The sequence below is a fragment of the Chiloscyllium plagiosum genome, unplaced genomic scaffold (assembly GCF_037043375.1).
Source record: "Chiloscyllium plagiosum isolate Xiang-an unplaced genomic scaffold, Cpla_swu_hap1 HiC_scaffold_12, whole genome shotgun sequence".
In the NCBI taxonomy this organism is placed as follows: Eukaryota; Metazoa; Chordata; class Chondrichthyes; order Orectolobiformes; family Hemiscylliidae; genus Chiloscyllium; species Chiloscyllium plagiosum.
Window position 1 is genome coordinate 49,955,962 of NW_028270150.1, and position 72,089 is coordinate 50,028,050.

The following is a 72,089-nucleotide window of genomic DNA, read 5'->3' on the forward strand; positions in this document are numbered from 1 at the left end:
AGCTGTGGCCCAGCACTGAACCCTGCGGGACACCACTTGCCACTAGCTGCCATTCCAAAAAAAAATTGCATTTTTGGTTCCAAATCATCGGTGTAACTCATGAACAACTCACGGGCAGCAGGATGGCACAGTGGTTAGCACCGCTGCCTCACAGCGCTAGAGACCCGGGTTCAATTCCCACCTCAGGCAAGTGTCTGTGTGGAGTTTGCACATTCTCCCTGTGTCTGCGTGGGTTTCCTCTGGGTGCTCTGGTTTCCTCCCACAGTCCAAAAATGTGCAGGCTAGGTGAATTGGCCATGCTAAATTGCCCATAGTGTTAGGCGTAGGGAAATGGGTCTGGGTGGGTTGCTCTTCAGAGGGTTGGTGTGGACTTGTTGGGCCGAACGGCCTGTTTCCAATCTAATACCAATTCATACCATGCTAGATTTGCCTTGTCTTCTTGGGGGTACCCAAACACATTTATGCCAGTGTGATGAGATGTGGAAATTCTCTTTATTCTTGCTGGTACTAGGTTTGCTGCAACTGAATGTAACTTTAGCGTGTGCAAGACATTAGATAATGCAAGTAGCAGAAGTACAATGAAGTCATAGAGTCATAGAGATGTACAATATGGAAACAGACCCTTCAGTCCAACTTATCCATGCCAACCAGATATCCCAACCCAATCTAGTCCCACCTGTCAGCACCCGGCCCATATCCCTCCAAACCCTTCCTATCCAGATGCCTTTTAAATATTGCAATTGTACCAGCCTCCACTATTTCCTCTGGCAGCTCATTCTATACACGTACCACCTTCTGCATGTTCAACCCCTCAGAAATGAACAGGAAATGACATCACCACAAACCCCAGGAACCCCATCCAGGACAAACATATAAATAGAAAGCAGGAGATAACAGCTTCGCTTCACTTGGAGGTCACCACTGATGATGTTACCTAGCCAGGTAATGAAACGTCTGGATATCAAACCTACAGCTCAGCGAGCAAACCTACACCCTAAACCTCAGCCTGAGCTACAAACCTTGCAAAAAACTTTGTCTTATTTTAACACATTTTTTTCCAAATTCCTCACTAAAAGTACATTTAAAATTAGTATTTGGCAGTTGCAACACAGAAGAATGGGACACTTACGTTTGTTGCTTTAATCAAAATAAGTTTTCGTATTCATTTATGAGGACATAATAATTGTTACATAACCTGAGGCGCCATGAGAAAGTATGCTTCTTCAGGCAGCACTAGCAGCAAAGGAACTTTAACTGTCTCCAGGAGGCAGGCGGAATTAAAATCACTCTTTATATCAACATTTCAGCTTGAATTAGGTTGGTAGATTAAGCAGGAGATTATGTGACATGAAAACAACTAGAGTAAATATAATTAGGACTATCTGGTCATGTGATGGACAAATGCCAACAGTCTCTGGTTAAGCTCTGTCCAAATGGCTTAATTCCATTTTGTAACTTCCATACATATACACATCCAACCAGAACTCTGTCAACAAACACAATGACTTGGATCCCATTTACCACCCTCTGAGAAAAAGAACAGGAAACAACATCACCACAGAAAATGATGTTACCAACTCAAGGAAACCTAAACACATAAATAAAAAGTAGGCCATACCACCAATGCTTCACTGGAGGCTCACTGATGATGTTACGTAGTATGGTGATGAAACGTCTGAAAACAAACCTTCCAGCTCAGCGAGCAAACTTACACCCATATACACATCCATTGTGTGAACTGTTGAATGATGTTCATATTCCATTGCATCAGGATATCTAAACTCTGTTAGATGCCACAACAGATATAACGGAAAGTCTGAAAGAATAGATAAGGTTGTATACTTTATGCACGTCTGCCACATTCTTTATCTGGGTCTGTACCTGGGCCTGAGGCTTTATTATTTCTTATCTATATGATGGCATCTCACATTTAGGTGACCAATTTTCACTGTTGAAAACTGTACAATATATTTGAAAAACTTCCAATGTCACTCTGTGACAAAATATTGATGAAACAAAGGATCTGACTGCAGTGCCAAACATAACGAAGCTTCTTTTGCAGCATTTTCAAGATTCTGTTTACACTGTTACAGCTTTAACCATATTCTTTAGAATTAATAGCACCAGTAAAGAAAAGGCTGCAATTATCTTCCAGAACTTTGGGTGGTCACTTGCAGCAAACAAAATATTTGAACATACACACCACAGGTTCAAGAGCAGCTTTTTCTCTCCTGTTATTAGACTGCTGAATGGACCTCTCTAACCTCAAATAATGTTGACCTTGCTGATGGTGATCTTGCTTTGCACACCTTCTTTGTGCTGTAACTTTGAATTCCTTGCTCTAAGGACCTGGCTGTACTGCTTTTCACTGTACTTAGGTATATGTGACATCAATAAATCAAATGGAATCAAATACTTTTGAGACGTCAATTATAAAGTCGGAAATGGAGCAGTCAATTTTCACATAGCAAAAACAGCATTACGATAATGAACATAGAACCTGTTATCATGATGTTGATTGGAGGTATAAGTCTGAGCCAGGAGGCTGAGGCTAACTCTCTTAATGTCTCTGCTCCTTCATCAGGTGGTTGTGGAGAAATCCACAATCACCTGAAGGAGCGGTGCTCTGAAAGCTAGTGCTTCCAAATAAACCTTTTGGACTATAACCTGGTGTTGTGTGATTTTTAACTTTGTCTGAGCATGTCTCCCAAAATGGCACTTCCAACAGTACAGCATACCCTCCCAGTACTGGATGGGAGTATCAGCTTTCTGTACACAATTATCTGCAGTCCACCTTTAACTCTCAATATAAAACATATCAAACTGAGTGATAAAGTGAGAATCAACGATTCATCACTGGTTAAAGGCTTTTAGATTTTATAGGTATATTATTGGTTAATGAACACTTCAACAGCAAAGTTTGTTACTATGAATATCATAGGACATAAAAATGATTTATACAGATTGTACAATTAAAACTTTACAACTGTATTCACTTATGGTCTGTGTGCATCTTGTGAAAGATCCACTGGCATTGGATTTTTTTTATGAAGTGAGGTTACTTAGGTTGGTCAATTTACTCAACCTCTCCTCATAAGAAAATCCCTCTACACTTAGAATCAACCTAGTGAACTTTTCCTGGTCTGCTAGTGTTTACTTAAGACAAGGGGACGAAAACTGTTCATAGTATTCCAGGTGTAGTCTGACCTGTGCCTCCTATTTTTAGACTCCATTCCCCTTAAAATAAAGGCCAACAGACCATTTGCCTTCCCCATTGTCCACTGGACTTGCATTCTAGCTTTTGTGATTTGTGCCATGGATCCCCAAACCCCTCTGTTCTGTAGCTTTCTGTAATCTTTCCCCATTTACTTGATATTTAGCTCATCTATTCTCCTGGCCAAAGAGCAAAATCTCTAATTTTCCCAGATTGTATTCCATCTGCTAAGTTTTCACTTCACTCACGCAACCTACCCATATTTCTGAGTAGAATCTTTGTGTCATTCTCACTACTTGTCTTCCTTCCTATTTGCGAATCATCACAGACTTGATGATAGCACATGTAATCCCATCAAAGCAGGAATGGGTTACTGAAGTTGCTAGATCGTCCATAATTACATTGAACGGTGATGCAAGCTTGAAGGGCTGAATGGCCTACCCCTGCACTTATTTTCTATGTTTCTATGTATTCAAGTCAATAACATATATTGTAAATTATTATGGCCCTGTCACTGATCCCTGTGGCACTACGTTAGAGAGTGCCATCCTGACAATGCCCCCATATCCTAACTCGCTGTCTTCTATCAGCCCACTGTCCATGCTAATTTTCCAACTGCAACACCATATATTCCCCTCTTATTAAGTAGCCTTATATGCAGTAACGTTTTGAATCCCTTTTGGAAATCCAAATATATTGCATTTATTTGTAGATACATTCTATTTTGTACAAAAAGCACACTGTCGGCCGTCAGTCCATGTGACACTTTAATTCCTCCTTTGGAAATTGAACCAGTCAGACACAAGGCTGGAATACAGACAGACTCTAACCTCACACCTTTAATGCATTGTCAGAGTTGAGATGTCTTTTTTTTCATGAAACCTTAAGTTATCTCAGGAATGCGACTTGAAAGAAGTTCTGAGATTTACATATTAATGAACCAAAACCTGCCACTCATTCTAAGTGCTTAAAGATTTAACAAAAATCTAGCTTTGTTCAATACTTCGCATCACTTATATGACATTTTGATCTTTTACTATAAATTCTGTGCCCAAGATCCTGCCCCACTAGCTAACTGATGATGGAGCAGTGCTCCAAACATTTGAACTTCCAAATAAACCTGTTGTGTGATTTTTAACTTTATCCACCTCAGTCCAACACCGGCATCTCCACATCATTGTATATTTGGCATCCTTTTATCTAGACTGCTTGTTACCCCCTCTCATAATTTTGACAGGCATGATTTCATTGTCATGAAACCGTGCTAACTTCAGCTTGATTTTATTACATATTTCTAAATTCTCTGCTATTCCATCCTTTATAATAGATTCTAACATCATCCCAATGTTAGGTTAATGACAGACATTGTTAGAGTGAAATTCTAGTACTCCCTAACAGCATTGTGAGCATACCTGCACCATACAATGACTCAAGGTGATTCACCACCAGCTTCCATTAGGGCAATTTTTTTTTGGTTAAATTAGATTCCCTACAGTGTGGAAACAGGCCCTTTGGCCCAACAAGTCCACACCGACCCTCCGAAGAGTAGCCCACCCAGACCCATGCACCTAACATTATGGGCAATTTAGCATGGCCAATTCACCTGCTCTGCACATCTTTGGACTGTGGGAGGAAACCGGAGCACCCGGAGGAAACCCACGCAGACATGGGGAGAATGTGCAAACTCCACACAGACAGTCGCCCAAGGCTGCAATCGAACCTGGGACTCTGGTGCTGTGAGGCAGCAGTGCTAACCACCTTGGGCTGGGAAACAAATGCTGGCCTTGCCAAGCAGGCCCACAGACCATGTAAGATTAAAAATTCTAGGAACATATGATGATGCTTCAAATATAGCATATGTTCAAGATGTTGTATCATGACACAGTAATTATCTTATTGTGACAACATAAACACTTCAACAAATTATTTAGTTCATCCAGCCTCATGAAGAAAGATCTCATGAGTGTACCACACCTCTGTGCAAATCTCATGATCAAAGTTCATCACAGAATACACTGAAGTGTTAATTAGTAGAGTATGTTTTGGTTTTGGTCCAAACAAGCTGTTGGCATTTCATACCATAGAAACCTTTTGAAAACTGGATGACATACTAATTGGCTACAGCTTAACCACGTACTGAAGTAAATCATGGAACTTTCATTCTTTTCTGTTCATGCAGGCTAATTCCAGAATAAATAATAGTAATGGTAGAAAAGTTAAAATTACAAGTTGAGTGAAACTGAATGTTCTCTCACTGCAGAAGTATGCGGATTAGAAACATCTGCCTTTTCACACTGAAAGCTTTTAGTAAATTCTGACACTATCAGCTCTGTTCAAGGATCATAAACCATTTCAAGTTTGCCATAATAGTCTGGAGTGGGTTAAGGTAAGCTTGCAGCTACTCAGCAAGGTTGTTCACTCAATATATCAGTAGTTAAACAAACAATTGTAGAAACAAATTATAAAGTGTCTGTTTATATTAAGGGGAACTTTATTACGACATCACCATATATCCATAAATGTTATTGAGAGATATCCAAACATTTATCTGGATGTGTGTAGCCATAATACCATGGAGGAACCTTGATACCAGCCAGGAAAGTGCAGCTTGTTTTACTGATGCCCTTGCTAAGGGACTCAGTTTCAACCACAATTATCACCAGCACACAGTGGGTGAATAAACAGTCTGCAGGATATACTAACTCATCAAGGTTACTTCAATATATCCTCTTTTCCAGTAATCTTTATTACTAAGAAGGAGATGAAAAACAATGTCATGGGAATAGAATCATACCAGAGATCCCTCCCAATCTCTCTCTATCTTGTCTTGGATAAAGTTTGTACCTCATTGTTGGACAAATATCAGGAATTTTCTACACAACACCATTAAAGGATAACTGTCACCACCAATAAATGCTCAAGGAAAGCAGTTTCCCTTTCTTCTTTGAGTTTCCTAAAGGAACACAAACATTTTGGAAATTTATGTCACTGAAAGAGGTTCTTTGGCCAATTGTGTCTGTGCTGGGGGTAGACTTTGAAAGAGACTGCACATATTCTTTCCTGCCAGGCATTAGTTTATCTAGCCAATTGGGGTAGACAGGTCCCAGGGGATAGCAACCAAGGAGACTAAACACAATCCTGGTCAGAGGATGAGTGTAAGTGATCATTCTGAATCAGAAAACACTTTGTAAAAAGATGATAAAACTACCGCTGAGCACAACTTGTGAGTTGAATTCTGGAACCACGTTATATGACATATAGATTTACAAAGGTTGGATGTTTATGAACCATTGGGCACTTTATCTTTATCCTTAATTGCTGTAGAGGTAGATTTGGTATTTGTTTAGTTTTACTGTCTTTGTGAATTAACTTAGAAGTTGAACTACTAAAGAATTCTAAGCATCCAAGAGGCTTTACTAAGCGAAAGGCTAAAACAAGATGTTCAATATATGTTTTAATAAAGATAAAAGAAATTACCATTAACTTAGTGAGATTTTGCTGAGGTATAATGTGTAATGACATTTGGCTGTCCTTTGTAATTGAACAATTTATTAAACATTAAATAACAGCTACAAGTAACACATATTTAAAATGTGTATCACATGGCAGGAACAAATACAAAATTAATTTGAAAAATGCGATTATTCTTCAAGGCATTAAAATACACAGCAAGAAAAATCTTAAGGTACTTAATCCTTTAAGCACATTATGGGATAGAAGCACTATCAGCAATTTTACTCTATGAGTTCAGAACATGGTCCTTTTAAATTCATTTCTCCCAAATTTTAATGGAGACTACCACTTCCATTAAAATATCAGAAAGAAATCTGGTACAAATATTTGCATGATATTTGTTTACAGTTATTTCCACTCATGTTCTTTCCACAGTATTAATATTAGCTCATAACCCAATTTTCATTCAGGTAAAACATGGGGAGTCTTGAAAAGTTAGTAAGTTTTGGCACATTGGAGCTCACAGTTTATTTAAGGTGTCAGTGGATTTTAGTGGAAGTACACACCAGGATTTATTAAGAAATCATTAATTTTCTGAGATGTAATATCCAGTTCATTTGTGTTAGCATATTTAAGCAGGTTAAAGCTCTTCACAAAGTAATGTCGCAGGTATCTTTGTAGTACACATTTCTGAAGTTTCTTTACCAACCGCAGAAAGCTTTTCTGGAAATTTTTCCAATCTTTAGAGCGTGGATATTTCTCACAGGTCCAAAACAGAAGTGTCTGGAAAAGGGAAAGTAAGCAGTTAGCAATTCATTAATGCAGTTATATTGCTGTGTAGAACCAATGAATGAGATTTCATCACGTTGAACATGGATTGCTGATTTTGTATTCAACCTATTGAAGAACCAATGCTATCTTCAACTATTATCTCCATCAGTTGGCAAAATTATATTAGGTACATCTTCTGGCAACACTAGTGAGATTTTTAATTTGCTTATACACAGGGATCTGAGAGTCCTGAGGTCTGGGTTTTCCCTGACTGTGGAACTTAACAGCATGGGACTTTTGCTCCCCTTTTGGTCCAGTCCCCCAGCCTGCAATTGGGACTGGGGGTAGGGTAGTGGAGGAGTCGACAGAGGGCATAAAAACCTCCAATGGGAGGTTCAATCCACAACACTGGAAATGGGTTAATCACATTCACTCAGCCACTTTAAAACTTCAGGGATAGTATTTATTACTGACTGTCCTGTTAAAAAATAGGCTACAATTATGGACTACATGATCCAATTATTTCATCAATTATTATTTTTCAAGACAGAAAAAATGTAACATTATCCACCTCATATTGTAACAAACATATTGTAGCTTAGCTCAAATATTCTTTGTCAATCAACATAAAGTTAAATCTCACCTTTATTGTACTAAAATTTCCCAGGATGCTTCACAGGGACATTACCAAACAATATTTGACCCTGAGCCACATAAGGAGATATTAAGATGGATGACCAAAAGCATGCTCAAAGAAAGAGATAAGTTCTGAGGAGTGCCTTAGAAGAGAGAAATAGGGAGAGGTGGAAATATAGAATTGAAGATCTTCTGGCTTTGACAGCTGAAGGCACAACAATTAGTGGTGAAGTGATTAAGATAGGACGATGATCAAGAAGCTAGAAGTAATTCCATGTTGACATCTCAGAGGGTTGTAGAGATATGGTAATTCTAAATTGAAGCTCAACTCACAACCAATATAGATCAATGAGCACAGGAGTGATGACTTAAGCATGTACTGTTTATATATTTTGCAGTCATGGCACTATGTTTTTCTCCAATGGTATGAAGAAACTGGATGAAGATTAAAAGGCAATTTGAGATAAATACAGGGTTAATAATTGAATCCTTAGTGTTTGATCCTGATTCAGGCATGATTAAAGATCTGAGGAAACTATCTCATTATGTGATGGCTTTACCATATATTTTTAGCAGTGATTCCAACATTTGCAACTTATCAATAATTAATCTGGAAGCCATAGCGCAGCCTCCCTTTCTTTATAAATCCATGTATCATAAAGTAAAGACTGTGAGAATGTTATAACAATACAATACTAATATTATAAGCAATCTGCCTTGTAAACCCTAGCATATTTCTTACCTGTAGGTGATAGGATGTTATGACTGGTTTATTTCCAGGACACCAATAGTCTTCTTTCAGCTTTCGGATGACCTGTAAACACTTTAGGCGGCAGCCTCCATCTTCATCCATATCCTCTAATAGTTCTCGTTCGGCACGTGTGAATGAAAGCTGCCAGTGGTAATTTGATCTTGCCAATAAATTAAATCCAAAGGACTATCAAGATAGAAAGCATTGGCAAGTGAAAAGAGCAGATCTCTAATATGCTCTAATATGGTTAAATATACTTTGAAGACTTCCTAAACATTTATTATAAAAAGAGGCATATCTGCCAGATCATCATAGTGGCGGTGGGGGGGGTGGGAGAGTTTGCCCTGCTAAAAGATGACTTATGGTTAAGCGGTAGTCCTGTTGCCATTTAAAGGCAGGGTCTGAAACACCATTGTAGTTACTCCATGGGTATTTTCATCCCAAGTTTCAGCTCAAAATTTGTTACATTTCTCCAAACACAAAGACTGTCATAGATCACAACCTCTTACATAATTCATATGTTTTGAATTATTTCTGAAAAAGGATGTTTTGAAATATATTCTTTTGCCGACTGAAAAGGGGTGGCTTATTACGGTTCAATTAATGCAGCTGAAAACAGATCTATTACAAAAAGGACAAGTAACCTAATTTTAAATGATTGAAAAGAAAGGTAAAGTTGCCATCGTCCTGCTTTCTCATTAGAGATAGCGATGGCTGGTGGTGAGTGTAATCTGAGGGTCACTGTGCTTCAGGTAAGAGGTGAGGTGTGAAGGCACAATCTTCATGGTAACCTCAGCTGAAGTGGACAAAGTCCACCCCAGTCCAATACTGTCACCTCCAAATCATGACTATCATCAGCTGAATTGGGAATTGAACCCATGCTGTTCGTGTCACTTTGTATTGCAAATAAGCCATTCAGTCAACTGAACTAACCAACTCTTTTTTTTAGAAAATTAAAAGGACATTTAAAAGGACAGAGTGAACAGCTTTTAAATAAACTTGAAATAAACATGCACTTTAAACCTTTAAAACATTTGCATTACTGTAATAGTGCCAAAAAAATTGTAAAACATTTTATCTCCTCAGAGCTCTGCAAATTAATGCAATTAGTGGAAACTCCCAATGGTGATTTATTATCCAGGATTGGGGGGGGGGGGGGGGGGGGGGGGGTCAGTTTTATAGTAAAAGCTAGCTCCTATTGCAATATTTTCCAAATCAACACAAATCACTGAAACTTCTTTTTAATGAGCATCATTTGAGCTTAAAATTTTGTGACCTTTTGCAGGGATTCTACCACTGTCAGGCAAATTGCACCAAAGTAAAGAATCAACTTAATTAAGTCGAAACCCCACCATGTTGCATTCATTGAAATTAATTATACAATCAATTTCTTAATGCACGATGTGGATCAAAGCATTTGGTTCACAAATAAAGGATTCACCAGGAAAAGCATTATTTAACCTGCGAGATTCCCATCATTCTTCAATTTAACAAATTCTCCATGAACCAATGTTCAACAACATGAGCTATTTCTACGTAAACAAAGACAGGGTTAAGGAATGGACCAAAGTAGAAGCAAGAACCTGAATCAATGCATACAACAGACAAACGCAGCCTTGTTAACCCTGTGAAAACCCCCTTCCCAATATCTGGGGCCTAAAGTCATTGGGAAAATTGGGAGAACTCACAGTCTTATCAAACAACATCCTGATCCTGTTGATAAGGTATGATTCCATAAGTGTGACCTGATAATGCAAAGGCTATGGGCGCCAACAACATTCTAAAAATTGGTCTGAAGACTTCTACTCCAGAACATTGCTGCTTCCCTAGCCAAGTTGTTCCCGTATAGTTACAGCATTTGCATCTACCTAACAATATGTAAACTTGCCCAGGTGTGTACCGCAAAAAGCAGGACAGATCCAACTGAACTAATTACTGCCTCATTAATCTATTCTCACTCATCAGTAAAAAGTGATGGAAAGTGTTTCCAACAGTGCTATCAAGTAGCACCTGCTCGGCAATAACTTGCCCCCAGTTTGGGTTCTGCCAGGGACACTCAGTTCCTAATCCCATTACAGCCTTGGGTCAAACATAAATAAAAGAGCTGAATTCCAGAGCTGAAGTGAGAGTGACTGCTCTGGACACCAAGTGGGGCATCAAGGAATCCTTGCATAAAAAGAATAAATGAGAATCAAGGGGAAATCTCTTCCTGGTTAGAATCATATCTAGTGCAAAGGAAGATGGTTGTGGTTGCTGGAGGTCAGTCATCTCAGCTCCATGATATATCTGCATGAGTTCCTCTGGGTAGTGTTGTAGGCCCAAATATCTTCAGCTGCTTCAAAGATCTTCCCTCCATTGTAAGATTAGAAGTGAAGACGATAGACAGAATGCCAATAATCAACATGAACTGCAGAAATCTTGATATTGACTGTTGTAGAAAAGCTGAGAAATATCAACCAATGAGTCAATTCTTTCTTCCTCAATTTAACAGTCAGGTAACCCAGTCAGAGAGGGAGTTCTGGATCCAATTATTAGTAATTACTATTTGTGATCCACATGATAAAAGTGAAGGATCTAGAATTCAATAACTGTAAGTATCATTAGAATAAAAATACTAATGACAGTAAAAGCACGTTATTTTAGTTGTTACTTTAATTTGAATTTGGATCATGAAATCCAAACGTCTTTGCATTTCTTTAAATGGTCCGTAGCAAAGATTTCCACAGATTTCCTTTGACAACCTCTAGTGGAAATAGGCTACAACTGTAGGAATCTGCTCATTTATTTTACTATTTTTTTCATAAACTTCTTTGAAAAATGAACTACAATTCAACATTAAATAATTTTGACAAGTCAAAATTTGGTATGAATTACAATGGATTGAATCATAGAATCAAAAATTACAGAAGAGCCCCTTCATCCCATCGAGTTTGTCATGCCAAAAATATACTACTATCTGCACTAGGCCCATGGCTTTGGATGTTATGAAGAGTTCTTCCAGGTGCTTTTAAAGGTAGTGAGGTTTCCTGCCTCAACTACTCTCCTAGGCAGGGCATTCTTTTTTCTGGTTGAAAAGGTTTTTCCTTTCACCCCCTCTAAAGTTCCTACTTTTCACTCTAAAATTACACACCCTTTTCATTGACCCTTCAACTAAGGAGAACAGCAGCTTTCTATTTATCCTGTCTATGGCCCTCATTATTTTATATACCTCTATCAGGTCTCCCCTCAACTTTCTCTACTCCAAATCATTCAACCTGAGCCTATCTAGCCTCTCTTCACAGCTAAAATGCTTCATCTCAGGCAACATCCTGTTGAATCTCCTCTGCACCCCCTTCAGTGTAACACATTCTTCCTATAGTTGCGGAACAGAACTGCACACAGTACTCCAACTGTGGCCTAACCAAAGTTCTGTACAGCTCCAACATGACCTCCCTATTCTTATAATCAACATTACCATTGAAAAACAAGCATCTCGTATGCCTTAACTGCCCTATTAACCTGTCCAGTCACCTCCAGGGATCAGTGGAGAAGCACCCCACAATCCCTCTGTATCTCTGAACTTCTTAGCACCTTCCCATTTAATGAGTACTTCTGTGTCTTGTTACTTCTTCCAAAGTGTATCACCTCATATTTATCAGGACTAAGTTCCAATGTGTTACTGATCTGCCCATCTATCCAATCTGTTTATATCGTCCTGTAACCCTACACCTTCCACCTCACTATAAACCACCAGTCTTTGTGTCATCTGTAAATTTACTTATCAATCCCTTCACATTCTCATCTACTTCATTAATGAATATCACAGACAATAAGGGACCCAGCACTAATCCCTATGGTATGCCATGACACACCAGGCTCCAGTCACGCAAACAGCCTTAAACCATCACCCTCTGTCTCCTGTCACCAGGCCAATTTTGAATGGCTTGTTCCTAATGTTACAGCTCCATCAGACACTATTTGGAAGAAATATGTGGCTGAAACTAGGACCATATGGGAGGGTGGAATGCCTAAAACCTGTGTGCGTAAGTTAGAATAATAGATACAATGACTGTGGGATGAATTTTCACTTTTACAGCTGGCGAGTGAGTTTCATGGTGTCCAGTCCTTCATGCTCTGGGGCACATTTCCACTTTTCCCTGCATTAATTAGGCACTCAAGCTGTTCGGCATGTTGCTGAAGACATTCACCCAGGACTTTGCAGTAGCTCTGCTGCTGTTCATGAAGTACAGCTTGCAGTATTGAATACACTCAAGGGCTCACACCCACCTCATGTTCACAACTTACTGACCCTTCCTGCACTTGGTGCTTCCTACTCACTCAGTGGAGACATTGCTCCAGCTGTCCAGCACACACATGACCACTAAATGCTCTGGCATCCACTTCCAACATTCTCAGTCCTTCTTTTTGTCTCATTACAAGTAAATCTGGCCCACCCCTTGAACTGATGTCTCCACAGCACCCTCCCTGATCTAGCTCCTATCCTTGGACTGCTTGCACTTGACCTGCGGGACTCACTGCGACCAACCTCCATTCCCCCAGTGGTGTCATATCTCATGTCTGACACTGACAGTAATCCCTGACAGACCATAGTCCTGCTCCACCTGACTGAGGACCCTTCCCCTTTGACATTTACACATTGCCATTTGCTTGTGCTGTTCACCAGACAAGTTTCTTGAATGTGCAGCACTCAGATGTTCATTTAGCATGGTGTCAAACAATGACGTATCCAGCCCCTGTCTGACTGATAAATTGACTGTTCTGTGTCCCCATTGGCACAAGCCTTCTGCACCTCCATCACTAAAAAGCAATCTAAATCAAAGGCAGCCTGTAACACAGTGCTAAAGTCATTGTATGTTAAGAAAGTAACAAGAAGTAAACTGAAGCTGGCAGCTTCTAAGGAAGTGCTAGTGTGAGCGAGAGCTAAGAAATCAAACTAGGAAAATGAGATCTGTGTGTTCTTGTCAGTGCAAATGCATCCTGTGCAGAAGCATGTGATGCGTGACTGTCCCAGTATGTAAACAGGCCTGGCAGTATCATTCATGTCATAGTTGTCCATCAACTCCAAATTCAAGTGTTGAAAGCCAGATGTTGTACCAGAGTTGGTCACCAGAGCATGTAAACAAGTTTGTAATGTAGTCAGACTGGTGATTTTCCAATATGGAGTCATGGGGATGAAGGGTTGAGGAGGATGCTAATCAAAGTGCATGCAGGGATATTGTTCAGAAGAACCTGATGCACGATGGCTGCAGTTGCCAGGTATCCACACTCTGCTTTATCTGTTGCAAATTTGGCCTGACCAGTTATCCAGTAGAGGAGAGGGGAATTGGAAGTGGGATTATACACAGGGCATTTTGGGGCTTTAATGAGATGCAAATGCATGAGGTTAGTTGGCACTAAAGGCTAAGATTCAGAAGTTGCCATCTTCCGTGAGCCTCCGAATGAAGCACTGGTAGTGTAGCCCGTTTTCTATTTATATGTTTGTGTTTCCTTGATTTGTTGATGTCATTTTATGTGGTGACATAATTTCCTCTGGTGATGTAATGGCTGACACTGTAGGAGCACTGGATGTTGGTAGTTGGGCAATACAGGACACTCATTAATTGTATGTAGACTTGGATATACTTTGTAGCTAAGCAGTCATTCTCTGGTTTCTCATGGTGGCTACGCGATGGTAGGAACTGCAAATTGACATAGGCTGTAAACACAGTGGTCGCTGCCAGAAATACACCAACATGATGTTGTGTACAGTCATGCACCAGCTACACATGTAGGACATGGAACCCTATGCAATTGTGAAACTTCTCCCCACTGAAATGTGGAGCCCTCTGCAACAGGGGTTCAATTGATGGTTTCCTAGGTCATTGGGAGTACTCGGATTCTGGCCAAGATTCCAACCCCCTCCTCTTCCCTCAAAGAAAAGTTGCCTTTCCTGTTATCCAGACACCTACACATGTCCGCTACCTATGATTCAATGAAGCGAACAGAAATACTAGTTTCCAGCCAGAAAGGACTCACTAATGTATCAATTGCTTCCTCCTCCAGCCCCTGCAAAAAGGGTCTCCTCTCTGCTGCCTTTCTTTCAGGCTGAAAGAGGCAGCAGAGTCAATTCCACACCACACACCAGCGTCGTGTTTTCTGCTTTGAGTCCTTCCAGAACTACACCACTCCCTCAAGACTGAAAAAACTCCTATCATTTAATCAATGTACAGTACTCTGTATTTTAACTAACCTGCAACAGGTAAAGAAAATCAAGAACACTTCACTTGAGAGATAAATAGTGCTCCATAAAAATAGTGCTCGTAGGGATGGGGCTCCCTTGTACAAATGTTCAGCTGTGCATGTTTGAGAGCGAGCATTAAGTTAATCTCCGAGATCCAAACTGGCAGATGTCAGAATCTGTGCACTCTTCACGTTGTTTTGGAGCAACCCTTTCCAGCCAGTGACAACCATGGGGCAGACCCGAAGTTGTCAAAAGTGGGCCCTTGCTATTTTTGTTGTCTGCCAGTTCCCTTAGCTCAACGGAGAATTTTGCAAGTTTGGCATTTAAAAAGTACCAATTAAGCTTCGTTGGTTCTAGTGAACAATTAAACAGAACCATAACTCTGACTGGAATTACTTATTTTTAATCAATATAGCTTGTGACGCTATTGCCCCTTTGCACTCCTGAGAGACATCTTGGGACATTTTACATTTAAGGGGACTAATGTAAATTATTGTTCTGGTTGAAGCTAATTTCCTCATCCCCATCTTGCGCTCCATCCTTTTCACAGCTCTTTGCTGTCTGACATATTTCTCCTTCTTCACAGCACTTGGCCTTTAAAAGCTGACTTAGCAATCAGCCCTGTGGCTTAACTTAATGGAGTTGACAGAGCAGCAATGAGTGTCAATGATCTCAATGGTCACAGTATCTTTCATTGTTTACAACTTATCGGTTCAGACAGTCTCTCTAATTTTAATCAATATCTGCCATTCTGGCTGTCCTGTGAATTCAACTCCTCTCCAGCTAGGTTTAACTCAACAGGATTTTTAATATGTACTCGCTGATTTCAAATGACACAAGTAGTGAATACCAATTTGAATTGTTCAAGTCAAGGTTTGGGTTAGACAGTGAAGCATAATGGAATCCATGTACAGAGCAAGGCAGGGAAAAAGATTGAGAGGTATGTACGAATGGGAAAGGACTGAAGGAAAAGGGAATTGAAAGACATGGGCTAGGTAGAACAGATACAGAGGGAGGAAATTAGGGGAGTGAAAACAAAAAAGCTAGAGATGGAGGAGAGGGAGGGAAATAGCAGGAAGTGATGGGGAATAGAGGGAAGGCAGCAAGAGGAGAGGAAGGGATGAGGGCTGTAAAGGGAAAGCGGGCAAAGTGAAGAAAGGAGAGGAAGGGAATAAAGATGGCATATTGAGGAGGAGAATTCAAATCAGTGGGAGTAAATTATCTGAATCAAGGAACAATCAGAACATCCTGGAACTGCAGCAAGTATTGTAAATGGGAGTTGGTGGACTTGCAGTAAGGGAAATTTCAACAGTTTGGGTTTCCTCCCTGTTCAGTTTACAGCTGTTGTATCACCTTAAATGTGACCCCACTGTCATCATTTGGTTACCTAGTGTTATATTTACAGTTCTGAAGAAGTTATATTGAACTTCAAACATTAACTCTGTACCTCTTTCCACAGATACTGCCAGACCTGCTGAGTTTCTCCAGCATTCTGTGTTTATTTACAGAGTCATGGTTGGATGCATGATGCAACATTGCGACTATTTTAATATATATTACCGAGGTCTCATCCCGGTGGCGTACTCAGAAATCTTGATGACTGATGCATGAGTTTATCCTGATTTGAAAATTTTGTACATGTTCTAAAAAATATCTGGCCTATTGGTCTGAGCGCAGGCACTTTTCCATATAAACTGTGAAAAGATTGCAGGTTGGAAAGAGAACATCTTACAATGCTGTTTAGAGTCAGCACAGAAATCAGACACATTTTATCATTGGTTATTTTAGAGAATCTGAATTAATATCCACAGTCATCCCATAAATTGAACAAAACAAATAATGATGACCAGAGATTTCATTAAGGACCTCAGACAGAAAATAAAGAGAGAAAGTGCTGGGGAAATTCAGCAGGTCCGACAGCATCAGTGGAGAGACAAAACTAAGTTAACACTTTGACACCAATATGAATCTACTGCCGTACTTGCTGAGTCCTCCAGGATTTTCTGTTTTTGTTCAGATCTCCAGAATCTGCAGTATTTAACTTTTATCTCAATATGGGTCAGTTGGACGTATATTTGAAATGGGTGTATATAACATGGAGTTAAATCTCTCTCTCTTTCTCTCTCAGGATTTCTTCAGGAAGATTTTACTTATCGGTTGCAGCCCTTTGATAGCTAGCCAGGCCTATCTGTGACAGGCAAATTTCTCCCACAGTGGCTCCAAGTGAAGGCAGAATCACTGCTGGTGACAACTGACTCTGTCCTTCTCCTCCTCCTTTTCCCTATCACGCTGGTTCTTTGCTCAGTTTCAAAGGCATGTGAAGCACTCCAGAATCCTGACCTATGGCCTACACTTCCGACTTGTAATGGTCAGTGTGGCACACAAAGGATGACTTCTTAAGGCAGCCCTTGAAATGTCTGGAAGGGGCCCTTTGTTCTGTCGGGTTGGTTAACTCTTAAAGCAACACAGTCTTGGGTAGGTGACTGCTGTCCATCCAGGCAACATGATCTACTCAATACAACTGAATTTGCAGGATAACGGCTGGTCATTGTTTCCACCACTACAGTATTGATGATGTGGTCATATCAGTGGATCTTGTAGATATTGTGGAGGTAGCACAGGTGGAAGCACACGGGAAGACGTGCACATCAGCAGTACAAGACCCATGACTCAGCACCACATAGAAGGAAAGTAAGGCCTATGGCTTTGCACATAATATTTACTCTGTGTTTCAAGACTGTGGTTGTTTCAAGGCATCCAAATGCATCATTTGCTTTTAACAGCCTATTGCCCACTTGCTTGTCTGTGGTGGCATCAGAGAAAATAATGCTCCCTATTTGGTTAAATTGCCTGAAAGCGTTCAGCTTAGTTCCCCCCAAGGTAATATCTGGCGGCGTATATTATTTTTGGGCTGCAGGGCCTACATCTTCTTTAAAATGATTTTTATTCTTAACAGTTGTGCTGCTTCAGAATGATGTGGTTATGCATGACAGGTCTGACGGACTAGGAGTTAGCAGATTTGACTCACCAATGACATGAAATGTATGGACGAATGGTTCTTTGTGTGGGCCTGAAAATTCCGGAGGTTGAAAAACCTTCCATCAGCCTGGAAGTGAGCATTAACGGCCTTTATAAGATCTTCCAATGGCTGCTGCAACATCAGGCTAAAGAGATTGTGAATAAGGTTAGGGCCACCGTACATCCCTGATGGTTGCAAATGGTGATTCATAAAGGATGTGAGAACATGCTGTTCTATTTGACTTTCTCGGACTGATCAATATGAAATTGTCTTACTATGGTAGGAACCTGGGACAGCATCCAAATTCCATCTTTGCTTACTGTATCAAATACCTTGGTAAGGTCGACAAAAATGAAGAGTTTTGACTTGCTCTTCCCTTGTATTTGTCTGAGTGTAAGTATCATATCTCTCGTGTCTGTGTTGGTTGTGAAACTGCACTGGCTCTGGGTGGGTTTCAATTGTAGTGACAGGCACAAGCCTGTAGGAAGTATTCTTGCCAGGATCTTCTTGGCAACAGAAAGGAGGGTGATCCCTCACTAGTTGTTACAATCCGACTTATCATCTTTAATTCTTGTATAAGGTGGCGATAACAGCATCTGGAAAATCCTGTGCTGTTTCCAGCAGAAAAAAACCCATGGAGCTTGGTACGTAGAATAGGGCCGGCATACTTTCAGGATTCTGATGGAGTTCCATGGGTTTTTAATTACGTTAATTACAAGTGTGAAAAATAAGAGCATTTTAAAATCAAACAACAATAAAGTGACATTGTGTGTATTATTCCTAGGTGAGTAGCAGAATACTGTTGGATATTTTGAGGCTCTAAATGTGGCACTAAACTGCGAAAAATCTGCTTTTAATTCTTAGCAAGACTGCTGATTTAAGCACACTGAGAATTAAAGTTTGCACACTAGTGATTATAAACACTATTAAGGGAACTTAGATGTTAGGAGTAAATTTATTTTTGTAATAACCGTAAACCTAAAAAAGCGAAGACATGCTAAAAATGATAATTAGGCTTTAATATATTGCTTCTGCTGATGCTGTATTCTTATCTCTATTTGCTCCCTCCTTCCATTTTCATTTTGGCCTTTAATTAATGTCTTCCCCACCCAAAGTATTTGAACTAATTTTCCTCTGAACAGGACAAATACAAATGATATTTGGCTCAGAATTTGCTCTAAGAATCAATTTTCAACTAAGCACTAAAAAACTGATAAAAAGATGTTGGAAAACAACACATTAGCATATAACAGATGATGAGTGTACAGGATAATAGAAGATCAGACTCATATAATCAGTCTTTTTATTTGCTCTTGGAAGACAAGATCCATAGTGAAATGTCAGAAAGAATATCTTGTTTGTTTAGGTATAATATTAACCATCTTTTATACATTACGTTTTCTTTCCCACTAAGAGATAATCTATCTCTGAACGCTGAGATTTCATTCATCACTGCAAGACAGGCAACTGTGCGACGTACAAGATCCAATTTGTACATCTCACAGGGATGGTTACAGGATAAATTGTTGTATCACAAGTGAAAGTCAGCAGGTTTACATTATACTTGTGGTTTTTAATTGCTGTGCTCTCTTAAAGCAACTATACTTCAATAAGTATTTAATCCGTTCTAAAGCATTTTAGGACATCCTGATATTGTGAAAAGTGCTATTTAAAATCAAGTTTTACTTTATTTCTTTCTTTATCCTCCTCATCATTCCCGCAGCATATAGCATGGTCAACTAGTCATCCAACTACCTGGTTCAATGAGTCTACCATTGCTATGTTTCCATGGTTACCTTTCCATTCACGGTCAGATCATTTCCAAAGGTGGTCGATCAGGTTCTGCACATTATCTTTAGAAACCTATGCTTGGCCCCCTCCTTTCACTCATCCCACATGTTGCTTTTTGGCAGTAATGTTCACAGCTTCCATATGCACAGTAAATGCAACCAACTCTACTTCCCTTAATTCCCTTTATTAATTCCCTTACTATGCCTCTGTATTATCAGAATGTTTTCTCCAACACCTAAACCTGGATGAGCAACAATTTGCTCTGGCTGAACCATCTTCAGTAGCTCCAGCCACAATTTCCCCCTATTCCTTTGTCACCAATTCCAAACACTCTTGAATCTCCTGGACTCTTGTGCGGTAGTCACTACATAAATCCTTTGTGTAGGCAATGGCTTTTTTTCCCTTGGTCTTGACAGCCAGGATTTTCAAACGTAGAAGGGATAAAGAATCCTTAAAAGTTGTTATTTCTGGTTTGTTGCCCATGCCACGAGGTGAGGAATAGGGGGAGAGAGAGAGAGAGAAGTTGAACACATGGCCACAGGGATGGTGCAAGAGGGAGGTTTTTGGATTCCTGGATAATTGGGGTTCTTTTTGGGGTAGGTGGGACCTCTACAAATAAAATGGTCTTCATCTGAATCAGAGGGGTACCAATATCCTGAGGGGGAAATTTGCTAATGCTCTTCGGGTGGGTTTAAACTAATTCAATAGGGGGATGGGAACTTAAATTGTAGTTTGAGTATATAGGAGGTTGAGAGTAGTGAGGTCAGAAATAAGATTTCAAAGTTGCAAGAGGGCACCAGCAAGCAGGAAGCTGGTTTGAAGTGTCTCTACTTCAATGCCAGGAGCATCCGGAATAAGGTGGGTGAACTTGCAGCATAGATTGGCACCTGGGACTTCGATGTTGTGGCCATTTCAGAGACATGGATAGAGCAGGGATAGGAATGGTAGTTGCAGGTTCTGGGATTTAGATATTTCAGTAAGAACAGAGAAGATGGTAAAAGAAGCGGGGGCTGGCGTTGTTAGTCAAGGGCAGTATTACAGTTGCAGAAAAGACATTTGAGGACTTGTCCACTGAGGTAGTATGGGCTGAGGTTAGAAACAGGAAAGGAGAGGTCACCCTTCTGGGAGTTTTCTATTGGCCTTCGGAATAGTTCCAGAGATGTAGAGGAAAGGATAGCAAAGGTGATTCTCGATGGGAGAGAGAGTGACAGGGTAGTTGTTATGGAGGACATTATCTTTCCAAATAATGGCTGGGAATACTACAGTTCAAGTACTTTAGATGGGTCTTTGTCCAATGTCTGCAGGAGGATTTCCTGATACAGCATGTAGATAAGCCAACAATGGGTGAGGCCACATTAGATTTGGTACTGGGTAATGAATCCAGCCAGGTGTTACATTTGGATGTAGGTGAGCACTTTGGTGATAGTTACCACAATTCGGTTATGTTTACTTTAGTGATGGAAAGGGATATGCATATACCGCAGGGCAAGAGTTATAACTGGGAGAAAGACAATTACAATGTTATTAGACAAGATTTAGGGTGCATACGGTGGGGAAGGAAACTGCAGGGAATGGGCACAATTGAAATGTGAAGCTTATTCAAGGACCAGCTACTGCGGGTCCTTGATAAGTATGTACCTGTCAGGCAGGGAGGAAGTGGTCAAGTGCGGGAGCTGTGGTTTACTAAGGAAGTTGAATCTCTTGTCATGAGAAAGAAGGAGGCTTATGTTAGGATGAGATGTGAATGCTCAGTTAGGGCACTTGACAGTTACAAATTAGCCAGGGAGGACCTAAAGAGAGAGCTAAGATGAGTGAGGAGGGGACATGAGAAGTCATTGGCAGATAGGATCAAGGAAAACCCTAAGGCTTTCCATAGGTAAATCAGGAATGAAAAAATAACTAGAGTAAGATTAAGGCCAATTAAGGACAGTAGTGGGAGGTTGTGCGTGGAGTCAAAGGAGATATAGGAAGCGCTAAATGAATACTTTTCGTCAGTATTCACACTTGAAAAAGACAATGTTGTTGAGGAGAATACTGAGATACAGGCCACTAGACTGGATGGGATTGATGTTCACAAGGAGGTGGTGTTGGAAATTCTGGAAAGTGTGAAGATAAGTCCCCTGCGCCTGATGGGATTTATCCTAGGATTGTCTGGGAAGCCAGGGAGGAGATTGCAGAGTCTATGGCTTTGATCTTCATGTTGCCACTGCCAGAAGACTGGATAATAGTAAATGTTGTTCCTTGTTCAAGAAGGGAAGTGGAGACAACCCTGGTAATTATAGACCAGTGAGCTTTACTTCAGTTGTAGCTAAAGTGTTGGAAAAGGTTATAAGAGATAGGATTTACAATCATCTAGAGAGGAATAAGTTGATTAGGGATAGTCAACATGGTTTTGTGAAAGGGAGGTCGTGCCTCACAAACCTTATTGAGTCCTTTGAGAAGGTGTCCAAACAGGTGGATGAGGGTAAAGCGCTTGATGTGGTGTATATGGATTTCAGTAAGGCGTTTGATAAGATTCCCCATGGTAGGCTGTTGTACAAAATACGGAGGCATGGGATTGAGGGTGATTTAGCAGTTTGGATCAGAAATTGGCTATCTGAAAGAAGACATGGGAAAGGTTCATCCTGGAGTTCAGTTCCTAGTGGCGTACCGCAAAGATCTGTTTTAGGGCCACTGTTGTTTGTCATTTTTATAAATGACCTAGATGAGGGTATAGAAGGATGGGTTCATAAATATGTGGATGACACTAAGGTCAGTAGAGTTGTGGATAGTGCCGAAGGATGTTGCAAGTTACAGAAGGATAGAGATAAGCTGCAGAGCTGGGCTGAGAAGTGGCAAATGGAGTTTAATGTGGAAAAGTGTGAGGTGATTCACTGTGGAAGGAGTAAGGAATGCAAAGTACTGAGCGAATGGTAAGATTCTTGATCGTGTAGATGAGCAGAGAATTTTTGTGTCCATGTGCATAGATCCCTGGAAGTTGCCACCCAGGTGTATTGGGTTATTAAGAAGGTGTACAGTGTGGTAGCTTTTATTAGTAAAGGGATAGAGTTTTGGAACCATGAGGTCATGCTGCAGCTATGCAAAACTCTGCTGTGGCCACACTTGGAGTATTGCGTACAGTTCTGGTCACCACATTGTAGGAAGGATGTGGAAGCTTTGGAAAGGGTTCAGAGGAGATTTACTAGGCTGTTGCCTAGTATGGAGGGAAGGTTTTAAGAGGAAAGGCTGAGGGACTTGAGGCTGTTTTCATTCTAGAGAAGGAGGTTGAGACATGACTTAATTGAGACATAAGAGATAATCAGAGGGTTAGATTGGGTGAACAGTGAGAGCCTTTTTCCTCGAATGTTGATGGCAAGCATGAGGGAACATAGCTTTAAATTGAAGGATGATAGATAGAGGACAGATGTCAGAGGTAGTTTCTTTACTTAGAGAATAGTAGGGGCATGGAATGCCCTGCCTGCAACAGTGGTAGACGCTCCAACACTGGATAAACATATGCAGTGCAGTGCAGTAAATTTTAACATGTTTTCAAGAATTGCTTCAAATTTTTAAGACGTCATAGACACTGTTGCAATCAAAACTGAACTTAATACCATTACTGCTGGATTATAATTCTCCTTCACAACACAGTCCAAATTACCTGTACTGAGAATGACAGGAATGTTTCTTTAACTCCTGAGTGTGCCCAGTCAGATGGGAATATTTCTTTGTATTGTAACTTGTCCTTTGTCCTGCATCACTGAATATTTTAAAAACTGGATTGTATTGTCTGACAAAGATAACAACTCCAGCAACTGAGCCAAACCCATGGAAATTATCTTTGTGGAAACTTCCATAAACATTAAAAATTAGTGACTTACCTTGAAGATCTGGCAAAATTAACTAAGTTCTATGAATTTTATTATATAGTTCCTTCACTTCTCAAATGCTGTCTCACAGACGAATTACATTCAGATCTCAATTACCATTAGAATAAAATGCAGCCACCGTCATCAATTTTGAGTCCCATTAGGAATGAGTCTCGAATGCCTTTCAAGTTAATAGAAATTAATCACTATTTTAGCTTCTTGTGGGTTTGATTAAAGTCCCAACTTCTTCACCAATACATAATGAAGTAAACTGAGTTGTAAACATTGCAGAGTTCAGCACTACACTTTAAGAGTGACATCAAGAGAGTGGCAAAGTTTTTTTTAAACAGAAAAGCAAAATTAGGTGACATTAAAGACAGTGTTTCTCACTTCTGCTGCTTCTCATCAAAGCAGCCTCTGCAGAGCCACCAGGAATATGATTCACTTTGGTGGCTGGCAGGAGCCCTGCAGAATACAAGAAACATGGCTGAAAAAGTCTGTAAGAAAGTGGGATAGGCCAAGTGCTGGAAAGGAAACCCCTCCAAGTTTCCTATTAGGAAAGCTAGGCTGCTGTCCATGCACACGGCCTCCTCTTTGCTTTGTACACCTCGACCCCTCATGGTCACTGGTGTCCTCCATTTAGCTGAGGACCTCCTCAGACATGCTACAGGGAGGAAGTGCAGGAGAAGGGGTCATGTGGTTTATCGCTCTGAATAGGTATAAATTGGTTGCTGGAAAAGCGCAGCAGGTCAGGCAGCATCCAGGGAACAGGAGAATCGATGTTTCGGGCATAAGCCCTTCTTCCTGAAGAAGGGCTTATGCCCAAAACGTCGATTCTCCTGTTCCCTGGATGCTGCCTGACCTGCTGCGCTTTTCCAGCAACACATTTTCAGCTCTGATCGCCAGCATCTGCAGACCTCACTTTCTCCTCCTAGGTGTAAATTGGCCAGATCCTCCTTGGATGGGCAATATGTCTGAGCCCAGTTCTTGCCACAGCGATTGTAGAGAGGAAATGCATCTATACCAGGTTTGATCCTTTCCTTCCTCTTCAAACGTGTGCACACTTTGAATACATAGCGCCAGTGGGTAATCAAAATGAGGAATCTTAACTAATGTTTCTCTCCCCTTATCACAGCAGCTGAGGCCAATTGTAGCATACAAACCAGTATGGTTTAGCTACTCATTGGGCAACTTCACTATAGGAAGCAGGAAAACAGAAGTTTATTGTAAAACTTTTTTTTTGCAGTTTGAACTATTTAAGTTGTTCAGTTATTATTTCAGGAAAAACTTTGAGAAGGTTCTTTCTGGTGCTTTCCAGCTGAAACCTCTTAAACTATATTATCCTGCCATTAACTCAAAATGTAACTGTAGTTCAGAAACAACATTTCTCCTCTTTCAAATACACATTTAATATAAAATAATCAGTTTATTACAAATTTAAAATGATATAATATTAAATGACTTACACAGTAGTAATTATATTTGTTTTAAAATAGTGATGGAAAAGGATAGACCAGATCAGACGTTAAAAGTTCTAAATTGGAGGAAAACCATTTTTGACGGTATTAGGCAAGAATTTTCAAAAGTTAACTGGGGATGGATCTTTGCAAGTAAAGGGACAGCTGGAAAATGAGAAGCCTTCAAAAATGAGAAAATGAGAGTCCAGAGACAGTATGTTCCTGTTAGGGTGAAGGGCAAGGCTGGTAGATGTAGGGAATGCTGATGACTTGAGAAATTGAGGTTTTGGTCAAGAAGAAGAAGAAAGCATATGTCAGCTATAGACAACAGAGATTGAGTGAATCCCCAGAAGAGTCTATAGGCAGTAGGAGTATACTTAAGAGTGAAATCAGGAGGGCAAAAAGGGGACATGAAATAACTTTGGCAAACAGGATTGAGAATCCAAAGGAATTCTACAAATACATTAAGGACAAAAAGGTAACTGGGGAGAGAATAGCGCCCCTTAAAGAGCAGTAAGGCAGCCTATGTGTGGAACCACAGGAGACGGGGAGATACTAAACGAATATTTTGCATCAGCGTTTACTGTGGAGAAGGATATGGAAGACAGAGAGCATGGGAAATGAATAGTGACCTCTTGGAAAAATGTCCATATTATAGAGGTGGTGGTGCTGGACATCCTAAAATGCACACAGGTGGATAAATCCTTGCGACTTAATCAGGTGTACCCTAGAACTCTGTGGGAAGCTTGGGAAGCGATTGCTGGGCACCTTGCTGACATATTTGTATCATCGATAGCCACAGGTGAGGTGTCAGCTGACTGGAAGTTGGCTAACATGGTCTCATTATTTAAGAAGGATGGTAAGGAAAAGCTAGGGACTTACAGACCAGTGAGCCTGACATCAGTGTTAGGCAAGTTGTTGGAGGGAATACATGTATTTGGAAAGGCATGGACTAATTAGGGATAGTCATCATGGCTTTGTGCGTGGGAAATACGTAGGGTGGCATTGCTGCCTCACAGTGCCAGATACCTGGATTCGATTCCTGCTTTGGGTGACTGTGTGGAGTTTGCAGAGCAAACTCTTGTGGAGTAGACAGAGCACCCTGTCTACATGAGTTTTCTCCGGGTGCTCTGGTTTCCTCCCACAATCCAAAGACGTGCAGGTCAGGTGAACTGGCCATGCTAAATTACGCAAGTGTTAGGTGCATTAGTCAGGGGTAAATATAGGGTAGGGGAATGGGTCTGGGTGGGTTACTCTTCGGAGGGTCAGTTGGGCCGAAGGGCCTGTTCCATACTGTAGGGAACCTGATCTAAAAAATTCACATCTCATGAACTTGATTGACTTTTTGAAGAAGTAAGGAAGAGGACTGACAAGGGCAGAGCTGTGGATATGATCTATATGGAGTTGAGAATGTGGTGCTGGAAAAGCACAGCAGGTCAGACAGCATCCGAGGAGCAGGAAAATTGAGGTTTCAGGCAAAAGTCCTTCATTAAGAAAGCACTATATGATCCATATGGACTTCAGTAAGGTGTTCGACAAGGTTCCTCATAGTAGACTGGTTAGCAAAGTTAGATCACATAGAATACAGGGAGAACTAGCCATTTGGACACAGAATTGGCTCGAAGGTAGAAAGCAGAGAATGGTCGTGGAAGGTTGTTTTTCAGACTGGACGCCTGTGACCAGTTGTGTTTGCATGGATCAGTGTTGGGTCCACTGCTTTTAGTAATTTCTATAAATGATTTGGATGTGAAAATAGGAGGTATGGTTAGTAAGTTCACAGATGACAAAGTTGGAGGTGTAGAGGATAGCGAAGAAGGTTACTTCAGATCACAATGGGATCTTGATCAGATGGACCAATGGGTCGAGGACTGGCAGATAAATGTGAGGTGCTGCATTTTAGAAAAGAAATCAGGGCAGGATTAAGACACTTAATGGTAAGGCCCTGGGGAGTGTTGCTGAACAAAGAGACCTTGGAGTGCAGGGTTATAGTTCCTTGAGAGTGGAGTCGCAGGTATATAGGATGGGGAAGACGGTATTTGGTATGCTTTCTTTATTGGTCAGAGTATTGACGACAGAAGTTGAGACATCATGGTGCGGCTATACAGGACATTGGTTAGGCCACATTTAGAATACTGCATGCAATTCTGGTCTCCTTCCTATCGGAAGGTTGTTGTGAAACTTGAAAGGGTTCAGTAAAGATTTAAGGATGTTGCCATGGTTGGAGGGTTTGAGCTATATGGTGAATCTGAAAAAAGCTGGAGCTATTTTCCTTAGAGCATCAGAGGCTGAGAAGTGACCTTATAGAGGTTTATAAAATCATAACAGGCATTAATAGAGTAAACAGACAAGTTATTTTGCCTGGAGTGGATGAGTCCAAAACTAGAGGGCATAGGTTTAAGGTAAGAGGAGAAAGATTTAAAAGGGACCTAAAAGGCAACTTTTTCACGCAAAGGGTGGTGCGTGTCTGGAATGAGTAGCTGGAGGCTTGATAACATTTAAAAGGCATCTGGATGGGTACATGAATAGAGGGATATGGGTCAAATGCTGACAAATGGGACTAGATTTAAGATATCTGGGCAGCATGGACATGTTGGATTGAAGGGACTGTTTCTGTGCTGTACATCTCTAGGACTCTCTCTAACTGCTCAAACATAAAATGGGCCACATATCATTACAAATTCTGATACAATGTTCAAACTAAACTTCAGAGGTAGGAACTTGTCTCAATCTGCATTGTTGAATGTACAGTATGAGATTAGCTTTGCTACACACAATTCCTAACATTCAGTTCATTGCAATCAATGCGGTTAGACATTAGACAGTGTATAATGGTTGGCTGACCAGATAGTATCCATTTTGTGCCACTACCTAAGACAAATTTCTCCCCTCTGTCTTTGGGCCCATTGCAGCTCAGCCAAGGACAAGCAGCTATCTTCAAATCAATGTACTAATCACCCACTTCTTTCTGTACCCTTGTTTTTATTCCTGTTTGTCTCTCACTAATCCTTTCATAAAGCTCATGGGCAGTCTCATTATAAGTGATGCATCATCCTTATTGTCATGCATAGCCATGTCTCTGAAAGATCCAAAGGGCTATTCTGTCTAACTACATCAAACTTAATTTTTCTTTAAAAAGTCCTTCAGCTTTCTGACATGTATCCTCTTTTCTCCTATCCCTAACATAAACAGATTTCTTGTTGATTTGTTACATCGTATTCTCTAATACCTTGACAGTTCGAGCCTTTTCTTTTGATGGCCATCTTTTCAGAAACCGTGGCCAACGTGCTTTTTTTGGCCAATGGTTCGCAATTTCAATGGCTGGTACAATTTCCACCTCAATAAGTTGTTCTGTTGTTTTCACAGAAAGTCGTATGGTAGGTCCAACATTTTCCAAAACATTGATCTTTCCTGTGGATAGAACAGAATTTTTTTTGTTCAACAGGTAGGTTGATGTTTGGAGGCATCGTCATCATTTCAGACAGGGAAACAAGGACAAAGGAAGTGGTGGACAGAGAGAGGGAGGGACAGAATGCAGACAAAAAATGCAGAAGAGAGAAATCGTCATTACAGGTAGTTCTGGGATAAAGCGTGTCTCGGCAGCGTGATTTGGCTATAAGAATTAGGGAACAGTATTTTCGAGAATGCTTACCTCTATTGGCAATAGCGCGATTCCAGCAGCAATCTATCATTTTGAGGACTTTGTTCTGCACATGTGGCAACGTGCGCACTGAAATCTCCACGCTGATGTGCACATGCACCAATGTCAGCTGCCGACAGAGCAGCTATGAGAGGTACTATACAGAGAGAAGCTCTCTTACATTGTTTAAATGTGCTGTGTTAAATTTACTTTTGTTTCATTAGTAAATATGATTTCAACCTTCATTTAGGCTGTATTGTACTTTGTGTTAGATTTTTGAGTGATTGTGAGTGATATTTTTTGCTGGTCTGCCCCTAACCCCACTTTTCCCATTGGTCCCATTATTTCTATTAAACAATTTTCTATTAAATCGAGTTTTTGCTGGATCACAATTACAGTGTTACAGGAGAACTATCTGAGCAACAATCAATATGTTAAAAGTCAGACTCTGGGCTGAGTTATTACTTTTTATTAGTCTGGCGTTAGTTATTTATTTATTTAGTTAAATAGCCAGTTTGGGGTTTTTATTCTTTACTTTACTTTTCTATATATGTTTATACATTTGTACATGAGGGTGGGTTGGAGTGTTTTTCCACTTGGGTTTTTTTTGTATTGTTTTGAATTGTATTATTTGGTACTTGTAATATTAAAAATCTTTTTCAAATATATTTTTATTGGAAAAATAAGGTCAGATTTTTCTGTTCAATTATCTTTACACCTGGGCGTCAAAGCAGGATAAGATTTTGGATATAATCAGCGTGCAAATCTTAATAGTCTTATTATTGAATGGTGCTTCCTTACAGGTTATGTCACAAAATTGTCAGGAATTCAACACAGATGCACTTTCAATAACTTTTCAACAAGGATTTCTTTTTGTAACATAGGTTATACATGTTGAGGAACCATTTCGCCCCATTGTTGTGCACCCTGTTAGATTTTTTAAAAATAATGAATAATTCAGCTGAATCCAAATTTAATTGTACCAAATTTAATCTTTTTTTTTGCAATATAATCCAGGGCAGTTTGGTTCAGGACTAAGATTTGCCACTCATCCCTACTTGCTCGGTTTGATGGTGAAGCAGAGCATAAAACTTTGATGTTGACAAGAAACTAATCAACTGCAACATTTATGTGTTATGAAAGTTCTCACCACAGGTGACTAATAGATATCTGCAAGATGCCAAACAATCTGGCCCCACATGCATAGATACACACCCGGAATGAATTTCCATCTGTCAGTGTGTAATTGGCAGCATTTCCACTGGCATATTCCTTCTGGAGACTCTGTGGTGTATTGTTGGCAACGTAACTCGGCGATTACTCAAACAAAACGGCTTGGAGCTCGAGGCATTTGAAACGCCACTTATTTCCCTTGATGGTTTGGAATTGTTGCTTCCAAAACTCAATATATTCACCTAGTTAAACCAATTGCTCAAATCAACTAAATGCAGTGAAGCAGGTCCTTACAGTTGCCTGCATTAAACCACCAACTGTTTCGACTAGCAATTTTCAATTAGAAACAATGTATAAATTGGATTGAGCTGAGGACTGTGGACTGAGTACCCAGCAGTAAAATCCTACCCATTATTTAAAATGATATCATTGTATCTGTTTGCAGGTAAGTATTCCTTCAGTAACTAGCCTAATTGAGATTGATCAATACAGACTTCTAATGCATGAATCGTTTTATCTCTCAACAGGGTTTAGCAAACAATCCACTGAAAAGCATTATCTTCCTGGAGTTACACCCATTAACCTGTTGGATATTGTTGTTGTTTTACTTTGGTCATGGCAGACAGAGGTTTGTGAATCAACAAGACAGTAACCAGGAATATAGGCAGGCCTCCTACAAAACATATTGCAAGTCAAAGGCCTACTTTAGTGAAACACTATACAATCTAAACACAATAAAGTGTATTTGCAGAAATTACTACAGTGATGGATGGGGGGACATGCATACATTTTGAATAGCTCAGCATTCTGTATGGAAACCACTTGGTTATTCAGTTATGAACGATATAATTTAAAGCAGCTTCTTCATGAGAAGATGACACTCAATAACCTTCTATGTGATCCAGTAATATCATTTTGTATTGTAACTTGTTCATATAAAAATTTTGGTATGCTTTTTGGAGCACAGTGGGATACTGAGTTTGACTCATCAGTAAACAAGCATCACTTTATCGCTAATGGTTTCTTCAGCTATGGAGTCAACTATCTTTGCTCTTTTACATTTTGAACATTTCGACTTGAATGTTAATAGCAAATCATGAATATCTTTTGACAGTTTAAAGGATCTCTTCTCATACTACTGGTGGTGGAATCTACTCCTGCCTAATATCCATGTGGTAGTCTGACAATCACTGATTACCAGTTGGGAGTGGAGGCCTTTTTTTCTTCTCTAGGCCTATATTCTCAATTATCATCACATCCTTACAACCCTCACTGTATTGCCCATGCTCTTCTCACCCGATAACTTCCATTGTCCTGTGACCTCCTCAAGGTCACATAGAATTGCAATTTTAAACTCCCAAAGTGCATTCCATTCACTCCAATACTTTTTGCAGATATTACTTTGCTTAACAGTTTATTCAACCATAACAGCCAATAAAGATTTTACCATTCCTTCTTGGCTTTTTGCCCTATTTGTGAGACTGCTACTACTTCCTCAAGTCCAAGGTGTCCAAAGCTTAGAGATTTGCTTTGGCAGATTCCTTGCCTGGAAATCACATTGATTTACAAGCATGACTTCCAGGTAGGGGACATGTAACAGGTAAGCTGCTTGCAGCTGCCAGAGGAGGAGTGTTACAATTACCATCTCCCTGGGTAGAGGACATTGGTGCATGGGGGAGTAGTGTCACAGGAAAAAAAACTTCATTTCTCCCATATGCTGTCCATCCTTACTTTCAGCTGCCAAGGCACATGGGACATTTGCAAGGATTTTGGATGTAGGTTAGCTCGCTGAGTTCCAAAACCTCAACCTGAGCTACAAATCTTCTCACATTTGCAAGGACTCACCGGCCAAAGTCTGTCTCAGTGAGTCTGTGCAGAGTTATTGTTCCAAGACTCACATTAACTTTAAGACCTTTGACCAACTTGGCAAATATACATCACATTAAACCTGGGCATGAATTGTTCTACCATGTGAGGAGTTCTACTGATGGGACTTGAAATGTATGCAGGCAGGCAAAGGGACCCTGAGGAGGTGGTCATTACTGGGGCTGAAGGATGAGGAAGAAGAAAATTCCACATTGAGGCACCTTTAAAGACAGGGTAAGATTTTCTCAATAAGTGGGAGGCAGGCAGGAAGATGCCAGCAATTGAGAATATGGTGTTGGGGCATATCTAGAAGTTAACTGTAGGAATGGACTGTCCCACCTCTTTACTCCCACAGAGGTCACCAAAGTGGTTGCATTTCCACCTCCTACTCAATCATAACCAACATCCTGGAACCCACTAGGAATCTGCCCGAGATTTCCTGATGGTTTCCCCTCCAAGTGGCAGCTCTCCAGTTGCTGATAAAATCGAACACAAGAGTTAGGATCAGGAATAGGTCCTCAAGCCTGCTCTACCATTCAACAAGATCAGGGCTGATCTCATTATATTCTCAACTCCACTTTCCTTTTTGTTCCCCAATACCTTCCACACCCTTCTAAATCAAACATTTGTCTCATTCAGCCTTGAACATATTCAGTGACTCAAATGAAAATTCCACAAGCTAATAACTTTTTGAGAGAAGAACATTCATCCTCATTGCAGTCTTACCTTTAAACTGTTGTCCCTACTTCTAAACACTTCAACAAGGGAACTATCTTTTCAGCATCATCCTATGAAGTCTCCTCCAGATTTTATAGTTTCAACAAAGTCAACTATTATCCTTTTCAACTCCAAAAGATACAGGCCATCAACGCTTCCTAACAAAATAATACCTTCATTCCAGGAATCAGTTTCGAGAACATTCTTTGAACTGCTTCTAATGGTTCTAACATCTTTTTTTGATGTAAGACGACCAAAACTATATGAGTGATCAACTGTGGTCTCACCCTGCACAATTGTAGCAAAACGTCCCTACTTCTACATTTAATTCCATTTGACTTTCCAATCATTTGCTGAACCTGAATACTAACTTCTTGTAATTCGTGTCCCCGGACATTGTGATCCCTCTGAATCATGCATTTCTACAGCCTCTTTCCAGTTAAACAGTGTTTTGCTTTTCTATCCTTCAGCATGGATGAGTTGGACCAAAGGGTCTGTTTCCATGCTGTACATCTCTATAACTATATCCTTTCACTGAACTACCATAATTTTACTAAAGTCTCCTACAGAAGCAATTATTCATTTTTCTCCATATATTTTCCTCTCCGGAAGGTGCTAGCTCATGTGAGTACATGGTTTCACAGGTGCCAAAAACCACACAGTGATCATACTTGCAAGCAGATCACTTTCACTGTTGACAATAGAGTAAAAGAAGCAGCAACAGGTTTGGTTCCTGTTCTGCTTTCTCATTGATTTAAAATTTTCCCCAATAAGTGGGCTATGCATGATATTCTATCATAGCAAGCATGATCTCAGCCCAGTTATCGCCTTACCACATATCCATAATCATGCATTTCCCAGCAAGTGATCAAGTAGGAAACTTGTATGAATTATCTCCTCCCTAGCTCTTAACCTAATGCCATTCATAGTACTGCCCAGATGACAGCAGTTTTCTTGACAAAGACCAAAATATCATAGTTTAACCTGGCACCATATCATTAACTCAAAACAATGAGGTCACTTTCAATTACATTCCTTCATCTGTAGTTTTGTTATCATGGTATAATTCCTTTTCACTTACAAATCATTTACTTTTAATTTACATTTTTCAATAGTGACATTGTGTCTTAGTTAGCTCTGCACATCTTGAGTTCAGCATATATGAAAATTAGTATAAAATTAAATTAACAAACATTCAGATGTCAATCCAAAGTCATTTGTGAGCTGATCAGATACAAATACACCTCCACAACATTCTAAGCTGCAACATTGAGTTGAAATGGGAAAATAAAGCCTTACATTTATATAGTCCTTTTCATGACCGCTGATTATGTCAATACTTTTGAAGTGGATCTAGGGGGCAACTTTTTCAGGCAGAGGGTGGTGCTTGGAATGAGCTGCCAGAGGAAGTTGTGGAGGTTGGTACAATTACAAAAATTATAAGGCACCTGGATGGGTATTTGAATAGGAAGAGTTCAGAGGAATATGGGCCAAATGCTAGAAAATGGGACTGGATTAGTTTAGGATATCTGGTTGGCATGGACAAGTTGGACCAAAGGGTCCGTTTCCATGCTGTACATCTCTCTGACTCTGACTCTATGGACCCCCTGTTGAAATGTGAGAAATGCAGCATCCAAATTATATAACTTATCAAGCTCCCATGAACAGCAATATGATAATATCTAGATAAACTGATTTTATTGAAATTCTTGAGTGTTATTGTACATTTGACTAACATTTGTACAGTCTACATAAAATAATCAATCTATATTGACCATACCACCAGTTGCTCTGAGAATGACAGCAACTTTGAACTGTGCATGCACAGACTAACACAGAAATTCATAAGTTACTGTCAATAAGTCTATGCTTCTCGACAGAGGTTCCCACAGACTGCAATCACCATTGCAATCATTATTTAACAAACTTCCACTTCTAAAAGTTAGTTCTGCAGTAAAGTCCTTTGAAAAAGTTATTCCTCATTGAATAAGATTTAATAATATACTAATTTCATAATTACAATTAAATACATTTATCGATCTTGAAAAGCTAATTTTATATTTTCAGAATATCAAATTTCTGCATAGCGAAAAGTTCCAGCGTAAAATGTTTTTTAAAAATTCCTTTTCTACGAGGATATCTTTATTTAGTTTCTATCTCAAACAATCATAGTCATTTATTTATTTGAGTATCTGTAAAGTAAAATAAACGTGAAGGGAATCAATGCCTTCACCTTTCATAAATCATAGAACCCTTACAGTGTGGAAGAAGGCCATTTAGCCCATCGAGTCCACACTGCATCCTACCCAGACCCACTCCCCATGCTATCCCTGTCACCCTGCATTTCCCATGGCCAATTCACCTAGCCTGCACACCTCTGGACACTAGAGGAATTTGGCATGGCCAATCCACCTAACCTGCACATCTCTGGACACTGGGGGAGTTTAGCAGGGCCAATCCACCTAGCCTATACATCTCTGGACACTGGGAGGAAACCAGAGCACGTGGAGGAAATCCATGCAGACACGGGGAAAACATGACAACTACATGCAGTCACCTGAGGCTGGAATCAAACTCAGGATCCCTGGTACTATGAGGCAGCAGTCCTAATCACTAAGCCACCATGATGCCCTTTCTGTTTTGTGTGTGTGAATACATCTTTTTAATATGTTCCTCATCTGCTTGCTGACGTCACTGCCACTGCAGCACACCAAGATATCTCTTTGACTTGCAGCAGGTTTTAAACTAGCAAGATTAGAGGGGAAACTACACAGAGATTGCTAAACCTTTTGTGCAGCTTTTTTCAAGGTCACTGGGTCTTAGCCTGTGTTTCAAATTATATTGATGGTTCTGATCCTTTACTTACCATGAAAGTTAGAGGCTTGGAGTGGTTTCTCAAGCAGAGCTTTAAACATTGCAACAACTTTAGAAGGAACAATATCCCCTTCAATAGTCACATCAGACTGGTGCCATTCCTGAGTAGACTTAAGGAACTGGTCCACCTCCAACCATTGATGCAACTTCTCAGGCTCCTGAACTGGCGAGATGAGTTTGGAACCAGTCAAGGTATAATAGCGCCACTGGCGAACTTTCCGTTCTGTGTAAGCTGACAGACCTCGGAGTGGAACCATAATGAAAAACTGTGTTGGTGATTGAACCTGAGAGAAATTAAAACACCATTTGGACACTAACATTCCCTTTCAGGCATTATAGTCAGTACGGAGATTTGAACACACAGTGAAAGAACGTTCATCTTTGTAATTAACCACATCGTGAACATATGATGATTGCAAAGCACATGTAAAGTTTCTCAGTTAATAATTATTATCTGCCTGTGAATGCATGAGTATGTCTGATCTGTTCAGGAACAGATCATCAGACTGCACAGCTGACAGAAGCAACTCCAGGCAAAAACACTAATGCGAATGACACCAATGTCATTAATGATCAATATCTTGTTGTGAGGAGTAAAATTATAATTAAATCAGAGAATAGCAGTGTGTAAACTGGAAGGGAAAGTTAGATCAATGTGTGCCTGCAGTATAGTAAAATGATTTTTTTTAAAACCAGAGACAAATGAGAGAGTATACTGGAACCATCTAAAATGAACCATCTAAAATAAAATGATTCTTCTCCACACTGAAACTAGTTTCTTGTTCACATGTTCTCTCATCAATTTTCTACACTTCACCAGGCATTGACTCTTGACTGTGATAAAGTTACAGCACCTGCTATCTCAAGGCGTCTCACTCAAGTAGTCATTGTTTTCGACTTAGAAGTGAATATACTTTATTGTGATGTTTATCACTGTATATTTGATTATAACCTGATTCAGGAGATCCAATTTTAAGAATAAGAATATAATGGTGTAGCATCCTTTATCGTGTGTTCAACTGATGATAACCGAAATATAGCTAATAGTGGAAGTTTTCCATTTTCAATCAAAGTCCTTTGTGAGAAGCATTCATGGTGTGCAGTCCACCAACATTTAGAATGACCTCTCTCACACAACCTCTGCTCTTCACCTCAATTATTTTGTAACCTGGCTGTTGGGGAATTTCCGTTGTTCCATGCATTCCAACTGGAACTCTATCAACAAACACATCGACTTGGACCTGCATTTAACACCCTCTAAGAAAAAGAACAGGAAATGACATCACCACAGGAACTAACATTACCACAGGGAATGACATCACCAACCCAAGGAAACCTAAACACATAAATAGAAATTGGGTCACTAACACCAGTGCTTCACTGGAGGCTCGCTGATGATGTTGGTGACAAAACGTCTGAAAACAAACCTTCCAGCTCAGCGAGCAAATTTACATCCAGGAACCTGGAGGTCTGGGCACATGGGATAGAGGGGAGTACAGTCCTTTTACTTGCACACCACCACAGTAAGCCCTTATACAACCAAATTGTAAATGATGCCCATAAGTACAGAAAGGAGGTCAATGATCATTTGCACTCCCTAAGGGTAAGTTCCACTATCTTTTCTCCTCTACTTCACACCCACAGGGTAACCACTCATTCTGTCATTAAGCACACAACTCACCAAGTCTCATGGACTGCAACTCTCATTATTGCATATGTTATGCTCATTCAATAGCTCTCACCTACTCATCCCCATGAGTTCTGACTCTTCCTGCCCTCTGCATTTAGTACTCACTCACTCACTCGGAACACCTCACCACTTCAGCTATTTGCATATCACCACTAATTGCTTTCCATTCTCTTCCAGTATACTCAATGCCCTCCTTTGTCTCATGTCATGGCCAGAGAACAAGAAGAGAAATCCCAAAGAAAACTGTATTCGCTTCTATTTTCATATTTAAATTCTGTTTCTTTTAAAAACGGACAATTATAAAATGGTTGAGGCTGAACACATGATTATATTTCCAAAAGCTTCTGAACCCTTGCATTATATTGTCATTCTGGCTGAAGCTGATACAAAGAATTGAGAGATGAGGCATTTGCTCCCAGCCAGCATTCGACAAAGGAAAACATACAGAGCTACTAAATGAGTGCTAATGCTTTTACAAGTGTCTTGGTGGCTCGCTGTAGAAACTCTAACAGCAGAGGTAAAGCTAAACTGTTAGCTTAGTGCCTTTCCAATTAGCCCACTGAGATGGGTGATCAACAGCCGAAATGCCTGTTCTTGTCACATGACTGAAGTTGGTTGAATCATTTAAATATATAACTCTAGTTATATTTGCTAGTTGCTGTTGAACTTGAGAGAGCAGGACTCGATGCTGAATTAGCAGCCTGTTGCACACCCTCTACCTCTGTCCTCAAGCTGTTGATTAGAAAGAAGCCAACACTTTGCTTGCAAGAAGGAACACTACTGTGGTGTGCTCATCAAGGAAACTATTAGTAGACATGGACTTCTGGGAAGGTGTAGCTCATTGAAGTGATTTACCAAATCTTGTAATTTCTTACATATCTTCTCTCCTGTCCTCTTCACTTTTCCCAAGTTCTTGATGGTGAGAATGGAGTAAAAAGGCAATCCTCCTATATTTTGAATGTTTTGTTAATAAATGTCATCTGTGATTTCACTTAGGAGGATTTTGTTATGGGTATACTTCAAAAATGGGAATAGCAGACCAGAATTTGGAAAACATCTTCTGTCTGTCAGAAGAAGGATCAGCAGTATACAAACAGAAAGGAGTAAATCAGACAATATTTTATTGTCTCTGGCTTAAGAGCGTAAAACAATCATAAATGAAATTCATCCCCTTCACCCCTTTGGATGTGATGCTCAGTACACAACCAATTGATCCATCCGCCAAGCTGACGTCTCCACAGCATCCCAACTGAACTAAGTGTTGCACTAATTACATTTGACCAGTATGACTGAATGTCCAGACAGACTCTGGGTACCTGAAAGTGGCCAAACTGGAACTGGACAAGTCCCTTGACTGTGGCAGTATCCCCTGACAGTACTCCCATTTCACCCCACTAAGAACTGCTCCCCTTTGACTTTCACACATTGCCATTTGCTTGTAGCACATGCAGTGTGTTTGCCACATTTGCCTCTGGCACATGCTGAACATGTGATATTGATGTAACACAGTGCCATACAGTATTATGTCAAAATAATGTCAGCAGAGTCAATGCCTGATGAAACATACTGAGTAGGATCTGCTGTAGCACTGTACTGAAAATATAAAAATATGGTTTTGCTATGGACTTCTTTGAAGGTTGTTCTGATCCCATTCTTGCTACAGTTGTGCATTAACTAATAATTTAGAAGTTCCAGTATATTCAAGCAAGTTATTCTCACAAAGTAATAATATTATGTTGTAATCATGCACTAACACCATTACTGTCAATGAGTTTTATAAGACCTGAAATGTTGCAGGAAGATTGGACTTCTGGCTGTTTAGCTTGATGTCCCAAACCATGTGAAACACACACTTATAATACTGTACTTCAAAACTGTCAAAGAAACATAAATCCACAAGCAAGCTATTCATCAATGGATGCAGTGTACGAATGTTTGGGGTTTTCCCAAGCACAATTTTCACAACATTTGTTTGTCACCTAAAAACATACAAAGAAGCATGTTGGGAAGTAACAGAATATTATTTTTACTGAGGCAGAAGAAACGATACATGATATATTTAAAATATTTCAGTTTCACACAAATGGCTAGTTTATTGTGCAAAATGGCAGAAAATTATTTTTAAAAGTTGATTCGATAGGTTGAACTTGGAAAATATCAGTGGAATCTGGAGTTGGATAAGCAAGGGAGAGAAGGTACATATCTAGTGACAGGAGGGATAATGATGCATTGGGAAATGGATTGGGGAAGTGGGAAATGGAAAAGTGTTGGAATGCAAGTATGGAAGAGCGAATCATTATGATGTGTACCTGGATAGAAGCATGTTGGGCTCGCTTCCCTGTTAGAATAGATGACCATTTAGCCACTACAGCCAATTGGTCCTAGAAAAAAAACAATAAAATAATGTTCTGTAAAAAGAAAAATGAACTCAGACTATTATTAAAAAGAGAGAACCAGAAAAATTGAAAAGTATCGAGAACACAAGGCATCTTGAAAACACTGAGACCTTAAAAAAATAACATCAATAGAATATTTAATCCAAAATATTGTTTTATGCAAACAATCTGAATTCAAATATTACTGCAGTTTGATATGGTCCCAGCTGATGATACTACTGGAGGAGTCAGATTCCCAAATGGAATGTGGAATAATAGATCTTGAGCATTTTCTCATTTAGTTAGTTACGGTGGTGCTTAGTCATGAAGACATGTTCATAACAGGCTGCAAATTTCTTATAAAAACAGAAGTTAATTTAACAAGTCAATTAGTTTAACAAGTCAAACTAAATATGCAAGACAATTAGTATGATCTCAAAACACACAAAATAAAATTTCAACTTGTTCCTCTGCGCTATCAATTGTAGAGACCCAACTCCAGAGAAATTCCCCTCATCTCAAATCTTTAGCATCTACTTAACTGACTCCTGGCAGTTCTTTTAATGGCAGAAAGGTCTGATCAACTGGAAGAAGGCTGCTCACCCTGACAATGGCTCAAAGTGTCATGTAGACTGAAATTGAATAGCTGCAGATCCACTCCAGAAGACATCTTTCTGAAAGAAAATGTAGTCATTGGATGTGGGTGTCATTGACTGGGCCGGCATTTATTGCCCATCTTGAGTGAGCCTTGAGAAGATAGTAATGAGCTGTCTTTTTGAACTGCTGAAGTTCTTTTGGTGCATGCGTACCACAATGCAGTAGGGAGGGAGTTGCAGAATTTTGCCTCAGCGAGTGAAGGAACGGTGGTATGTTTCCAAGTCAGGATGGTGAGTAGCTTAGAGGGGAACTTGCAGGTGGTGGTGCTGCTATGTAACTGTTGCCCTTATCCTTCTAGATGGAAGTAGTCATGGGTTTGGAGGGTGTTGTCCAATAACCTTGGGTGAATTTCTGCAATCAATGTTATAGATGGTACACACTGCTGCTACTAGGCATTGGTGGTGAAGGGAGTAGATGCTTGTGGATGCGGTGCCAATCAAGTGGGCGGCTTTATTCTGAATGGTGTCAAGCTTGAGTGTTATTGGAACTGCATTGAGGCAAGTGGGAGTATTTCATCACACACATGACTTTGAGGAGTCAGGAAGTGAGTTATTCACTGCAGGATTCTTAACCTCTTAATTGCTCTTGTAACCATAATACTTAGATGGCAAGTCCAGTTCAAATTTTGGTCAACAGTATCACCTAGGATAGATATAGGGGGATTCAGTAATAATAATACTATTGAATATCAAGGGGCGATGGTTACATCATTTCTTTGTGATGCTAATTATTGCTTGGCACAGATGTTGCTTGCCAATTGTCAGCCCAAGACTGGATACTGACTTGGTTAAAGCCAAAAAAAATGCAGGTGGTAGATGCAAAGGTAGACAAGCAGGAGGTTGGAAGAACACAGCAAGCCATGCAGCATTAGGAAGTGGAGAAGTTAACGTTTCAGGAGTAACCCTTCTTCAGGAATCCATGGATTGGGAGGTTGGCTTCCGTGATGGTCTGGGCTGTGCTCAAAAACTTCTTTATAGCATCTCAACTACTGTAATTTTACCTAGTGAGTTTAAATATTTAGTCCACCAGCCTGTTTGCGTCTTCTTGAAATCTATCACTGTTCTCCTCATGGTTCACATTATTTCCCCAGTTTTATGTCCCCTGCAAATTGAGCACCTATTTGATGGAATGAGGGCAAGTGTAGTCAGTAGTAAAATTGCTCATTACAATACATAGCTACAAGGTAACATCATCCCTAGTTTGCTTAGTTAACCTAGAGGGGGATCAAACTTCACCCAATATTTAGTAATTATGCAAGAACGTCTGAAGATGTCAATCATTCACCTCCTTCCATGCACTCTGCATCAGACCCTAGGCATCCCTTCCATTTTGACTGTCCTTTGTCAGATTATTGAAAATGGAACTTCAAGGTTCTTTAAATGTGGGACCTCAGCAGTTACACAAGCACCAACTTGAATTGAATTAAATTGAGTGGAGTTGAATTGAATTTATTGTCACGTGTACCAAGGCACAGTGAAAAACTTTGTCTTGTGAGCAATACAGGCAGATCGCAGAGTTAAGTAGCATAGATATTAAATAGTAGGTAAACAGAGGCAAAAACTAAAACACAGGTGCAGGCGAATGTTAAGTGTTTGTGAGTCCATTCAGTATTCTAACAACAGTAGGGTAGAAACTGTTACGAAAGTGGCTGGTGCGCGTCTTCAAGATTTTGTACCTTCTCCCCGATGGTAGAGGTTGAAGAAAAATATTGCCAAAGTGGGATAGATCTTTAAGATTGTTGGCGGCTTTTCCTTGACACCAGGCCTGGTAGATGGATTCTATAGATGGGAGGTTGGCCTTTGTGATTGTCCGGGCCGAGTTCACCACTCTCTGTAACCGTCTCTGATCTTGAATGGTACAGTTGCCATACCAGGTACTGATACATCCAGACAGAATGCTCTTGATGGAGCTCCTATAAAAGTTGGCAAGGGTATTTGCCGTCATGCCAAATTTCCTCAGCTGCCTGAGGAAGAAGAGACGTTGTTGGGCCTTTGTAACCAGTGCATCCACATGAAGAGCCCAAGAAAGCTTGTTGTGGATGACCACTCTCAGGAGCTTGACACTCTCCACTCATTCCATCTCTGTGCCGTTAATGTGTAGGGGGGCATGAGTAACATCCCGCTGAAAGTCAATAATGAGTTCCTTGGTTTTGCCGGCATTGAGAGCTAGGTTGTTCTCAGTGCACCATTTTTCCAGGTCTTCCACCTCCTGTCTGTAGTCTCTTTCATCGTCATTTGCGATTCGACTGACTATGGTAGTGTCATCAGTGAACTTGTAAATGGCATTAGTCTGGTATTTGGTGACACAATCATGGGTATGCAGTGAGCACAGTAGGTAGCTCAGTGTGCACCCCTTGGGGACTCCAGTGTTGAGTGTTAGTGAGGATGAAATATTGTCCCCAACCTTCAGTGATTGTGACCTGTGGGTCAGGAAACTGAGGATCCAGTTGCAGAGAGTGGGGCTTAGTCCGAGATCACTAAATTTAGTAAACAGTCTCGAGGGGATAATAGTGTTAAAGGCTGAACTGTCGTCAATGAGTAGGATTCTCACATAGCTGTTCTTGGTGTCAAGACATTCTAGGGAGGAGTGAAGGGCAAGTGAAATGGCATCTGAAGTTGATCTGTTGGTCCAATAGGCAAATTGGAGTGGGTCAAGAGAAGTGGGGGGGCTGGAGTTGATTAATGCCATGATCAGCCTTTCAAAGCACTTCATGACCACCGAAGTTAGGGCCACTGGGTGGTAGACATTGAGACATGCTGCATGAGCCTTCTTAGGCACAGGGATGATGTTAGCCCTCTTGAAACAGGCAGGGACAGTGGCCTGCTGCAGGGAGAGGTTGAAGATGTCCTCTGCCAGTTGATATGTGCATGCTCTGAATGCACAGCCTGGTACTCCATCTTGTCCCATCGCTTGCCTTGGATTCACATGAAGGAAAACTGATCTGACCTCTGATGCAGTGACTGTTGGGATAGGTTCGTCAGGACTTGTCGGAATAGGTGTTACCTCTCCACCGAAATTCTGCTCAAAGCGAGCATAGAAGGCGTTGAAATGATCTGGGAGGGATATGTCATCATCTGCTATCTTGCACTGTCTCTTTTTAGAACCTGTGATGTTATTCAGTCCTTGACATAGTTGCTGGGTGTGTGTCTGGGTCTCTAGTTTGGATCAGTATTGGTCCTTGGCTGTCTTAATGGCTCCGCAAAGTTCATACTTGGATTCCTTATATTTGAGTGGGTCTCCAGATGTGAAGGCCTCACGCCTGGTTTTTAGCAGGTTCTGTAAGTCCTGATTCATCCAGGGTTTCCTGTTGGGGAACAGCCGGATTGACTTCCTCTGTATGCAGTCCTCCACACACTTGCCAATAAAGTCTGTGACGGTGGTGGCGTACTCATCCAAGGTACCTGCGGCCTGTTTGAACATGGCCCAATCAGCCAATTCCAGATTGCACCGGAGTTGATCCTCCACCTCCTCCGACCAGCACTGGACCTGTATCCACGAGGGGGTCTCCTGCTTGAGCTTTTGCCTGTAAGCTGGGAGAAGAAACACGGCATTGTGGTCAGAGTTCCTGAAATTTTGGGTGGGGGATGTAGCAGTAGGCATCTTTCACAGTGGTGTAGCAGTGGTCCTAAATGTTCGGGCCCCTGGTGTGGCAGGTAATGCTCTGGTGATACTTGCACAACACCTTCCTTAGATTGGCTTGATTGAAGTCGCCAGTCACAATATACAGGGCCTCTGGCTGTTCTGTCTCCAAGGTGTTAGTGGTGGAGTACAGCACATCCTTTGCTTGTAGCGGTATGTACACAGCAGTTAGTATAACAGCGGGAAATTCCTGTGGAAGATAGAAGGGGCGGCATTTGATGGTGAGGAATTCAAGGTTTGGGGAGCAATGGCTGCCCAGGGTTGCAATGTCCATGCACCACAGGTTGTTGATTAAAAGGCAAACTCCTCCACCCTTTCTTTTACCTGAGGACGCTGTACGGTCCATACGACGGATAGAAAAACCATCAGCCTGAAGTGTACAGTTGGAAATGGATGGGTTGAGCCAGGTTTCTGTGAAGCAGAGTGTGCAGCAATCCCACAGTTCACACTGGAACCTGAGCCATGATCTGAGTTTGTCCATCTTGTTCTCCAGAGATTGTGCATTGCTAGGAGTAAGCTGGGAAAGAGGGGGGGGGATCTCGAAACAGTGTCGTCTCAGTCTTACTAGCAGGCCGGCATGTTTACCCCACTTTCTTGCAAGTTTATGAAGTACAGTGAGCCAAATTAGGACAAAAAAAAATCCTGTTACTCCAGCTAGTTTTACAGTGCGATACCACCTATAGAACATGCAAACAGCATAGAAGCCTTTAATATTTAACATGGATGCATTAAGGAAGCTTTGGGCTTATTTAACACTTCTGGGAAGCGGAGCAGTTCTACTTTTATTTCAGTGGCCAAGGGAGAAAACTTAAGGTTACGGTGTGTCAGTCTAGCCTCTTTAGATTTTCTTTGCATTTTCGGAGTGTAAAAGATATCTAACAGGTTCTGTTACCACAGCTAATTTTCCTTGCTTACTAATACTGGGCACGGCACCACATGCAGATCCTTCTGGCTTATTCTAATGGCAGCGAGGGAGCTTGTGACACTGCCTCCCCAGAAGTATCTTCCCTCTACAAGCCTCCGCTTTTTACAGCTTCACTGTTAAAGAGACATGGAGAAAGAGGGTGATTTACATTGGCATTAGGACAGTGGATGCATGTTTGGAGAAGATGTAATGTGAAGTGTGTATCTGGCTGAGAGTGAATTTTTCAATGGTTACTGAAGAGGTTATCATCAGGAGACCTTGGTTCGTGAGTCAAGTTCAAAGGCCTTGAGGTCCCAATGTATCAGAATTCAGAGAGGTTCTCAAATTCCTATGGTTTGTTGCTCCAAATTTTTCTACATGAGATTATGCAGTTCTTCCAGAATTCTGTTCCTCTCATGATAATGGTATTTACCTGGCAGCAAGGAACTGCAAGTGTTTGAGTATGACTACTAAAGAGTCAGTGTGGAAATGTGAGGTAGTGCATCTATTAAGTGGGAGATGATATAAAGTACAATCAGGATGGGGAGGTGTTAAGTATGTGGAGTGGGATGTGAGAAATTGTTGATTACCCATTGGTTAGACAATGAGATAAGAACATTGCTAATGAGTAAGGAGCAAAGATGAGAAGAGTGAGTGAATAATGAGAATGGCAGGCTGTAGAATGCAGCCTTGTCCTGGATGGTGAAAAAAACATTGAAAGGAAGTGATTTATTGACTGCTACGGGAGGGGACGAAAGACCGTAACCATGTGTTGCAGAGAGGAATAAAGAGTAATACTCATCCTCACTATTCTCATGAGGTCACTAAAGCATTTCTGCACTATATCCAGGTCCTGCCAGACTCTAAAATCTCTTGCCATGTCTTTATAACTCTCTAACCTCTGTTGCCAAATGGAGATTCAAGTGACACTTCAAAAAAAACATGGTGTGGTGACAGTCACTCATTTTTCAATTTCTTCCAATACCTGTGAAACAAAAGAAGCCACAAGGGAACTTAACTTCCCAATAAGTGATGTGCTCCCCTTTAAACAGGAACCTGACTCATCCATGAGAAACTGCTCCTCAACAGCAGCCCATTCTAGATTACCCAGTGGTTAGAAAACAAGAGTAGAATATTACTGATGTGTAATGAGCAAGAAAGGAAAGAATGTATGAGTTTGTAGCGAGAATGACAGGCCGTAGGTGGGTGATGGAATAAACTGCCCTCATACCCTCCCTTATGTTGATGCCCAAGCCTTTTTAGGGATTGAGCTGTAAAAAATGTACTGTAAGTAATATAAAGACAGAAATGTACACAGTTCCTCTGTGCAAATAAGACAAAATGAGTGTTTAAATAAAAAAAGGGGGTTGGGGACCACCGTGGGACTCAGATGGACTGTAAAGAGGCTGAAAGATGTTTTGTGACATAAATAGTAGCTTTTTTCTAAAAAAAAACTTAACTGTTCATATGCAGTGTTCCTCATTTATCCACGGGCACAGCATTTTACAAGTGGGCTCCCATTTGAAAATGCTCATGCAAAACCCTAAATAATTACAGTAGCAGCCAAAAACCAGCATAGAGGGAATGCACCAGGTTAGCTGACCTGTTCGAGAAGATTTTGATTTATTTCAAACCAAACTGGTTCTAAGTGATTAGAAGTCAGTGCTACTATAGACGTCAAATGCACTCAGCTGAAAAGAGCTAATCGGAGGGTCAAAGTATCTTGAGAGATAATTAGCTAGAAACCCATTGCTTCTATCACGCTTGAAAATAATTATTTAGCTGGAACATGGCAAGGTGTCAAATGTACAATCACCCTAGGGGAAGGGATAAGAGAAACTAATGGAAACATCACACCAGCTACACTGCAGAAAGTTTCATTTCAGCAGGTTCTGTACCAACTCAGATTGGTTACACAACAGTTTCCAAAATCCAAGGAAGAATAATTTTTTCTTTAACTCAATTTCAGTTTACAATATTTGTAGCTTCACCCCCATTACTTTGTTTTGCTGATAATGTTTTAATGTTTTATCTTTCACTTTATCTTATACTTCTCTCCTCTTTCCATGTGAAGTTATTTGATTTGGACCCCCTTTTATTTTAATATTTCCTTTGTAGTAAACATTTTTCTCTCAAAAATTGTCTTATATCCACATCTGTCATCTTTCGAGCTTTTTACGGTGAATGTTTACTTTTATCACATGCAGTCAATCCAGCTAAATATTTATTTTAAGGCATGTTAATGATTTGATTCTAGCTAATGATCAGCTAAGTACTCTGAGCTTCTTTCACTTGAATGTGTTTTGTACTTGTGATAGAACTGATTTCTGACTTTTTGTAACACTCACATTTTCAATAATTGAAAGAAAAGCTGCCATTTACTTTGTGCTTAAGACCCATTTTTAGGGAGATGAAGTTGCCTGGTTCCTCACAGCCTGTAATGCTCCGCACTTTAATTTGTGGTTGAAGGTAACTGAGAGATAGTAGCACAAGAGAACATCATTTGGCCCGCCAAGCCGCCAGTACTATCTGATGTCTGACCGAAGGCTCTGTTCCCGTGCTGTTCAGCTCTACGACTCATTTAAATCAGTCTAAGTTTGGAAAAAGGAAAACTTTCAGATCTATAAGCACCCACAATCCCCTCCAAATCCCACTGTTGCCCCAACTGCTTCCACATCGGGAGTGAAAGGAAACTTCCTTCCCCTGTCCCCTAGGCAGGCAGGTTATCCTGGTTTCCACTGGTGACTAGTGGTGATTTGTAGTCCTTGAATGGGTTTTAATTGTCCACTTAAAGACATTAATTATTGCAGATCCAGAAGGTTACCTGCTCACCTACAGCATAATTGTTGAGGTGGTGTATCCCTCTGCGGTCAGCCCACATAAGTATTTACTCTTTCCACCACCTCCAAGGAGAAGAAAGTCATGGTTCGAGAATTGCAGTACTTTTGTTGGTTTTTCCTTTTCCTTTCATTCTCACCATTTAAGATACTGACAATGAAAAAGAATGCCTTTGTTCTTGCTTTTGGCAAAGTCACAATTTTTTAAAAGCTTATTTATGTTGATAGGGAAAGACTCACTTAGCACACAAAATATGATTGACTTTAAACAGCTAGATCAGATTTTGAAACTCACAAATGTATAACAAACTAATTATTCACACTACTTTATGTATTGATTATCAGGCTGTTTGCAAAGGTTCTCCAGGATTCCCTCCCACAGAACTTAGTCATAATGCCTATGAAAGCTGAAGTGACACACAAATCTCATTTTCATTTGCAAATATATTCTGGCAGAAAAATAAAGAGATCACCTAATGCATCTTCTTTCTTCTAATCCTTCCAAAACTCTGTTGCAATGATCCATTCCTAGGCCGAGCTATTCTTTGGAGTAAAGCTATTCTCTCCATCCTGGAGACAAGGCTTCTTTTGCCCAAGATTTATTTCAGAAAGAATGCAAATTATTTATCAGAGGGAACATGTGGATGGTTGCAGACAGGATGTTCATTGTCTCCACACAGCTTAAGACTGGACTCATACGTCAGAATAAGGACAGTAACAACGTTTGCAAAGGTGACTAGGCACTGAGAGTCAGGGCAAACTGGACAAAGGAGGGGGGTCACTGGACCCGAAATGTTGACTCTGCTTTCTTGCCACGGATGCCGCCAGACCTGCTTTCTCTTTTTGCGTTGGAGAAATTAAACTGTAAAATTCAATTGTGTAATCCAAACAGAAATACACAATAAAGAGATGGCACAAATTCCAATGAATTATTGATGGTACTTCAAAATAATGAATACAGCTGAGAGAAACCATTTCTCAACACTCATTTAGCTACAGAAATCTAAGTCTATCACAACACGGAATGATCTGAAAGCTTTTGCTTTCATATCTCTACATAGAGTTTAATTCCTTATATTAAATGATGTAGGAAGAAGGGTTTTATAACAGTGTCAAGAAATTGTCATGTTCCAGTGTAAGTTATGTGGAGTTAATAGAAGGAATGGCATTATGTTTCAATGTACTTAGAGTGGGCAGGAACACTGTAGGGTGATGTGGAACTAATTGTTGTTCATTGTGGAGACTTGTACAGGTTATGAAGCAGAACATTACAGGGCTAATGTAATGCTAAACTCACCTGAAACAGGGAAGACATCCCAACCTTACACTCAGTATCTAAATTAATGCGAAGTGGCCGTGGTCGCAGACTGTTGCAGAACTTGGCAAATAATTAACCTGTTTAAATTCTAGAGTTTCAAAGTGAAGAATTGCAACAACAGGTCCATAAAGACTGAGGCCTCAATTTTTAGCTTTTGGGGCCACTGTTGGGATAGGCAGCTTCTAAAATTAGCACCATTGCCTGCGTTCCTGTTCCCACCATCAATCTGCTACATGGGGGTGGGGGCGCAGGGGGCAGGGCCATATGGAAGAAGTACAATGGCTTGCCACATGTGGTGAGTAGTCAATTAAACCAGTTAAACATTCAATCCAGACTTGTAAAAGATGCAGTATAGGATTTACCTGTCAAATTCCAGGTTGCCAGTTGCCTGGGGATCAGCATTGCCTGCCAGCCTGGTACTTGAGTAGAGTCAAGAAGTCCTAACCTAGCTTTCAGATGGAATAGATGTACCTGTACCTGTTCCCCAATGCCTTCTGAATTATGCCTGACTTGTTGCAGTTGTACAAAATGCTATCATGCAATAAAACTTGGTGATCTCTGTGAATAGTGCCATTTCTGTCGACGGTAGTGTATCCTGTACCATTAATCACCAGATAAGCCTAAGACAAAAGAGGGTTGGTGGCAGCAAACTGCAACAAACATCCTTTACACGGTAACATATACTGATAGAACCATGTGGTTTGTGCCAACTCTAACAGCAATCATATGAGAATATACAACACAAGGCATGATCTGTACTGTTTCAGCACTGTGTGGAGATCTATATATATATAAGAGTATCCATATCTCTTTAAACATTTCATTGTCCATTTAAATCAAATCTCAGCATGCTACTTCCATAAATTGATCTTTTAACCAACAATTTCTTTACTGGTATGGTTGAATTCCATTATCTTCCTCACAGACATCATAATGTCTTTCCATGATCAATTAAGAATCAGGCAGAATACCAAGTTCATTTTTCACTTGCTCCATGATGGAATGATTTCCTGCATCAAGCCACTGAGTTACCAGTTTAAAAATTACTAAAGTCTCCTCTCAAATGAGGCTAATTCTGTTTGAGTCATGGGCTGTCCTCAAATTAAATCCAGCAGCTAATTGTTTGGGGCACATGGCTTCTATTCTCAAGTGTAAATAGGGTCCAATGAACTGGTGATTCTTCTGTGTCCTTTCCAAAAAATGAAAACTGTTTCTAGCACAAAGTAACTGAGTCAGTTACTTTGTGCTAATTGATGTCATGGAACTAAAGAATAACCTTGTTAATACATAATTATCGCTTAAAATACAAAGAAATAGATATTACAATCTTTAAAATTCTGTAAGCTAACTTCAACCATTTAAATAAGTATATGCAAAGATGGTTAACAGATTAAGCTTCTTTGAGATTCAACTTGCTATTGATGTGATGCTCTGTAAAAGCTTTAAAATATAACTTCAATACAAACTGTTAAAATTAATGGAACTTCACAAGCGAGCAGAGATTCTAACCGAGATATTACCTTAATGTTCTCATTGTTAATTCCGGAATGAGAAATGGGCTGAAAGCGGCTATCCTCTGCACTGATCGCGGAAGTCAGTTCTTGAACTATGGCATAAACTTCTTCTTCAGTCTTTGAAACTTGCCGACGACGCAGATCCACCTAACGATTACATTTGTTATGTCAAATCTAGCACTTTTCTGAACAAGATGCCAAATGACTCAGTTAAGAATGCTACTGCACATATTTTAGACATGAACTAAATATGATCCTTTGAATCAATTGTCTTCATATTGTGTTGTCACATCTTACATTTTAAACAAGTTAGACCACCATTTCATGACTTTATCCTGGCTGATAACAATTACAGCAAACAGATTGTTATCACAGAATACAATGCAATTACAAAGAAAATCACAAAAATGTACTCAAGCCAAGTAATAGCAGGGGATTTGCTATAAGCCTGCTTTCCACACCCAAATAAGTCATCCCAAATTAGACATAGGCCAAATGCACATTTAACTTACTGTACTCTGTCCCAACTGCGTTAGCTCTAGTCTCACCTCAGTGCTGTAAAATTACCCATGCTATAAATGATTAATCTGGATAGAATCTTTTGGCTAATTGTCGACAATCTTGAGTTCCACACCTACACAGATCGCAAAAACTTTTCTACCACTATTAGAAAACAAAACAAAACTACTATCTTACCATGCCATTGCACTTCCTGACTACCAGTAGGCAACATTCAAAAGACAAAAATCAGAAAAATATATTGGGAGGACAGAAAATTCCAGCTATAGGTGTGTATCGGAACTCCCTCACTTTCAGATGTTGAAGGATCCCACGCAATAAACACAATAAACAGTAGCTTTTAACTCAAACGATGCGTTGTTAGAAAAAAGTGCTGTTCGTTTTCTAAAATCAAAGACAAACAAACATTCTCACCATTTCATATGCTTCTGCCAGCATGATTCTGATGTACTGGGCAGTGCAGCCTAGCAGAGCAACCTGTTGCCTCAGGAGCTGCTCAATTTGGTACCATTTATGTTATGAATAAATTACTATTGACAGTTCAATTTAACACATTTTATTTATGTTCCCAATGCAGGTACACATCTCTGTGTCAAAGTTACAGTTTACTTACACATTAACAATAAATTAGTCATTATTAAACTAATCAGTGAGAGATTCTTTGGAGCTACGTCTTTCAATTTAAATAGTTTCACTATTTGCTCAAATACCAACTTCATAAATATAAATTGAATTTTAAAAGCACTCTCAACATGCAGGAAAATGTTTCTAAAATTTGCCAAAACTGAGGATATCAACCCAATGAGGGAAAGACGACAATGGAGGGGATTTAGGTGTGGGATCAAAGACCTGAGCATTATTGGACTCAAAACATGAACTCTGTCTCTCTCTCTCCACATATCTGCCAGACCTGCTGAGTTTCTCCAGCATCCTCCGTGTTTGTTTCAGAGCTGATAAGTGTTTTGAAAGCAGGGAGGGAGGTGGTAACTGGAGAGAACTGAACAAAAGTGTACTGACAAAGTTGCAGCCATAATTGTGGAGCAGAGGACAAAAATAAGTCTGGCTTTAAAGGATTCAATGATCTTTACACATATGCAGGATAGAAAGTGTTGTTTATTAAAGTAAAATGCAGCAAGATCAGTGTTGGATTTGACACCATTTACTTCACTGGGGCATTGGGAAACAAAAGGCTTGCAGATCATGGGATGATGGAAATGTATAGTAAGTCAAATGACGAAAGCTAGATTCAACAAGATTTTGGATGATTTGAAGTTTATTTCACCCCCAGGACATAGAGAAACATTCCAGAAATTGGACCAGAAGCTGATGAAAAGTTCCTGAGTTTTGCAAACAAAAAAAACACAAAACAAAAGTTAGTTCAACAAAATGTTTTCGGCAGGCAGGCAGTTGGAGACAAGGGGAACATTTTCTTACTATCTAGGCAATACTGTAGCAGATTGACTACCTCATTTTCAATGTACAAAACCAATTAATGACTGCCCATGCACTGAAATCAAGAATACCCCACATTCTGAATTCTAATATTGTTTAAATCTTAATAAGCTCCAAGAAATAAACCTATTTAACTGGAATGGCAACAATAAAATTGAGTCAACATGGACATTATTAACAATTTTACTTTTAATGAGCTACATCACAGTTCTTGTTTAACAAGATAAGCAAACTTACTTGCATTCAATTAGCAGTGGAGAATAAAGATAAAATTCAAAATCTTAATTCCTCTTATCATTCTCACAGCCTCTACTCCACACCCAATGAAAGTCTCCATGGTGTATTCCAATGAATTTTACAGTCAGCCAGTAAGAAAGAACATGATAGTGGGTGGCACGGTGGCACAGTGGTTAGCACTGCTGCCTCACAGCGCCAGAGACTCGGGTTCAATTCCCGACTTAGGCGACTGACTGTGTGGAGTTTGCACATTCTCCCCGTGTCTGCGTGGGTTTCCTCCGGGTGCTCCGGTTTCCTCCCACAGTCCAAAGATGTGCAGGTCAGGTGAATTGGCCATGCTAAATTGCCCGTAGTGTTAGGTAAGGGGTAAATGTAGGGGTGTGGGTGGGTTGCGCTTCGGCGGGGCAGTGTGGACTTGTTGGGCCGAAGGGCCTGTTTCCACACTGTAAGTAATCTAATCTAATCTAATATAGGTACTTCCATCAGTGAGGACCCCAACAAATCAACAATCCATTGACCACCTTCAAAAAAACTAGGTAATGTCAGCCACAATTATAAATCACACTGGTATCCCAGAACCACTGAGAGAGATCCAACTTGGCCCATGTTTACATGAAGCATTTTCATATCCATAGCACAGTTAACTCAGTAAAATGATCAAATGATCAACAATTGCTGAAGAGTTACAGAAAATTTCCAAAAAAAGAGAGGTTTTGACAAAACATATAAATGTGGACACATGGGGAGAAAACTGACAAGGATTAGGGAGAGTGTTTTAGAAGCCTTTGTTACCAAAAACGTGTATGGAATGGTCACACTATCCACAGTAATTCAATATTAATTTAAAAAAAACATTAGTTTTGTCTTCCAGATTTGAGAAAATGTAGCTGAATATTACAAGTGCAGATTTCTTCTCCCCATCTTTAGATGGAGCAGTTGTTAATGTCCAGTTCTAAGGTTACTACCTATGAGTGTCAATCTTTCCTGTGACTTAAACTTTGAATTTCTCTGATCAAGTTTTTGCTCCTGCCACAGTAGTGAAACGGCCTGGAGTAAAGTCACAAATAGCACTGCACTCCCAGAAGGAAAAGCCAGCAAAACCGGTGAATGAGACATACTGCTCCAATTCATCTTGTGTACTTCAAAATGAAGTGTCAGTGTAATCTGTATGTTCACTTACAAGTATTTCTTGTTTACCTTTGGACTATTCTTCTTCATCCTTCTTGACCACTCCTCCTTGAGTGGAGCCTTTCACTCAGTGAATAAGCTTATGCCTCTTTTCTACTGCCTGGCTGAATGGAAGTGCTATTTCTTTCTCCAATTATTTTTGACATATGGAACAAAGACAGGTTATGAGGTCCATTCCAATGGATAATGCTCCAGTTGAGCAACATAACCTTCTCTTCCCTTCTCCCTTATATGTATTCTAAACTTTTCATTTCAACCACTCCTCCAATTCCACATCCAAATATACAAATCAAGAACAAGAGTAAATCACTCCACCTTTGAATCTGCTATTTCATAAGATCATGGCTGACTTGGTTAATGTCTACCCCTGTTGATCTTTCACACTCTTGCTCATCAAGAATCTATTTTCACCACTTGTTTGTGTAATTGTGAGACTTCAGAATTCCCCATTGTATTTTTTGTGAGCTATCTTATATGGCTGGCACCTAATTATGTTCTTCCATACAAATAGAAACACCAATCTTATTTATCAGTTACCAGAAACATCCTGAGTATGGTTTCTTGCTGCTCCAATAGCATTATCTCTGGAGATCCCTAGGATCGATTCATAGCCTCTCCAATTTCCTACCTTTATTTCATCTACTGTCTGGAACACACTGCCAGAGGAAATGGTGGAAGCAGACACAATAGCAGCATTCAAGAAACACCTGGACGGACACATGAATGGGAAAGGAATAAAGGGATAAGGATCCTGTAAGTGAAGATGGTTTTAGTATGGGAGGGGCAAAATGTGTTGGCGCAGGTGAGAGATTTGACCTAGCTTTGGATGAGTTGAAACTTCCACCAATTAAACATTAGGAAGGCCAAAGCCATCGCCTTCAGTTCCCACGACAAACTCTCTTCCAACTACCGATACTCCCCTGGCTTGCCACAGTTTCTGACTGAAGCAGGTTGTTTGCTGCCTCAATATTTTCTTTGTCCCTGTAATAAGCTGATATCCTCCACATCAACAAGACAACCTACTTCCACCTTCATAATAAAACTGTCACCTGGACTTTTGTTAGCTCCAGGCTAGTTACTCTAACATGCTTACGGTCAGCATCCCATCTTCCACCCTTCATACACTTATAACCTATCATATACTCCTCTATCCAGATCCTAATGTGCATCAAATACCATTGATCAATCATCCAAGCTAGCTGACATTACCACGGTCCTGTTCAGATCCCTCCATGACATCACCCGTCCCGCTGTCCTGCAGTCCTACAAGCCTCCAAAAACATTGCAATCCTCCTAGATTTGGCCTCTTGTATGCATTCTCATTCTGCCTCTGTTGGTAGTCATGCCATCAGCCTGTAAGCTCTGATATTCCTTCCCTAAACCTCTCCACCTTTGCCTCTTTCTCTGAGATGCTTCTCAAAACTCTTTGGCCAGGTTTTTTTGGCTGCACGTTGTCAATTTTGATCCGATTACACTACTGTGAAGTTTCTTGAGATTTTTGACTCTGTTGAATGCAAACTGCGATTCGAGAAGATTAATCCCATTTGATTATGATGCTACAAATTTGTAGTGAAATATGAAGAAAAACTACAAACAAGGACTCAGCCTGGAAGGACACAAAAAGGTACATTAAAAATATCAGAACAGTTCTGATGGATGGAAACTCAGCAGGTGGAGGGTGAAAATGTCAGTCATAAATCCAAATAATCGCGTCAGTAATTAATTTAGGCTTTCTGGCTACTAACAAATATGTTTTTTTAATATGAATGGTGTTGATTCTCCCTGGCGTTGACTTCATTGTATTTCATTTCACACAATCTCCACCAACCTGATTCAGTAGGTAAAAGACCAGATCCTCTTCTGTAAATTCGACCATTTCAGTCAGAGCTCTTCACTTGTTCTCCCTCTGCTTGTCCTGCTATTCAATTATAAACTCCGATTGTGTTCTTGTGGTTAAATCCCCGTCGTCCCATCGAACTGTTCATTCGCTGACTCTTCCTTTAGAAAAACAAGTCTCAAACTGTTACAATTTCTCACGCCCATTTTTCTATTCCTATATAATTATATAGAGTCCTCCGTAATAAAATTGCAGGGATTTGGAATTGCTCTGTAACTACAATTATTTCCTCCTCCCTCACAATTTTGGAGTTTTCCCTATCTCTTCCATTTCTGCCTGCAACAGAAAAAACAAAATGCACTATGACCTTCTCCTTCTGTCCAGTGTTTGACTTGAGCCCTCTACGCCTCATCTGTTCGTTTGAGGTTTTTCTGTCGCCACTATTTTTATAGTTTTCACCGCTTCCCTCCCCGTCCCTTTCTCTTTCTGTCTTCAACTTATTATCCACATTTATTTCGCTCTCTCCAACTTATTATTTCCCATCAGTGTATTACTGTTTCCCTCTATTTATTCTAAATGTTGGTCCTCTCCATTTCTTTTCTTTAAATTTGTAAGTATACTTCTTTCATTTCCACTTTTCAAGACGTCCTCTTCATTTATTATAGTGATCATTCTCCCTTTTTCATGATCAAACGTTTCTCTAGCTTCCAGCCTTTCACTGCTTAATTGTCCCTATTTAGTTATACAAGTCGGTCAAATGCAGATTTACCGTAAGCCGTGTAGATAGCAACTATTCTCTGCTGCTACTCGGACATCCACAAATAACAAACACTCCAGCCTCTCCCTGCAATCGCCTCACCCTTTCACTTCCTTGTCTGTTAAGTTCCACGAGGTCCTAGCGCCGGCGAAACATTTAAACCAGTCGCCGAGCTAGAGGCAGTCAACGGGAAATGTCCATCCCGGCTGTGACTAGGTGCAGATTTAGACCAGACCAGTACTAAAGTGTTAAACCGTTCACATTTGATTTTAAAGCTTTTGTAGACGAATATAGAATAATTTTCAAACAATTAAAACCTGTCTCCTTGGAAATATTAAAAGGGGTAGCTAGGTAATGTATTTAGAGTCATGGTTCTCCTCAAAAAGCTAGAAATTGCAAAAATGGGTGGTGAACTAGCTAGCTGAAGGAAAGTGAAAACTAGTGAGAAGTAAAAGAAAAGGAAGAGATGCAGAAAAGGAAAGAAAAGAGAGAATTCTAGGAGAGCCATGGAGCAAAGGGAGGTCCAATTGAAACAGCAGGAGTGAGAAGAGAGTCCCTCTCAGCAAAGCTCTGGTGAGGGAACCACACCCAACTCAAACTGAATAGCTGAAGTATTCATCTTTACCCATTTAATCCATACATTGGATGAGGAAGAGATGGATGCATTTTGATCTCTAGCACAGCAGTTAAAGTGGCTAATTCAACATTAGACACCTCTGTTGCCAAGCAGATTGACAGGGAAAGCTTACAGACGTTTGCTTCATCTTGCATGAGGAGAGTGCCACTGACTATGACAAATCAAAGGGACTGTTTTACGAGCACATCAGTTATTGCCTGAAGTGTATTGTCAAAAATTCCACAGGCCTAGGAAACATTCTGGTTAGGTATACCTGGAATTTGAAGGTCTTAAGCAGTTCACCAGGGTGTGTGGGCATTTAAAATTGAGACGACCTATGAAAGCCTTTGTGGTAACACTTGGAGTTCAGAAAATCAATCTCCTTTCCCTTTTGGGTATATACAGAGGAAGAGGATAGCAGTGTCTGTATCGGAAGCCATTCTGACTAATGACCAGGTGTTCACAGAGACACCTGTATGTTTAGGCGAGCTGGGATCTGGAAACTTTCACAGACCTACAGAGATAAAGTGAGAGATATATACACCTGATATAGCTGGAGACTAAAGGGAAGCCAGGCAAAGAAAATAGAACTTCCCTGACTGTTTGAAGAAGTACACTGGATGAGAAACAGGTGCTTTACCACCCAACTGTTTCTACTGAAGGAAGCCAGGGTTTAAAAATGTGTTGCTGGAAAAGCGCAGCAGGTCATGCAGCATCAAAGAAACCGGAGAATCGACGATTCGGGCATAAGCCCTTCTTCAGGAACAGTCCTCACTTTCTCCTGAAGGAAGCTAGGGCACATAAAGAAAAATGATTAATTCTGGCATTCTGCTGTTTGCAACATTAAAAGTAGTCAGTGCCTGCTCAGCTAAATAAACACAAAAAACTGCAGATGCTGGAAATCAGAAACAAAAACAGAGTTCTGGGAAAAACCGGCAGATCTGGCAGAATCACTCTCTGCAACTGGATCCTCAGTTTCCTGACTCACAGTCACATTAAGTGAAGATTGGGGACAATATTTCATCCACACTAACACTCAACACTGGAGGCCCCTACTGTACTCACTGTATACCCATGACTGCAGCACCAAATACCAGACTATTGCCATTTACAAGTTCGCTGATGACACTACCATAGACAGTTGAATCTCAGATGGCAACGAAACAGACTAGAGACGGGAGATGGAAGACCTGGAAAAACGTTGCATTGAGAACAACCTAGCTCTCAATGCCGGCAAAACCAAGGAACTCATTATAGACTTTTGATGGGATGTTACTCATGCTCCCCCTACACATTAACAGCACAGAGGTGGAACGAATGGAGAGTGTCAAGCTCCTGGGAGTGGTCATCCACAACAAACTTTCTTGGACTCTTCATGTGGATGTACTGGTTACAAAGGCTCAACAATGTCTCTTCTTCCTCAGGCAGCTGAGGAAATTTGGCATGATGGTGAATATCCTTGCCAACTTTTATAGGAGTGCCATCGAGAGCATTCTGTTTGGATGTATCACTACCTGGTATGGGAACTGTACCATTCAAGATGAGAGACGGTTACAGAGACTGGTGAACTCAGCCCGGACAATCACAAAGGCCAACCTCCCATCTATAGAATCTGTCTACCAGGCCCGCTATCGAGGAAAGGCTGCCAGCGTTCTCATAGATCCATCCCACCCTGGCAATGTTTTTCTACAGCCTCTACCATCGGGGAGAATGTACAGAAGCCTGAACACACACACCAGCCGGTTTCGCAACAGTTTCTACTCTACTGCTGTTAGAATACTGAATGGACTCACAAACTCTTAACATTTGCCTGTACCTGTGTTTTTGTTTTTGCTGCTGTTTACCTATTATTTGTTATCTATGCGACCTAACTATGTGATCTGCCTGTATTGCTCGCAAGGCAAAGCTTTTCACTGTGCCTCGGTACACGTGGCAATAAATTCAATTCAATCTGTAGAGTGTGTCTGCTCAGGCTTAACTGTTGACCAAGATAGCTTTAGATTCAAAGAAATGGTGACCACTGCCTGTTTAAAAAAAAACAGAGAGAGAAAGTAGTATCAGGTACTCGCAGACCTTACTAGTGGGGAATATAAAAGATTCCAGTGTGTTGATAAAAGATCTTGCAGCAAAGAGTTTAAAGGTGCCACTGGTTAAAGTTTAAAGCTAAAGAGTGGACTAATTGCGGATCTGGTAATGTGTGGTAGCCCCAAGTTTGCCAATATCAAGGACAGATAGATTATTGGGGAAGAATTTGGCTGGTCATAAAATATATCCCTTCAACAAGACAAAGTAACTCAGGGAGACTGGAAAGGCTAAAGAGAGCCAGCAGCAAGTGGCAGAAGTTGAAAGACATTTAAACGCTTGACAGTGGGCAGGAAAACCTGTGGGGGCTGGATTTATCAAGGGTCACTTGAATTAAATCAGAGGCATGTGGTACTGAGAGAGGCTCAAAAGCCCAATAGGGGCAGTAAAACCCATAAGGTTTGGGGTAGCTCACTATGGATCACTTCAATTAAACAGGCCAGCAGGAGTAAAAGGATCAGGACAGAGGCTGAAGAAGTCATCCATGAAAGGAGAAATAAAAAGGATTGATGACTGTGACAAGAGACGACAGGACAGGGCCTGAGTTCTGGTTAATAGATATCTTTGTGGTAGATATACAGGAGGACCCTCTGGAATTATCTAAAGAGCCCGGAAAAAATATAAGTGAAGCCTCACTTACAGGATTAGCCACAAAGAGTATAACAGAAGCTGAATATTCACCTGATGCCAATAATATTCCAGGGAAATTTGAACAGGCTAGAGGAAAACCCAATCCTAAAACAAGGGGTAAAGGAAAGGGAACATACCGCACAGCAGACACCACTGAAGGTAACCACCGGGGGCATACCAGTGAGGTTAAAAACAAAATTACCCATTGGGACATCAAATAAACAAAATGACGTTTCAAACCTCAGTAGGTCCAATCCAAATTGATATAAGTGACATCCCTGATGCTAGACCGGATACCCTACACGAGGAAAACCTCAGACTAATTTGCTGAACTCCTGGAACTCACATTTGTACGAAATATTTGAATCCATTACATTGGTTAAAGAACTGGGCAGTGAAGAGTTATAACTTGGAAAAATGGCACATCTCAGGGAACAACTCCAGTTGTTATTCCCAAAAGAGATTTAGAATGCAGGTTAGAATGAAGGGAGTGAATGAAAAATGTATGTGCATTTTTGTATTGTTGCTTCACAACTACCTTGCACCAAAACTGCAAGGGAGAAACATTTGCTTTTGTTCCTCATGGTGCGACAGTGTTACAATAATGGTAAAAATAGACAATCAATTTTAGATTTACGTCATCTGATTTTAATATCTGGGACCTTTCATGATTAAAATATTTTTAAGAAAGGGAAATCATTGATTTAAGGTGGCAGTGACTACTTGTCTAGGTTGAGCCAAGCTCATGGAATGATTAAAAAAAACAGGAATTAGTCAGTGCTGAAATGAATATAGTTAGGAAAAGAAATTCAAGAGCTGTATCTCATTGTTAATTCATACCTTTCTGGAAATACCAACTGGAACTCTATCAACAAACACATTGACTTGGACCCCATTTACCACCCACTGAGAAAAAGAACTGCAAATGACATCACCATAGGAAATGGCGTCACCACAGGAAATAACATCACCGACCCAAGGAAATCCAAACATATACATAGAAAGCAGGAAACACCAGCCGTGCTTCGTCCAGAGGCTCACTGAACACGTTACCTAGTATGGTGACAAAACATCTGAAAATGAACCATCCAGCTCAGTGAGCAAACCTACATCCAGTGGGTGATAATGTTCAATCTATACATTAATAACATACTAATGAATTGTTATCCATAGTTACTATTTGAAGTTCAATCTCCAATTGTAATTTCACAGTAGAAGAGCAATATAGTGGGATGGTCAGCAGTAGAAATAATGTAATTGTAGTTATATAAAGTGGATTCTATCCTCACAGCCACAATACCTCAATTTTAATTTGAAGCAACTCTTGCATTACTTGGTCTATACAGAAGCCACTACTCTGCTTGCTATCTGGAAGAAGCATAACATTCAGGTCGGTATCTCCTTTGCTAGATTATCAACATTAGGAAACTCCGTCCCTCTCTACAATTACATACTATCAAATAATCCCTAATACTTCCTTTCTTCAAATACAGTTTCAAAGCAAACTGTTTTCTTCAATTTCCATCTAAAATTTTATGCATATGCAAAAATGGAACAAAAATTATTTTATCTATGTATTATATATATATATATAAAATTTGTGCGTTGCAATTGAATGCATTTATAATGCAAACACATTATAAATGTATTCAATTGCAAAGGAGAAAGTTTATTCCCTGAAACTTTCTTTGAAAAGCTGATTTATGTCATCATTTTGTTACTTAGTGCAATGTAAACCAATCTGTATTGAGGTCAAGACAAATAGTTGCAAGGTTTATCTCTCGTAAATCAGTTTATGGAGTAGAAGATATCAAAACAATAATTTAAATTTGATCATCAAATTGATTTGTAGAAATGGTACAGTGGTCTTAGTAATTAATGGGGAAATTATTCAATTCATCGAGATTTTCCAGTCAGTTAACCCATGGTCATGACTGAAAGTAAACATTTTCATAATCTCAGCATTACGTTCCCAACCTTAACACTATATATCTGTTCAGTTATTTCAGATACTATATCTGCTTCCTTTAAGTTTTCATTCATTTGGTTATGTGGCAATTCCTTAAATGAACTTTTTTTAGCTGTCATTTCCGCTAGAATTATATTCATCAGTTACTTTCTGGTTCCACACAAGTAATTATTTCTGAAATTGAAACTTCGATCACCTTCACTTCATTTCCCTAAGCACTCTACTTCACAATTAACTTAAAAAAATCTTTCTCACTTCAAAATTCACTGATTCAAGACTTTTATCTGGGCTGTGCTTCTTTGAATTTTCTTCTGATGTTCAAATGCAGTAACAAAATCAGAATTCCATATTTAGTATAGATTGCAAGATTTCCTGGGTTTTATAGATTATTTTATCCCCCACAATATTCCATTTGCCTTCAAAATTGCAAACAAAATGATATTAGCATCTAGTAAACTTGCAGGTATTTCATCTGCAACAATCTGTTGAAAATTGCCACCAATTATTTGAAATGAAATATACATTTTGTTGGACGTTCAGCATGACTGCATGTGTAAAGGAGACTAACAGGTTTAAACCACACAAAATGGCAAAAACTACTAGCAGATCAGACGAATGAGAAATTTTAGGAACAAGGAGCAGATAATTAAAAGGCTATAAAAGAAGGAAAATATTGATCATGAGAGTAAATTGGTAAGAAATTTAAGAACAAACAGCAAGAATTTATATGGGTATATAAGAAGAGAATATCTAAAGTAAGTGTGGGACGCTTGGAGAATGCAATTGATAATGGAGAACAAGGACATTGCTGATAACTTAAACCAATATTTAGTTTTGGGTGGTCTTCAAGGTGAGGACATCATAAGCATCCCAAAGATATTAGGTAATCAAGGCCTGATTGGAGGAAAGATTTTGTAAAGTCTCCATTATGAAGAATAAAGTACTTGATGTACAAATGGGACTAAAGGCAGAAAAGTTGTCAGGACCTGATCACCTGCCCCCAAGGATTTTAAAAGAAGTGGGTGCACAGAAAGTGGAAACATTGATCAAAATATTTCAGACCTTACTGGAGCTTTTCAGTAGATTGGAAATGTGACACCCTGTACAAGAAGGGAATGAGAGAGAAAGTACAAAACTATAAGCCTATCATCCATCATTGGGAAAATGGTGGAGTCCATTATTAAAAAACAAATAACAGGGAATTTAGAAATCTTAACACAATCAAACACAGTCAGCATGATTTTATGAAGATGCAATCATACTTAACAAATTTGTTAACTTCTTTGATAGTATAACAAGCCTAGTTGATAAAGAGGAGCAAGTGATATAGTGTATTCTATTTATTAAGGGGCCATATAAAAGGTTTTTGTATGAGACAGGAGTTCATACAAAATGAGAGGGTAATGTTTTGGAATGGATTATGGATCGCTCAACACACAGAAGTAGAAAGTTAGGATTAATGAATCTTTGTCAGGATGGAAAGATGTCTCCAGTGGAATGCTACAAGATCAGTCCTAGAGCTTCAACTTGGAGGTGGAGGCAGAGGGCAATCTATCCAATTTGCTGATGATATAAAAATAGGTGAGAGGGTTTGATGGCAGAAGGAATTTTCAAGGGGACATAGATAAGTTGAGAGAGTGGGCAAAATCTTGGCAGCTGGAGTTTAATGTAGGAAAGTGTGAGATCATGAAATTTGGTAGGTAGAACCAAAAAGCAAGCTACTAGTTAAATGAAGAGGGAATTCAAATAATGCAGCACAGAGAACTCTGGGTGTTCTTGTGTGTGAAACCAAAATGTTAGTGTACATGTGCAGCAAGTAATTCATGGAATTTTGGCCTTTATTGGTAGGGGTTTGGAGTTTAAAAACAAGGAAGTTTTGTCACAACTGCACAGGGAGTTGATAAGGCTACAACTGGAGTATTGTGTACAGTTTTTCCCCATATTTAAAACAAAGGATATACTTGCATTGGAGGTGTTGAGAAGATGTTTCCATGAGTATGAATTTCAAACTGGGGACTTAGTACAAAATTAGGGGGCATTCATTTGAAAATGAGATCTGAAGGGGTCTGAGGATAGTGGATGTTTGGAATTCTTTCCCTGTTATCTTGATGTCTGAAGCACTGTCAGTGGGTTCACATCCAGGAAATTCCTCCCTACCGACATTATAGGTCTACCTACAGCACATGCAATGGTTCAAGAAGGCAACTCACCTCCACCTTCTCAAGGGCAACTAGAGACAGACAATAAATTGACGTTTCGGGCATAAGCCCTTCTTCAGGAATGAAGGGCTTATGCCCAAAACGTCGATTCTCCTTCTCCTTGGATGCTGCCTGACCTGCTGCGCTTTTCCAGCAACACATTTTTAAGCTCTGATCTCCAGCATCTGCAGTCCTCACTTTCTCCACAGACAATAAATGCTGGCCAGCCAGTGATGCCAACGTTCCATGAGTGAATGAAAAAGAACTGCAGGGAATTGAGAAGAATTGATTAACTGAAAATAAAAGAGGAGAGAGATACATTTTTGAATATCAGGGAGTTGGCAGAGCTGGTACAAAATAGAAGTTCAGGCCGTGGCAGAATAGCCGTGATCTTAATAGATGGAGTGGCAATCATGAGGGTTCCAATTCCTGCACATATTTCTTAATTTCTTTGAAAAATGTCGGTTGGATTCTTCAATACCATGATATCGATGATAATACTCAAGACAGGCAAGTACCTCAGGGTTCAATAACTGGGAAGCAGGGATCTAGGGACTGGGTTCGGTGCTGGGGTCAGGGGCAGGGCGGCTGTCTTGGGTCAAGGGCCAGGGATGGGAGCAGGGACCTAGTACGAAGCAGCACTGGAGTCCCAACTTCTGTCCCCGTTTCTGATCCACATCCAATTCCTTATGTTATGAAAGACCATCACTATTGTCACACAAGATTAAACACCCCTTTGGACTACGGTAGCATTACCATGTAGCTATTCACACCATGATAACAACAATGGGCATCTATAAAAGCTTTACAGAATCATAGAGTCCAACATGTCCATGTTGACCATAATCTTAACTAAACTAATTCCACTTGCTTGCACTTGGCTCATATCCCTCTAAACCTTTCCTATTCATGTACTTATCCAAATGTCTTTAATCTATTGTAACCGTACCTGCATCTATCAGTTCCTCTGGTAGTTCATTCAACAGACGAATCACACTTTGTGCAAAAACGTCCCTCAGGTCCTTTTTAAATCTTTTTCCTCTCAACTTTAAATAATCCCCATCCTAGGGAATAAATCTTTGCTATTCACCTTTTCTATGCCTCTCATGATTTTATAAACCTCCATATGATCACTACTCAATCTCCTATACTCCAGTGAAAATGTCCCAGCACATTTAGCCTCTCCTTATAACTCACACCCTCCAGTCCCAGCAACATGCTGGTAAATATTTTCTGCACCCTCGCCAAATAATAATATCCTTCTTTAGCTCATTGAGTTAGTCATCATTTCTAAAGCAAATAAAGCTTTTATGAAAGACCTTTTGGGCAAGATAAAGGGCCATACCATTGATACATCATTGAGGATAGACACAGGTATGAAGTCATAGTGGCAAACCAATAACAATCACACGGTTCAGGAGCAGCCAACATTATTGTTTCAGTCAGCAAAGTGCACCAAGTAGAAAAATCTCTAACAGATACGATTTGTAACCGACTGGAAAGCTGCCTTTTTTTAATGATATCTATAAAGTCTGTAGCACCAAAACGTATTTGGCACATGGGCAGGAAATGTAGTTCCAAAGGTCAAGCCAAATTCCAGAACAAAACACAGGTGACCAACAAGATGGTAAAACACTGGCAGCAAGGCAAATATTAAGGAAGTCTACAAGCTTGAATATACTAGCAAGGTACCTGTGCTGAGGGGAGGATGCACACTTATTGCCATCCAGTGAGAAAACGTTGAATTTGCTACTGCCAGCTGCACATCAGGCACCAATGTCTTAATGAAAACTTGGGTAGGATGGCAGTTTGCAACACTAACAAATCTTTGTTTCTCTATGCAATTTCCAGATCCCAAGATACAATAACATAAGCACCCAACCCTCAGACCCATTTTCATTAACCCCCCAAATCACATCTCTGAGGTGGGCCAGTTGGGATTCTCAGAGAATGTATTGCCTAGGCCTTCCTCCCCATCCCCTATACAGAGTGTAGAGACATTCACTTTAACAGGTAATTTGTCTGGACTAGGCTCAGGGTCCCATTTTAGTGAACACAGCACTGACATAAGCCTGCAGTTAGAGGAGCGAGAAGCAGCCAAGGTCTTTGACATTCGGAGGATTGCTGGACAGCAGGCCCCTGGTGAGAAGTTGAGCCGCTGCATTCAGCCATTAATGAGCTGACAGAGATACACAGGCAAACAAAGGAAGATCAGCCAGAGAAGAAAGAGATTACGTGCAGACTGGAGTGAAGGGAAGATGATTGTGCTCATGTACTGTCTGATCTCATAGATTGTGTGGTTTTTTAAAAAAATAGAATGTATTTGCAAATACAAATTCACCCCATAGACTATGTGTGTGTGTGCGTGCAAGTGAGAGAGAGAGAGAGTGTGTATGCGTGCGTGCATGTTTGCCACTAAACAAACAACCAGCAACCGGAAGGAGCAGGAACGGAACCAATTAAATTCCAGAAGACACAGTATAGCAGCGCATCACAGGAGGCTCCAAAGCACTGAAGATGTCACGTAGGCAGAGGACGAAACATCTGAAAATCAACTTCCCAGCTCAGCAAACGTACCCACAACTCCAGAAGCTAGCACCTGAGCTACATATCTTTACACAAAACTTGAACAAGGGATAATATTTCTGGTGCTGGAGTCTAAGCATCTCAGTCACAGGAAATTACCCAGGTATATCTCAGGGTAATGTTCTAGTTTCCATCATCTTCAGCTGTGTTATAAGTGGCCTTATTTCCAGCATAAGATGGGTATGATTTTGCAATGTTCAGTTCCATTCTCCAAGGTTCCATTGATAGCACTTTCCAACCTGAATTTCTATCACCCAGAAGAAAAGGTCAGCAGATACAAATGAAACCGCTATCGGCAAGTTCCCCTCCAAGCCACACACCATCCTGACTTGGAACCACATTACTGCTCCTCCGCTGGGTCTGAATTAAACTCCTGGAGTTCCCTTATTAATAACATTACAGATGCAGCAGTTCAAGAAGCTGGCTTACTATCCCCTCTGAGGAGAAAGTGAGGTCTGCAGATGCTGGAGATCAGAGCTGGAAATGTGTTGCTGGAAAAGCGCAGCAGATCAGGCAGCATCCAGGGAAGAGGAGAATCGACGTTTCGGGCATAAGCCCTTCTTCAGGAATTCCTGAAGAAGGGCTTATGCCCGAAACGTCGATTCTCCTGTTCCCTGGATGCTGCCTGACCTGCTGCGCTTCTCCAGCAACACATTTCCAGCTCTTACTATCCCCTCTCAAAAGCACTTAAGGATGTGCAATAAACAATGGCCAATGTTTAGTGTTTATTCAGCTACTTCTTTCCTAATCCTTATAATCTCAAAGTGGGTCAAGCTGAGAATCGTCTTAAAGCCTTTATCTAGGTGTCAGTTAGCTCAGTTGGCTGGACGGCTGGTTTGTAATGCAGAGTGATACCACTAGGGTAGGATCAATTCCTGCACCAACTGAGGTTACCATGAAGGTTACCACCTTGCCCTTCACATGAGGTGTTGCAACCCTCAGATTAAACTCACCACCAGTCATCTTACTGTAAGGTTCTCTGGGACTTTCCTTCACCTTTACATAGTGATTTCTAGAGAACAGATTACACTCACACTGAGATTAAACCTATCATCTGAACCTGTCTCAATGCAAACAAATTTAGATGCTTTTTGTGAGTGCTGAAACTAATAGGATGTATGTCACATTTGAATTAACTGTTCAATAGTATAATACTGATATCCATGAGTCCAAATAATCCTTATATTGTATTTTACCTGCCAGTCCACTCATTCTTTTCCACTTACTCATCCTTTGCATTCAAAATCAATCCAGATTCCAGCACTTGCTTTAACTTCAATTTAATTTACATCATAGGATTGACATATTTTAGTACATCTTGAATATGCATGCTATATTTAAACTCAGAACACTCTGAGGAAGAGAACAGGAGTGGCAGAACTCTTCAGTAGCTTTTGCTATCTGAGCAATTGAAACGATACTTTCCCTCCCCAGAATCTATGTTATATTACTGATGGTGCAGGCAGCTGTCATTTAAAAATGTAAATTGGATTAGTAAGTGCCTCAATAATAGGAAACAAAAGGGGATTGCCAGTGGTAATAATTCTAATTGGACAGCTGTGACCAACACAGTTCCCTAGGGACCAGCCCGAAGGCCTTAGTTGTTCCTAAAATCCATTAATAACCTCAACAAAGATTGTAAGAATATATTGTGTTTATGAAAGCTAGCCGCTGATATGGGAATGAAACAAAGGGGTAGAAATTCATCTGAGTTTTAGGCATAACCAAGGTGAAAAATTGGTGAGTCATCTTAAAATATCAGCACTATTGATGGACAGCACATATAATGGAGGCCAGGAAAATCTGAGTCAGTCTTATACAGGTTTTAAAAGAAAATACAAAGACCTCCATTTTATACTGCCTTTCACAATCTCAGCATGTCCCAAAAGTGCTTTACAGACAATGAAATGCTTTTAAAGTGAAGTTTTCATTATAATGTAGGAAACATGATCATTTTCAAAGTGTGAACCCCCACATAGAGCGATATAGCTGTGGCGAGATAAATTGTTGTCTGTAATGTTGATTGAAAGATTAAAATTCATCAGTAAACTGTTGTGGCTGTGAGCAACTTGCTGATATAACTCATAGAGGAGGAGCTGATGGTGTTCTTTCACAGCATTCCCTCAACTCCGAATCTTTGGTTTTGAGATGCTTCAATGAATGCATACTTGTCATAACTAGCAGCATCCCCTTTAGTCACTGCAGCACAATACAACCCACCTCGTATAGCCCATAATGCTTTTGATACTCTCTTTAATATTTTCTCTCTCTCACTCTTCACACTATTGGCACGACTATCGTACCTTGAAATACAAAAATTATGGGAATGAATAGTGCAAGTATGAATAGTGATAGGGGCATGATAGGGACAGGAGGAAGGGACATAACTTGAAAGGTTTTTGGCCAAGTTTTCTTCCTATCTATCTCATTTAAGTCTCATCTTCACACATTATTCACAGCAAAGTACTATTGATTTCCATGGATCAGACGAGATGGGTCTTTCTTGAGGAATCACCAACACTAATACACAGGAAAATGGGAAATGTGTTACGCTTGCGCAAAAGCCAGCTAACTTAAGGAAGAACTTGAATCTAGCCTTGTGTCAGCAAGTGCAAATAAATATTTTGAAAATTCAAACCAGCAGAAGCCAATTAATATGCACTGGCCGACCTTCCGAAGTACTACAATGGCAGAAGGAAGGGAGGAATCCAACTTAAACCTGTATACATTGATGCCCATGTCGCTGAGATCATACAGTCAACATGAAGTGAATGCTCAGTTGCATGAATGGAGCATTGGAGTTCACAGAGGAGCCCAGAATTTAACAAGTGTAGCAATTTAAGTAAGAACAAGCTGAAGGTGAGAGGAAGGGCCTGGGAGTTATAATATAGTGCTATCATAGTGTATCAGTGAGTAGGGTTAGATTAGGGAAAAGTTAAAAATCACACAACACTAGGTTATAGTTCAACAAGTTTATTTGGAAGTACAATCTTTTGGAGCACTGCTCCTTCATCAGTTAGCTAGTAGGGCAGGATCAGAGGACACAGAATTTATAGTAAAAGATCAAAGTGTCAAACAACTGATGCAATGTACTGAATAAACCTAGATTGCTGTTAAATCTTTAATTACTTAGAATGGGTTGCAGGTTTCGACTCATTAGTATGTAAACCCCAGAACTTCTAAGTCACACTCCTGAGATCACTTAAGGTTTTATAAAAAAAGTGACATCTCAGCTCAGACAATGAATTAAAGTTGTGACAATAGAGTCTGTTGGTGTCCCAACCTTGAGTCAGACTGGTTTTATTTCCAGAGTAGGAATTCATAAAATGTTATCGGAAATGTCTGTTCCTTCGAGCACAACACCATACAACCCTACCTTGGCAACCACTTGTACATTTCTATCAGGTCGCCTCTTCCTTCTTCTCTCCAGTTTGAAAAGCCCAAGCTCACTCGACTTCTCTTCATAAGACATGCCCTCCAATCCAGACAGCATCCTGGTAAATCTCCTCTGCACCCTCTCTAAAGCATCTACATCCTTCCTATAATGAGGCATCCAGAACTGAACACAATATTTCAAGTGTGGTTTAACCAGGTTTTATAGAGCTGCAGCAAAACCTTCCGGCTCTTAAACTCAAACTCCCTGTTAATGAAAGCCAAAACATGCCTTCTTAACAACCCTATCCACTTTGTGGCAACCTTGAGAGATCAATGTACATGGACCCAAGATCCCACTGTTCCTCCACACTGCCAAGAATCCTGTCTTTAATCCTATATTCAGCATTCAAATTCGACATTCCAAAGTGAATCATTTCTCATTTATCCCAATTGAACTCCATCTGTCACTTCTAAGCCCAACTCTGCATCCTGTCAATGTCTTGTTGTAGCCTGCAACAGGCCTCAAAACTATCTACAACACTACCGACCTTTGTGTCATTGGCAACCATACTAACCCACCCTTCCACTTCTTCATCCAAGTCATTTATTGGATCTAGGTCTTTGTGCTTGTTGCTGAAGACTGTGGATGAGTGCCATGCTTCTAGAAATTCTCTGCCTGCCCTCTGTTTAGCTTGTCCTAGGATCGTTGTGTTGGCCCAGTTGAATTTCTCGTCCTTGTCATCTGTGTGTGTGGCTATTAGGGACAGCTGGCCATAGCGCTTAGTGGCTAGTTGGTGTTCATGGATTGCTAGTTGTCTGCCTCTTTGTCCCATGTAGTGTTTCCTGCAGTCTTTGCATGGAATATTGCAAATTATGTTTGTCTTGTAATGATGGGTATTGAGTCTTTTGTTTTGGTGAGTTGTTGTCTGAGCGTGCCTGTTGATTTATGGGTTGTCATGGATCCCAGTGAGTGGAGAAGTCTGGCTGTTAGTGCTGGGACTTTTTTATGTAAGGTAGCATTGCTATTGAGTTAGGTCATGGTATGTCGTCTTCATGATTTTTTTGTCTGTTAGGTGCCTGCAGATGGAGTGCGGGAATATCCGTTCTTAGTGAATACTTTGTGGAGGTGTTCTTCTTCTTCTTCTCTAAGTAGGTCGAGAGTGCTGCAGTGTCTTGTAGCCCTTTTGAACAGGGTCCTAATGCAGTTTCTCCTGTGTGTGTTTGGGCGTTCACTGTTGTAGTTCCGGAATTGGTCCATGTGTATGGCTATACCCATCAGTACAAGACAAACATAACTTACAAGATCCCATGCAAAGACTGCATGGAACACTATATAGGACAAATTGGCAGACAACCAGCAATCTGGATCCACGAACACCAACTAGCCACTAAACACTACAACCAGCTGTCCCTTGTAACCACACACACAGATGACAAGGATCATAAATTCGACTGGGACAACTTAATGATCATAGGACAAGCTAAACAGAGGACAGCCAGAGAATTTCTAGAAGCATGGCACTCATCCGTGGACTCCATCAACAAGCACATAGACCGTGACCCTAGATACTGGCCACTACAATGAACAACCGGAACTGGCAATCAGGAAATAGCAGGAACGGAATCAAATAAATTCCAGCAGCCACGGTATAGCAGCACTTCACAGGAGGCTCCAAAGCACTCATGCTGTCACCTAGGCAGGGGACAAAATGTCAGCAAATCAACTTCCCAGCTCAGCAAACATATCCACAAAATGGCAATTGTCCTTTGTGTTAAAGATGATACAGGCCAATCAGAGTTATTCCTCTGATTCTCATTGACTTGAATTTCATAAGAATTCCATAAGGTTTTTAGTTGATCAAATGTTGCTGGTGTCAAGGATATTCACTCTCACTTCATGGATGTAACCTACAGCTAATACATCTTGGAAATGACTGCCAGAGTACTCAGACCTCTTGGTATCATGCTAGCCCACAAACCCACCAATATACTAAAACAGCAGCTAATGAACTTTAAAAGACCCTATACAGACAAAAACAAATTGAATGTCATTTACAAAATACCTTGCAAGAACTATAACAAACACTATGTTAGGCAAACAGGCAGAAAACTAGCCTACCAGATTGGACCCAAGGGTCTGTTTCCTGCTGTACATCTCTATGACTTTATGACCAGCGCTTCACCGGAGGCTCACTGATCTTGTTATCTAGTATGGTGATGAAGCATCTGAAAACAAACCTTCCAGCTGAGAGAATAAACTTACATCCAGAACCTCAATCTGA

General features: G+C 40.3%; 1 protein-coding gene across 4 annotated transcripts; it reads right to left on the bottom strand.

Moving 5' to 3' along the window:
- Nucleotides 1-6,661: 6,661 nt before the first annotated feature.
- On the bottom strand, nucleotides 6,662-56,440 carry mab21l3 (mab-21-like 3). Of its 4 annotated transcripts, XM_087992802.1 has the most exons (8): nucleotides 56,364-56,440; nucleotides 55,586-55,755; nucleotides 50,368-50,508; nucleotides 39,427-39,498; nucleotides 35,420-35,711; nucleotides 28,387-28,568; nucleotides 8,817-9,011; nucleotides 6,662-7,450 (listed from the first exon to the last, which is right to left on the bottom strand). In XM_087992802.1, exons 2-8 carry the CDS (start codon nucleotides 55,631-55,633, stop codon nucleotides 7,217-7,219), a joined length of 1,164 nt encoding a protein of 387 aa, XP_087848928.1. In that variant the 5' UTR covers nucleotides 55,634-55,755; nucleotides 56,364-56,440; the 3' UTR covers nucleotides 6,662-7,216. The 4 variants fall into 4 exon arrangements, with proteins under 4 accessions (XP_087848928.1, XP_087848929.1, XP_087848931.1 ...); XM_087992803.1 differs by lacking the exons at nucleotides 55,586-55,755; nucleotides 56,364-56,440 and adding an exon at nucleotides 51,295-51,351; XM_087992805.1 differs by lacking the exons at nucleotides 39,427-39,498; nucleotides 55,586-55,755; nucleotides 56,364-56,440 and adding exons at nucleotides 38,901-38,991; nucleotides 50,659-50,786.
- Between the last annotated feature and the right edge of the window lie 15,649 nt (nucleotides 56,441-72,089).

Excerpts from the sequence above, each read along its gene's own strand:
- mab21l3 (XM_087992802.1), bottom strand. The coding sequence starts at position 55,633 with ATGGTCGAATTTACAGAAGAGGATCTGGTCTTTTACCTACTGAATCAG. Across the intron at positions 9,012-28,386 it reads AAAAGGCTCGAACTGTCAAG|TCCTTTGGATTTAATTTATT; the intron begins GTATTAGAGAAT and ends CTATCTTGATAG. Across the intron at positions 7,451-8,816 it reads TAACATCCTATCACCTACAG|ACACTTCTGTTTTGGACCTG; the intron begins GTAAGAAATATG and ends TCCCTTTTCCAG.